At 37.9% G+C, this 72089-nt stretch overlaps 1 protein-coding gene across 1 annotated transcript; it reads right to left on the reverse strand.

The window, feature by feature from the left end:
• Positions 1-6404: 6404 nt before the first annotated feature.
• Positions 6405-28464, reverse strand: LOC121384490. Its single transcript, XM_041514898.1, has 3 exons — positions 28318-28464; positions 21498-21694; positions 6405-6752 (listed from the first exon to the last, which is right to left on the reverse strand). The coding sequence occupies exons 1-3, from the start codon at positions 28409-28411 to the stop codon at positions 6690-6692; spliced, it is 354 nt and encodes a 117-aa protein (XP_041370832.1). The 5' UTR covers positions 28412-28464; the 3' UTR covers positions 6405-6689.
• Positions 28465-72089: the final 43625 nt, after the last annotated feature.

Here is a 72089-nt window from a genome sequence, read left to right on the forward strand (position 1 = left end):
TACGGGGCAATTGCGTTATGCATGTGCAAACTATGGAATGTGTTTCGGTGTGTTTATAAACAGACCTGAACGTTCTTTACTAAGATGTTTGTGGTCAAAACGTATGTTTTAATATTTCAGGTTCTCCTACTTTTTTTGAAGAGTAATATTTTTAAATGAGTAGCTTTTGATTTTAGTGATAAGTACTGTTACCGATGTCTGATTATGGGCCCTCTGTCTCTGTCTCTGTCTCTGTCTCTCTCTCGCCCCCCATCTCTCTTTGCCTCTCTGTCTGTCTGTTTGTCTCTGTCTCTCGCTTTGTCTCTCTCTGTCTCTCGCTTTGTCTCTCTGTCTCTCTGTCTGTCTGTCTGCATGTCTGTCTGTCTGTCTGTCTCTGTCTCTCTCTCTCTCTCTCTCTCTCTCTCTCTCTCTCTCTCTCTCTCTCTCTCTCTCTCTCTCTCTCTCACACACACACACACAGTTCCCGAATACGAATATCTTCGTTTGGATTGCGTATTGTTAAAATAGCAACAGATTCAAAATTGCAAGTAAACATATTCGAGGATCACTGCATTTATTTCTGCCCTGTCCGGCGTCGCATTTTGTTTACTTATAATTTAGAATATGTTTCTATTTTGACCATATTAAATTTTGATCTATAGACCTACAATTTTCAATCAAGGTGTCAAATATCCATATATACTGACGAAAACAAAACCCGCAAGTTTTTTTTCGGAGGTAAACATTTCATATGTTTTATTGATTAATGTTTGGATTTTTAGGTTATGTCTTCATTACTGAATAATACTTGACAAGTTTTGTTGTTTTATCACAGACAGCGTTTGTATGGATAACGTTAAAATGTGGGTACCCTACGTCATTTCCTAATCCATATGAATAGCGTGTTTGCCCACCCCGGCTGCAGTCGGTGCATTTGCCATTGACCCATTCCATTCCAATATTTATTTACATGCTCCTATACCACTAGAGTTTTCAGCATGTCTGTCCCCGGTCCGATCTCTGGATAGCTAGTGGTCTGACCCGGGACAGAAAACCATTGACCCAATCATTTCATTTCACGCTGTCCCGGGAACACACCTCAGCTATCAGGGCTGTCTCTCCAGGACAATGGGTTAGTTGTTTAGTGGTTAATGAGAAAAGGAAAAAAAGGAAGGACATGTTTTATTTAACGACGCACTGAACACATTTTATTTACGGTTATATGGCGTCAGATATATAGTTAAGGGCCACACCTATATTGAGAGGACACCCGCTGTCGCTACTTCATCGGCTACTCTTTTCGATTAGCAGCAAAGGATCTTTTATATGCACCATCCCACAGACAGGGTAGTACATACCACGACCTTTGATTTACCAGTCGCGGTGCACTGGCTGGGACGAGAAATAGTCCAATGGGCCCATCGACGGGGATCGATCCCAGACTACGTCCCGCTCGCCCCTCTGTTGAAGAAGGGCCTGCGTGAGCTGAGCGATGTTGTTTAGGACGTTGGCGCGCTTCCTGACCCTCCTGTCCAGCTCGTCCCACAAACATTCAATCGGGTTCAAATCTGGACAATAGGGGTAGCCAGTCAGCTTGCTCTGAATGTGCACGTAAAGCCCTTTGACCTGACCTGTGGCCAGTCGAGCACTGGGGCATTGTTTTGGTTGAGGAAGTCAAGACAAATCCTTGCAACGTGCAGCCTCGCATTATCCTGCTGCAACGTAAGGTTACGAGCATGGGTAAGCCGAGGGACATGAGACCTAATGACCTGATCCCGATATCTTACGGCTGTGAGATTGCCCTGGATGACCACGAGAGGTGTTTTCACGCCATGAGAAATCCCCTCCCCCCGATAAAAAGAAGAAAAAAAGAAAGGAAAAAAGAAAAGAAAATAGAAACAAAGCCCATAACAGACTCTCCCCAAATCTGTTGTTTTCCTTAAGCACGCGTCTGAATATCGCCCATCTCGACGTCGATAGGCACGTTGTTGTCCATCTGACCTATAAAAGGAGAACCGATTCTCGTCAGTGAATAGCACACGTATCCAGTGGGCCAAATGAAACCGATTTGGTACATGTGCACGCAGCCATTACAATTGACGTCGCCTGGGTGTAAGTTGCGGACCAACGTAGGGACGTCGTGGCCTTAAGTTGAACTCTCGCAACCGATTCCTAACTGTTCGTGGACACACTGGGCGACCACGAGTGCCTACAACCTGACTGGTCGTCTCCGTAGCCGTCTGAAATCAATTACGGAGATATGTGAGACGTATGCCTCTATCGTAGTAACGTAACGCGCGGACGTCCGCTCCTGGGACGGTCAGCTAATCTTCCTGTGGCTCAACTTAACGAGCTACCGTTGACTCGTGTACCAAAAATTGCTGGGCGACGCGACGTTGCGATTGCCCGTGCATAATTAGAGCAGTATCCCAACCGCTATCAACTTGTAATATTCGCGCCATTTTGCTTTTTAATCGTGTTGTGCACTCGATGCGTACTGTTAAAAACTTCGATTTGGCATGTTGTTCCAGTCCATAGCACGTGGCAGTGGCCCATTTGCACGCTTTCTTAACAAATCGGTAAAAAGCATGCAGCTTCGCACGTGTTCATGGTTGACCCAATTTTAACAAAATATTCTTTAGACAGTACAATGAAGTAGCTATGTGTCAAATATTATTACATTTGGTATACGGATAAAAAAGTTATATTACCAAAACTGAACTTATGTTTGTGTTTTTCTGTAAGTATAGTAATGGCTGTGAAATAAAAAGAAGTTAGTCCCCATACGTTTTAAAAAAAATCCACATTCAGCAGGGGTATTGTTCTTTTTCAGGCCTCCCGATATATAAAAATTAAATCTAATTAATTTACAATACTGTTTACTGGCAAGAGTCATTTGTGATTCAATGGTGATACGCGTGTGGCTCGACAATAGATACTTGCTGGGTATCTGACATCTGTATCTATGGTGGTATTTAACTGACACTGGGCTTACTGACCCAGCATCTAGCCGACATCAGACTGCCATAACTTCATAAAGGTTATTATGAAGCAGCATCTATGGTGATATTGGACTCACTTTGGGCGAACTGTGATTTGATGTCTAGCCAATATTGGGCCAATATGAGACTGCCATAACTTCATAAATGTAACATTTGTGGCTCAGTCTATTCCACTAACATCCAATTTCACTTTTATTGGTGTTGGACCATCCTAATATATATACATTTATGTGTGTGTATGTATGTATGTATGTATGTATGTATGCATGTGTGTGTCTCTGTGTGTTTCTCTGTCTGTCTGTCTGTTTCTCCGTGTGTGTGTTTGTATATTAATTAATTAATTAATATGCTTTAATGATGTCATCGTGACACAATAAATATTTATCTCTTTAACAAACTACTAACAACTAACCATAAATACCTGTCCTGGACAAATATATCATGTAGTCAAGGATTGTGCTTAGGACAGCGTTCTTGAAACGCAGGTGGATTTAAGTACGCAGCACTATTTTTCATTAGCAAATGATGATAAATCATTAAATGGTAGCATCATCACTTTAATAATCATACAAAAGAAAACTGGTCAACAGAAAATATTGTATCTTAGCAATCCAATGCTGCACTTCATGTGCACATTGGCGCAAACATACTTATACTAGTAACAAGAAGTTATGGGCCACATGGACACTGCATAGGGAGCGGGGTAGCTCATTCGCTCTGCTGGTGGTAAAGAACCGCCCTTGATGTCGTTGAATGGCGGAATGGCTCACTTGCAAATGTGTCGCTACTTATCTCATGGATACGCCATCAGTGAGTCTTTCCAGGGCTTCGTTACATACAGTCCAGAATAATCAGTTAAGTCTTGGTAGCATGGCTATCCAAAACCAGATTTCATATACATATATATATATATATATATATATATATATATATATATATATATACTACTCAAAAGAATTTAAGGGTCAGACGATATTTTCGACATTATTTTCTGAATGTCAATTATATTAGCTAGACCATAATGTCACGCATGGTATTGCTCCATTTTGACGAAAGTGGGTCTAAGCAACCCATAAATGAATTAAAATCCACTGTCATTGACACTGTCGACTAGTTCTAATGGCGAAAACATGCTTACATTTGCACGTAAATTAGGGCGAAAGCGAAAGGTCTGCTAAGTGCCCATAACTTGCTTTTTCACAAAGCGCTTCATTTGCACGCTTTGCACGTGTATTCCATGTTCCCAATGCTGAATTTCCGTATAATTGGAGCTTGCGTTCGTGTATGGTGCACACTCCAAATTCGACAATGGTACGACTTCAACTGACTATCGAAGATCGAGGAAGGGCTATTGCTTGGCTTCAGGATGGCAATACACAAAGAAATGTTGCTCTGAGACTTGGTGTCAGTCAGAGTGTCGTTGGCCGACTGTGGCAACGGTACCAAGCAACGAATTCTGTTCGAAATCGTCCACGTTCGGGAAGACCCCGAAGCACTACAAATAGAGAGGACCGCTACATCACCAATATGGCTCTATGTCAACGCACAACCACTGCACGCCGATTACGTGACAATCTGCGGACTGCGACTGGAACTCGAGTGTCTGATCAAACCATACGCAATCGTCTCAGAGCCAATAATCTACGCTGCCGTCGCCAGGCTGTTCGACCATCACTCCTACCACGTCACAGAACGGCCAGACGTCACTGGTGCACGCTTCATCTGCGGTGGCAACGTGTTCAGTGGGGTCGAGTGATGTTCACTGATGAGTCCAGGTTTAGTCTCCAGTTCAACGACGGTCGGGTTCGTGTCTACAGACGTCTTGGGGAGCGCTTCGCTGACGTTAACGTTAGACAACGTCACCGGTTCGGTGGTGGCAGCGTCATGGTGTGGGGCGGCATCTCTATCCACCACAGGACCCCCCTCTATGTGGTGGATGGCAATCTGAATGGAATCCGCTATCTGAATGAGATTATCCGGCCGTTGGTTCTCCCAGGCCTTCAGCAGATTGGCGGCGGGGCAGTTCTGCAGGATGACAATGCCAGACCCCACCGCGCCAGGGTGGTAACGGACTTTCTCAGACAACAAGGTATCGCCAGGATGGATTGGCCAGCATATTCGCCTGACTGGGACGAATTAGGCAGGAGAGTTCGGGATAACCATGCCCCTCCGACCAACCTTCATGATCTGGGTCAACTTCTTATGGCAGAGTGGCAGGCCATTCCCCAAGAGTTCTTCAGACGTCTGATCAACAGCATGAGGCAACGATGTGTCGAGTGTATTCGCGCCAGGGGTGGATTCACACACTATTAAACGAATGTTCTAATGTGTAAAATCCATGTTTGACAACCTTCAACTTTGACAGCATGTCATGTGACTTTCTTGTATACAGTGACGTTTATTTGTGGGTTTTTTTGTAAATATGGAACAATAAATAAAAAAATTTGTGTAGTTTACATCATCAATCTAATACACTCTGAAACTTATTTGGTTATACATTTTTGACCCTTAAATTCTTTTGAGTAGTATATATACACACACACACACACACACACACACACATGTACATGCATACCCTCTCAACCCAAATCAGATCTGAAACGTGTAAACATATAAAAGAAGTTTTTGTGTGGGGTTTTTTCAGGTAGGTGCCCTGCTTGAGAAAAAGAAAAAGAAATTAAAAAGCCAAACGATTTTTGATTTTTTAATACATTTGCCACACTCTTTCTACCGGCAACGAAACAAGCTGTGCGTAGAATGCAATCTGCAATGCTTTTACCTACCACATCTGTAAACTTCTTTTTATTACCAAACACCACCCCTGAATTTGTGTTTAATGTTTGTAAAATGTAAGATGAAATTTGATATTGGCCCTTAACTTTTTGTGACTAGTATATTATGTTCTTTGTAATGACACTGTGACACCACTTGTCACAATAATTAGTATAGTTATCATTCGACGAAAGAGAAAAGGAACGTGAATAACCCCACAGACTATTACGTATATGCAAGATTTAAATGTATTTTATACTACACCAAATTACAGCACAAATATAAGTTGTTATAATAACACGTTGTCCCTCACACGCCAACGTTCCCTATACTGTCACATGCTAGGTAACAGAACAAGAGACGGCATGCAGTGTTTGCTTATCAAAGAAGCAAGCTACAGGCTTGACGAATGCAGTGCTGTTTGCATCTAACGAAATGGCGCCAATTCAAGGCACTGTTATATGAAATAGAAACTTTGTTTTGCGAATATATAGACACATTCTGGTGCTTCATGATTAATTCCTAGTCGTTAATCAGTTACATAATATAAATAAGTCCATTAATAAACAAAATGTCAAAACAAAGTACACAATAATGTAAAACAAAACCCAGTTTTTAATTAATTCCCACCAAAATATTACACAAAAAATGTTTTAAAATATCATAATTAGATTTTATTGAAGGATATTATTAAATATTTTAAAACTTAAATTGACCACCAAGTGTCTTTTTTATATACGATTTTCACAGAAAATGGCCCCGAAAAACTCTTTCTACGGGACTTCATAGCATTGACTAATCAGAATGGACGTTTCTTGGTGCGAGGTGGAGATCGGTTCACTGTCAGTTGTGTCCCTTAGGCCGCTGTGTTTCCCTGGAGGCCCCCCAGTCCTGGTTGTCTCTGCCAAGTCTGCGGCGACTCCACGAATCCCTTTGTCACCTGATCCTGTACTTGTTCAAGATATCCATCTCGCACAGGCGCACCCTCTGAGTTTCGAGCTGAAAAACAAACAAGAACATGCTTTAAACTGGTCATGGAGTATAGGCGTCAAATACAGTAGTAGGCTACTCGATGTCAGACATGATTCTAGTTTCTAGAGAACACCGGCTACAGTTTCCCATCAGGTCAGGTCATAGGTTTTAACGTGCAAATTCAGAACAAGCTGTTGTAGCACACGCCTGGCATTGGCGCAGGTGTCGACTTTCACCGACTCCTCCGTCTTGGACAGGATCAAAAACCATTATCAGCAAACTAGTTTTATATGTCTATGCACTTTCACACAGACAGAACATTATTACCCATAGGGTTAAAAATATCCTGGTACATATCAAGGTGATACGTCCCATTAGAATGCCAAGTGGGACGTTACACTTCGTGACGTCATCGATTGGCGTACTACAACCTTACAGGAACGTCAACCATAAGAGGCGACTGATATACATTAACATCGATTATGGGTAATAAATAGGATATTTAACTCGCTACCTTTTCGTTTCATGTTTATGTCCCTCGTGAAATAATTTTCATTCTCTTCACTCGGGACATATATATGATACGAAATGGAAGCTCGTAAACGACTTTACCATTTTTCTATCCAGAGGCGGATCGAGGTGGGGGGGGGGGGGGGGGGGGGGGCTACATTTTGCGAGTTATAATTTTATTATGTATTAATTTTCATATTTGTACGATCCCCCCTCCAAACTTCCCCAAAGTTTCCTTAGCATTCCACCTCATGTCACTGGGGCCCCTCTAAGTGGAATTTCTGGATCCGCCACTGCTCTCTCTCTCTGTCTGATTTTACCGTCCGCTGTATTAAATTAAATAAAAATTAAAATAAAAACGAAAATAATCTGCTTAGCGAAAATCATAAAGGACAATGACGTCGAAGTTGATGTAGACTTAGGCTACACCTTCACCCATAAGAAGATTACATTTCCCAAAAATGTCGCACTGATAAAATGTCTAGCATTCGCTAACACGATTAGTGTAATTAGACGAAGTTCATTGCGGCTCGTTTCAATTATTGATAGGTCCCTCAACAGCGGGCCGCGGCGCTTAACACTTTCAGATTTATATGCCTCCTACACGACAAGTGACTGGGTGTAGTGTCGGGTGTGATATGGTAAAACACGATCTGCTACTTTTCTCACACACGTTTTCACCAACACTAACAGTGTGAACAGTGTCTAAACGTAATATTTGGCATTGACGTAGGCAGTTGCCAGAACGTTGGGGGCGTGGGAGGTATATGTCCAGGCGGTCGGCCATGTGGTAACTGCGGATCGCGTGGGTGGATGCGCTTGGACCCTCCCTCGTACAGTTTTTAAAATTAGATCCCATAAAACGCCCTTAACTTGTCAGAATTAAAGCTAAATAATAAGATTTGAAAATGTGTGTGTGTGTGTGGGGGGGGGGGGGGGTTGGGTGTGTGTGGCAAACGTTTCTTGATTTTTGCCACATCTCTGACATGTTTGTGGAAATGACATCCGAACGCTCCCCTTCCCATATGGCTCGTAGGAACATCTGGAGTTGGGGTGGGGCACAATGTTTACTGAAGGGGTCATATCCTCTAGTTGGGGCACAAGCCATATGTTTACTTTTAGTTATATAGAATAGGACATTTGTTCCATAACAGCTACAGAACATTATATGGTAAATGAACTAAAGAAAATAAAACATGCACAAGCACAAATGATACCCCGAATATAATTTTTGAAAACAACATTCATTTCAACTTATTTTCGTGCTTTTATCCAATTAAAATCCAAGCACGCTGTCCTGGGTACCTCAACTATCTGGATGTCTGTCCAGGACAGTGGGTTAGTTGTTAGTTAGTTAGTGAGAGAGAAGAGGGTGTACACCTACCCATTGAGCCCTTTAGAACCCGCTCTGGGCTCGAGCCGGTACCTGGCTGCGAACCCTGTAGCTACCAGCATGTAGTCCGATGACTTAACCACTGCGCCACCGAGGCCGGTAACAACAAACAAACAAACAAACACACTCAACACATTTTATTTACGGTTATATGGCGTCGGACATATGGTTAAGGACCACACAGATATTGAGAGAGGAAACCCGCTGTCGCCACTTCATGGGCTACTCTTTTCGATTAACAGCAAGGGATTTTTATATGCATCATCCCACAGACAGGATAACACATACCACGGCATTTGATATACCAGTCGTGGTGCACTGGCTATAGCGAGAACTAGCCCATTGGGCCCACTGACGGGGATCGATCCCAGACCGACCGCGCATCAAGCGAACGCTTTACCACTGTGCTACGTCCCGCCCTCTCGTTGGTAAAGACAACACGGTTCAGCCAGTGCATGAATGACATGTAAATCAATTGGACTCTTCTGCTTCCCAGGACATTTATTATTCGGCTTACCGGTACTACCCAAAATAGGATTTTCTACTTCCCAGTCCGACATCCCCAGGGGGATGGGGTGTTTGGGGAACTGGCTGATATACTTAAACTGGACTTTGGCTTATATTACTAGACACGCAAATATTATATTATATATACTGACACACTTTGAAAACGCAATTTGGTTTTAATGTGACACTAACAAAACTATCTAATGCATATCTATAAATGTATTACTATAACATGCTAAGGTGTATTGTTGCACGTCAGCGTGAGTTTCTGACTTTACGACGAGGATCATTTCATGCAATTAACACAAAATATGAAAACTAAACATTTAGTGTAATACTTAAAATGTGTGCAGTATGTTCACAATACTTTGCACGTGCAAACCGCATATGTTGGACGCATAAAAGGCACAGATTGATTGCTGGATAAGTGAGTGTGAAACAATGCCACGACTCGGCAATGATCAGAGGGAGCGACCATTAGGAAAAGGAAAGGAAATGTTTTATTTAACGATGCACTCAACACATTTTATTTACGGTTATTTGGCGTCGGACATATGGTTAAGGACCACACAGATATTGAGGGAGGAAACCCGCTGTTGCCACTTCATGGGCTACTCTTTTCGAATAGCAGCAAGGCATCTTTTATATGCACCATCCCATAAACAGGATAGCACATACCACGGCCTTTGGTGTACCCGTCGTGGTGCACTGGCTGGAGCGAGAAATCGACCATTAGGAATGCTGATTGGTGGAATTTCGCAACACGGGTAGCTAGGAATTTTCAAGTGCTCCCTTCAACAATTTCAAGGTTGAATGAGCGATATAACCTGACACACACACACACACACACACACACACACACACACAGATACACACACACACGCACGCACACGCGCACACACACACACACACACACACACACACTCTTCTTTAAGGGGTAAAGACTGGTCAGTTACAACATATTGTAAAACTGATATCAGTGATGACGAGTGTGTTCTGTATTGTGATTGGTTAATTATTCTTTTTCCGGGATCAAAATAACACCCGGAAAGCTAACGACGTCATTGGAAAGTGATGTCATTAGCAATTAGAACAGACTTTGTTGACGGTCCAAGGGTCTACAGTTAGATTGTAGCCAGGTATTTGATTTCAAGAAATACCAAATATACAGATATATATATATATATATATATAGAGAGAGAGAGAGAGAGAGAGAGAGAGAGAGAGAGAGAGAGAGAGAGAGAGAGAGAGAGAGAGAGAGAGAGAGAGAGAGAGATATATTAATACATCTATCAGGCTATCCATGTGCCTCTATGTTACTGTAAGATTTTTGCTTATACATTCTTGCTCAAACAAAGCTAACTTTCCAAGAGGTAAACGTTTGCTAGAACACTATTCGCATATAGGTTACGCAAATTACGCAAATTTAAATTCACAGTCACCGAAAATTGCTTACGTGGTAAACTCACTTACCAAGTATCAAACTATTATTTAATGAAAGGCTATACAATAGTAAACTAATAGTATCAGCTGGAAATACTGTCATTAAAATGTAAGTTCAATGTAAATTTAATTTAAATGAATAGGTTCTGCTAATATAATCCGTGTCACGTAACCGAACAATCGGTTACCTAGGTAAAAGTCATGTGAATCGACTTTGTTTTCTAAGATTTTGTTTAGTATTAAAGGTGCCATATCAAAGTTGCAATAATTGAGGTTGACGCCAAAAACATTTATTAATTTTTGCTTTGAAACATAAAGTTTATACCTTCAGCTATATGCCTATAACAAAATTACAACCAAATCCGTTTACTAGTAGGGGGGAAATATTTTAGTGGGGAATCTGGAATCTGTCACACGCATTAACTAGTGACGTCACTGTTTTATGCGTAAATGTTTTCTATAATCTTTTGCAGGCAACTGACAAAGAAACAAAGATGGTGACCATGCTATATTTAGCTATACATTATTCGGGAGAACCCTCTTGTCGGCCAGTACAAGACTTTTTGTAAAAAATATTATTATTGAGTAAATTATGGAAAGATTATGCATGGGGTCGATTACCTTCTAGTTATTTATTACATATAAATGTGAAAATAACAAAATGTTTCAACTTTGACACAGGACCTTTAAGAATGAGTTTCGAGTTTCTTCTGTTTTCAAGACTTGACTTGTCTAATACTGATCAAGATTAGGGTCCACTACATTCCGTCAGTACTGGTAAAGATCTCGAACACTGGTGATGTTAGTTTATTAAAAGATGAAACTTAACACTTGTCTTATTACTTTTCCCACGAGTACTAAGACTCATATGTCTACAAATGTCACAAACGTCACGATGTGTCATCTACGTCACTGTGAGTCATCACCGTCACAACGGATATTTTTGCTTAATAAGTATAATTAAGTATCTTGATAGAGCGATTATCTACATAGACAGACCGTCACAGTTCGAGAGCTTGAACACTGTTCAGTTATGTCTAAGATGTCAAACACAATGTGGACATTAGTTGTACAAAGTAATGTAGATATACTGGAAATTTTAAGATTATTTATTAATGCATGTACATATGTATGTATTGATGTATGAATATCTATATATTGTATGTATGTCGAGATTGACTGTTACATACATAGATATTAACGCACTGGCGCAGGGGATAATTAAATCCTTTCTCGACCCACAAATTGTCCCATGCCGTTGCTGGGACACGAAACTATGGCATCGAATCGCCCGCGAATTGCTGACTAACCACGATGCGTTCTGAGCTATCCAGACATCCATAAAAAGGATGCTGTTTAACTTAACTACATGCATTGGGCTTACAATCCACGCGGTTGATCCCGCTTACGTCCATGACACAGTGGGCAGACCTGGCACTGGCTAGTATGTATTGATGTATGAATATCTATATATTGTATGTATGTCGAGGTTGACTGTTACATACATAGATATTAACGCACTGGCGCAGGGGATAATTAAATGCTTTCTGGCCTCACAAATTGTCCCATGCCGTTGCTGGGACTCGAACCCAGAGCCCTCAAAAGTACCCGGTCTCCGGCGGCAAATCGCCGCCTGAAACAGCTTTTGCCGCCGCCTACTTTTCGTTGATGGTAAAAAAAAAGTTCTTTCTCTTCTTTAATAAAGTCTCCTACAAAAGGGATCCAAACAAGGTGCCAAAATAGTTGTTTATTTGTCTTGAAACGCGATTAGAGGCCATGAGAATGCATCTCAGAGGTTCGATTTTGCAAATGTTTCTAGGGGAGGGCCCCAGACCCCCTGCTTTACCCCCTGCTATCATCACTGTTGTAGCCTGCTACTTCTTACTATTGAGGTATGTGTGTGTGTGTATGTATGTATGTATGTATGTATGTATGTATGTATGTATATATATATATATATATATATATATATATATATATATATATATATATTATATATATATGTATGTGTGTGTGTGTGTGTGTGTGTGTATGTATGTATGTATGTATGTATATATATATATATATATATATATATATATGTGTGTGTGTGTGTGTGTGTGTGTGTGTGTGTGTGTGTGTGTGTGTGTGTGTATATATATATATATATATATATATATATATATATATATATATATATATATATATATATATATACGATTAGCGTAATACGATCAACATGTTTTGAGCAGTGGTGCTAAACCTTTGTTACAGGAAGTGTCAAAGTCAAGGGTGTAGATCTCTCTAGTGGCCGAGGAACAGTCATTATAAACAATAAGCGACGTTCTTAATTCCTTCATACATGGGACATAATATAATACAATACTCTCGGGCTTAATTATCGCGCCTTTAAAACGGGAAACCATCGTAAGTGAAATAACCAAACCAAGGAGAATACACGTCAAATAATTTGTCCAAGTAAATCTACTTAAACACATTCACTACAAGTTGAGCTCTAAAATAAAGCATTAATGAAATTTAAATTGTCCCACGAGCAACACCCGAAGGAAATCAGCTTATATTGAATTTTCGGTAATTTGATTTGTGTTAAGCATACTTGCTAAAATCCACCCCCACAACACTGCTTAAACGTCGTTTGCAACGACAGCCTTCCAATTTATTTCACTAACTCTAAAATAATTTTACAAAAATAGATCTACTCATAGTACATTGCTGTGCAATATATATCCTGTTTACGATACATTATAGAAGCCAGGCACATAGCAGCCACACAACAAAAAACAGACACAAACGAAAACCACAAAACAAAACCCCCAGAAAAAGAAATAACATTGACAATAATTAAAAGTAAAATATTAGTAACAGAAACACAAACAATGCCCCCCTAAAAATAAACCCAAACAAACAAAAACAAAACTAAAAACCGTTAACAACACCAAAACAAACAACAAGCCCCACAACCAACAAAAAACCCAACCCCCCCCCCCCCCCCAACAACAACAAACCCCAAACAAACAAACAAATACAAATAAACCAAACCCAACCATTAACAAAAAAGAGAGGTCAGCAGGCAGCTTAACATAACAAAACAAACAAAAAAACGAAAAGAAACGAAACAACAAAAAAGAAAAGAAAAGGAAGACCACCCAAAACAACAATAACCCACAACACAAAAACAAGACCCACCATCCCCCTCAACCCCCCCCCCCAGAAGAAGAAGAAGTTCCAGATGATCATTTGACTGATTTAAACTTTAACTGAATCATAGACGATAATGCAGTTTTTAAAAAGTCGACGTAAATGTAATTTAGCGCCCCAGAGGAAAACCTAACTGTACCGAAGAGCATGACCATTTCAGTTGTTTTCAAATGCAAAGATAATATCCCAGACAAAATAAAACGTTTAAAGTCATGTTTAAGATTATTAACAGCAGAATAAACAAGTGATATTAACAACATATCACTACCGATGATCAACTAATTCATATCAAGCACGCAATAGGTACTTAATCGCCATTTCTGATCATGTACCAATACTTTAGAAATATACTTACGAATATACACGCAAGTACGATTAAAAGAAATACGTTTTCACTGAGAAAAATAAATACTATTTATTACTGTTACGATTTGTCTGTATCCTTCGTGGTCTAGCACAGTTGGTAGAGCGTTCGCCTGAAGTTCTCGAGTCTTAAGATCGAAACACCTCAGTTGGCTCATTGTGTTTTTTCCTCATCCCATCCAGTGCCCTGCAACTGACATATCACAAGACCGTGGTATGTGATGTTCTGTGTTTGGGAAAGTGCATATAAAAGATCCTTGTTTCTAATGGAACAATGTAGCAGGTTTCTTCTGGTAATGACCAAATGTTTGACATCCAATAGCCGATGAGTAATATATCTATATGCTCTAGTGGTGTGGGTAAAACAAAACAAAGGTCACGGTCAGTGGTGAGCACATATACGCCGAGTCTCAGTGCCAGCCAATTACAAATTTTAGGAATAATTGGCGAATTTTATTTTAATTTGACGAAAACATTTAAAGTAATAATTGATGTTTTGTTGGTAAATAACTGGGTTTTGCTTTTTTTTCCAGATAATTTGGCAAAATTTTGCTCACCCAGATGCATTTATCTATCAAACATATGGTCACAAGGTCACAAACATCCCCAATATACGAACACTGATATTCTAAACAAGAAACTATATTTGGTATGTAATTGTAATCGTTCATTGATTGTATTAGTCAAACACATCTTACAACGGCAGCGAACTCAGGACAGCGGGACTGTGGTAATGAAATCAGATATTACTTGGGCTTCCGTACATTGAAAGTTTTTCTCATCATCTTAGTGTTTTTAAGGGGCGGGGCATAGCCCAGTAGTAAAGCGCTCGCTTGATGCGCGGTCGGTGTGGGATCGATCCCTGTCTGTGGGCCCATTGGTCTATTTCTCGTTCCAGCCAGTGCACCAAGACTGATATGTGAAAGGTCGTGGTATGTGCTATCCTGTCTGTTGGATAATGCATATAAAAGATCCCTTGCTGCTAATCGAAAAGAGTAGCCCATGAAGTGGCGACAGCTGGTTTCCTTTCTCAATATCTGTGTGGTTCTTAACCATATGTCCGATGTACATAATATGTGTTGAATGCGTCGTTAATTTTCCTTCCTTAGCGTTTCTAATACATGTATTACGAAATGCAGTTTTCATAGTTTTAAAAACACACGTACCCCTGAAAAGTATATTTGCCCATTCCAATGCCACAAACTCTTGTTTCTTATTGAAACTGTATCCAAATGTGTTACAGGCTTGTAGATTAACCAAACCTGACGTCCATTTTTCACAGGCCGAAACTAGGGTTTGCGCCTTTGACAGTTACTGACAGCAAGCAATGAACGCGGCCCTGTCAAGTGGTCCCATACCTGAATGGGAATACTTCGGCTGCCCCATTTATCACTATTTACAATGTATTAACAGCTGTATAAAATGATGGGTTTTTATCTTATAACCGTTCTGTAATTACACAATTTAAAACAAGCTCACATAATTTAAAAATTGTCCAAACATAATTAAGACAGAAATACACTTTTTACTAAATTTCATGATTAAATATTTTATTGTCCCAGAAAAAATATACGTTGTGTTAAGATTGGGGTTCTAAATCACTACCATGCAAAGAAAGAAAGAAATGTTTTATTTAACGACGCACTCAGCACATTTTATTTACGGTTATATGGCGTCAGACATATGGTTAAGGACCACATAGATTTTGAGAGGAAACCCGCTGTCGCCACTACATGGGCTACTCTTCCGATTAGCAGCAAGGGATCTTTTATTTGCGCTTCCCACAGGCAAGATAGCACAAACCATGGCCTTTGTTGAACCAGTTATGGATCACTGGTCGGTGCAAGTGGTTTACACCTACCTATTGAGCCTTGCGGAGCACTCACTCAGGGTTTGGAGTCGGTATCTGGATTAAAAATCCCATGCCTCGACTGGGATCCGAACCCAGTACCTACCAGCCTGTAGACCGATGGCCTACCACGACGCCACCGAGGCCGGTAACTACCATATAAGGCATATAATATATATATATATATATATATATATATATATATATATATATATATATATATATATATATATATATATATATATACACACACACACACACACACACACACACACACACACCAGTAGCAACGTATACAGGTAATTACAGATATATGTCTAGTACGAAAGACTATTATTTCTAGGACATCGACTTAAATAAAATAAAGCTACAGTAAGAATATTTTATGAAAGAAAAGAAAACAATGAAAAGAATTTTAGGAAAATACTAGTGTTCACTTAACGGTAAATATAAAAGTGTATTTTATTTATGATAAAATGGTCAAATAAAAAGCTATTTTAGCCATGCTTGTGCGTGTAAAATATATTTATTCACCGAATGAATGAGAGAATGAGGGAGAAACAGAAGAAGAAGAAAAGAAAATCCACCATAAGCACTCGGTGGTGGACATTTCGACCCTGAGACTCGGCATGGCAAGCCTCGTCATTTATACCACCTTGCAGTTGGGTGCACGATTTATAGCCCAGCTGACCGCATATATGATGGATTCATATACTCTAAACCATGCCATAAATACTATGTTAAAGGTGCTACATCAAAGATGCAATAATGGCGGTACCCGCCAAAAATATTTATTAATGTTTGCTTTGAAATATAAAGTTTATACTTTCAGCTATATGCCTATAAAAATTACAACGAAATAATTCCATTTACTAGTAGAATTTGTTTTTATTTTAGGGGGACATCTTGAGTGTGACACACGCATTAGTGACATCACTAGTTTATGCGTACGCATTGTAAACACTAAATTTTCCCCCAAGAAACAAAGACAGTGACCATGCTATATTTGACCACAACTTATTCGGAAAACCCCTCTTGTCGTCATGTACCAGACTTAAACATTATTATCTTTGAGTTAATTATGGAAAGATTATGCGTCGGATCGATTAATTTATACTTATTTATAACAAATAAATGTGAAAATAACAAAATATTGTTGTTTCAACTTTGACATAGGACCTTTAACATTCAATAACATATGTTAGCGTTAGTGTGTATATGTGTGTGTATGTATATGTGTGTGTGTGTGTGTGTGTGTACCTGTGTGCATGCGCCTGTGTGTGCATGCGCCTGTGTGTGTGTGTGTGTGTGTGTGTGTGTGTTTGTTTGTGCGTGTGCATGTGTGTGTGTGTGTGTGTGGAATCTCGTATTTATAAGCCAACGCTGCATGCTAAATTTCATATTAATGTACTTCACTTGACCACTCCCGTAGATGTATGCTTTAAAATAAAAATCGCGAGGCGTTCAAGCAAATAGCACGCATTACACATTTTATGGACATCACGATTTCCCAAAATGCATTTTACTAGTTAAAACATAAAGTATCTATTCCCCAAATACCAGTATGAATGAAACGAACGCAGGTTTTTAAAAGGATATTGATTCTGTTACAAAACACCACTAAGTTTAAATGCACTGACGAGGTCTTTAGTACGATCGGCTTAATGTTACGTATGGGACAAATGCTCTTAGTTTAATCATTGCCACACAGACGCTTATCATCATAGCACAACTCAATTAAAATGAGGGGGCGGGACATTGCCCAGTGGTAAAACGCTCGCTTGATGCGCGGTCGGTTTAGGATCGATCCCTGTCAGTGACCCCATAGGGCCATTTATTGTTCCAGCCAGTGCTCCACAACTGGTGTAACAAAGGTCGTGGTTTGTACTATCCTGTCTGTGGGATGATGCATATAAAAGATCCCTTGCTGCAAATCGAAAAGAATAGCCCTTGAAGTGGGGACAACGGGTTTCCTCTCTATATCTGTGTGGTCCTTAGTCATGTGTCTGACGCCATATAACCGTAAATAAAATGTGTTCAGTGCGTCGTTAAATAAAACATTTCCGTTCTTCCAATTAATATGACAACTTCATTGGAACGGAGAGAAAATACTTTGTTCTTGTTTTTACACTACACCTCGACACATTTCAGTTACTATTAGCCTCGTAATGTCTCATAAAGTACAAAGATGTAATGTGAGGTTGAATGTCAGTAATGTGGGATTGAATGTCAGTAATGTGAGATTGAATGTCAGTGATGTGGGACTGAATGTCAGTAATGAGAAATTCAATGTCAATAATGTGGGACTGAAAGACAGTGATGTGGGATTGAATGTCAGTAATGAAAGATTGAATGTCAGTAATGTGGGACTAAATGTCAGTGATGTGGGATTGAATGTCAGTAATGATAGATTGAATGTCAGTAATGTTGGATTGAATGTCAGTGATATGGGACTGAATGTCAGTAATGTGGGATTGAATGTCAATGACGTGGGATTGAATGCCAGTAATGTGGGTTTGAATGTCAGTAATACGAGATTGAATGTCAGTAATGTGGAATTGAATGTCAGTAATGTGAGACTGAATGTCAGTAATGTGGGATTGAATGTCAGTAATGTGGGGTTGAATACCAGTAATGTGGGATTGAATGTCAGTAATGTGAGTGTGACGGTACATGCTCTTAATTTCTTTTCGCCTGTGGCGATATTAATTGTTTTAGAGGGCCGTGCGCAGTTCCAATATGCACTTAGCCCAGGTGGGCACCTTGTTACGTACTCCCTTCGCGCGACCGTGCATCCCAATATGCACTTAGTCCAGTTGTGGAGGCCATGTGGCCAGTAGTTACGTAATACCTCTGCGAGTGCGGTTTCGACGACCGTGATTTGGCGACTGGCGACAGAATGTCTGGTCATCTAAGAAAATATACCGACTCTGGGAGAGGTGGAAATATCAGATGATAGGTGAGGTACCGCGTTGTGCCCCCAGGCGATATTCGCTGTCTCTGACAGTTTTAATAATAGCTAGGGTTTTAGAGATATCGGGGAGAAACATATTGGAAGACGTCCAGGGAGAACGTTAGTCCGTCCGGACTGGTAATTATATATGTTCTGCTCTGTGTATAACCTTGATGTGATTGATGTGACTTTAAATATTTTAATACTGTATTATACCAATATTATTTAGACGGTGCTGACGGTCATCTGACGCAGTAATACTGTAGGCTCACTGTTCTATATATATAAAAAGCTTAACCAGTCATCCTAGAAGACCTAGGTAAACTGTAGGTTATTGTCTTTATTGTGATAGGTACCAGTATTAATTCTGTGTTACAAGGTTACTGAATGAGTAGTTAAGGGTTAATTAAAAATTAACCAGTTAGGAATAGAGTTGTAATTCCTTTATTTATTAAGTTCCCCTGGCAGCGTTTCTCAATTATCACACGTTAGTGAACGAGTAGTAAGGGTTAATTAAAAATTAACCAGTTAGGAATAGAGTTGTAATTCCTTTATTAATTAAGTTCTCCTGGCAGCGTTTCTCAATTATCACACGTGTGTGTGTTAGCGTTTCTCAATTATCACACGTGTGGGTGTTGTGTCACGGTGAAGTGATTAGCATATTGTGTAAACTAGACACCTAGAGATTAACTAATTAAGTGATCAGTTCTGGGTTGTTATTATTTGTTGTTGTTAATTAACTACTGCGGCAGTACATTTGTCAGCGTAGGTTAATACAGATTCCAAAGTGTATTGTGTTTTTGTTGTGTTTTCTAGTGAACTAAACGTGCTATAATAATATATACTTTATATAAGATCTTATCTCTGATCATACGTAGACGAGCCAGCGGGTATAACTGCCTGTTACAGAGAGATCTAATAGATATACAGTTAGGAGAGATATTTGGACAATCGTGTTTCATTCAGTTACGGGTATTATAGGATCCCCGTGACAGTGAGATTGAATGTCAGTAATGTGGGTCCGAATGTCAGTATTGTGGGACTGAATGTCAGTAATGTGGGATTGAATATCAGTAATAGGGCATTGCATGTCAATAGTGTGGGATTGAATGTCAGTAATGTGGGATTGGATGTCAGTAATGTGGGATTGGATGTTAGTAATGTGGGATTGAATGTCAGTAATGTCGGATTGGATGTCAGTAATGTCGGATTGAATGCCAGTAAAGTAAAACTGAATACCACTAAGCCGGTGAACGTCCTGACAGGCCAGATGAGGGTTTTATGTTGCAGCCACTCTTTCCTCCTGGTACTGGTGTGATTCCGTATTTGTTTCCATCAGTATATATGACATTGTGTTAAACGTATTTACTTCACCGTAGTAAGACACTTGGCTTAATAGTATGTGTGCGCATGTGTGTATGTGTTTGTGTGTGTGTGTGTGTGGTGTTTGTGTGTGTGTGTTTGTGTGTGTGTGTGTGTGGTGTGTGTGTGGTATATATATATATATATATATATATATATATATATATATTTGTGTGTGTGTGTGTGTGTGTGTGTGTGTATGTATGTATGTGTGTATATGTGTATGTGTGTGTACTGTCTGTCTGTCTCTCTCGCTCTCTCTCTGTGTGTATGTCTCTGTCTCTGTCTCTGTCTCTCTCTCTCCCTCTCTCTGTGTGTGTGTGTGTGTGTGTGTGTGTGTGTGTGTAATATATATGTGTTTGTGTGTGTGTACTATATATATATATGTGTGCGTGTGTGTGTGTGTAATATATATGTGTGTGTAATATGTGTGTGTGTGTGTGTGTGTGTGTGTGTGTAATATATGTGTTGTTGTGTGTGTGTGTGTGTGTGGTGTATGTGTGTGTGGTGCTTGTGTGTGTGTGTGTGGTGTTTGTGTGTGTGTGGTATATGTATATATATCTCTCTGTATGTCTCTGTCTCTCTGTCTGTCTCTCTCTCTCTCTCTCTCTCTGTCTGTGTGTGTAATATATATATATGTGTGTGTATGTGTTTGTGTGTGTGTGTGTGTAATATATGTGTGTGTGTGTGTAATATATATGTGTGTGTGTGTGTAATATGTGTCTGTGTGTGTGTGTGTGTATGTGTGTGAGTGTATGTGTGTGTGGGTGTGTAATATATGTGTGTGTGTCTGTGTGTATGTGTGCGTGCGTGTGCGTGTGTTTGCGTGTATGGGTGTGTGCGTGTGTATGTGTGCGTGTGTGTGCGTCTGTGTGTGTGTATGTGTGTGTGTGTTCATTTATTATGTATATATTCTAGTCATGCTCCCCTCACCAAATATCTAAATAAAAATAAGACTAGTTTTGACGTCCCCACCTCCTACCCCTCCACCCTCCACCCCGAATTCATCAACGATTCTTTTTCACCTTCCTGAAAATGTAAGCCTACCTAGCTAGATATTTAACTGGGTTTGCAAAACCATCATCAGTTTGGTGAATGCTTCTTCGTCTTTTACGAGCTCCATACAGATTGGATCAAATAAAACCGGCTATATTTGTGTGTTATTTATGTGAGTGGATCAAGCAATGAACAAACCTTCGATAGGAGAGAAATGAGCTGTATTACGCTGGGATTTGGCTTGCAGGTACTCATCTTAGCAAACGCCCGTTTGCCATGTCCCACACCTGCTCCTCCCCATCCATTAGTTTGTGCCCACTGCGCGTGACACACGCGGGGTCCCACCAGAGCACTCAGACATGCACATATGAGGATTGCACACCGCACCAACGTCACTGAAAGAAAGAGCAATGCTGGTTTAATGACGTCTCAACGCTCCCTTTAATCACAAACTATCGGCTGTAAAACATATGGGGACTGCTAATATTGGTCTACGGGACTAAGAAAGATAATCGCTGTCCTCTCCACACTTACATAAGCTACACTTTTGCACTGGTGTCAATCATGTGCCCATGGCAGGCGTGCGCTAAAACTGCTTGCTCTGAATGTGCACGTTAAACCAACTTCTTCTTTTTTTGAATGTCAAAATGCTAAAATCATTAATGGTTTCAAATGTTAGGGTTCATCAAAAGGTGTGGTCTTTATACAGAGACGTGTTAAGAGGGAAGAATCTAGTTGACAATTTGATTGGTACCACCGTGTTTTATCAAACCACATTAATTTACTATTAAGGGTAAACACCGGTCTAGCGACAAATTCAACATGTGTGCACATTACATTCGTACGATACTGTATACAGTCAGTAAAATCTGTATATAACTGCCTCCCCCAAAAGAAAAACAAAAAACAAAAAAACCCTACAAAATGTTACCTTTGTAACGTTGTGGTCTTTGTATATAGATTAAAATACATTGCTTTTTGAAATGCCCGTTATAGATGAGTGGATGTTTGATAAAGGTATCTTTTTAGAGGTTCCACAATACAAACCAGGTTTGTCCACACGTACATCGTACATGTGCTATTGGTACGCGAGTGAATTTATCCAACAATGCATTTTTACAGTATAATATCGATTTGTTACTGCAGATTCAGACCACCAATTTGGTGCTAATAATAAAACATTCTATAGGGGTTAACAATGAGGATTGACCCTGCGATCCGACTCAGCAAGGGACAGTATATCTGAGCTACGGGTATCGCTCCAGAATGACAACCCCACCCCCACCCAAAAAAAAAAGAAAAAAAGAAAAAAAGAAAAAGAAAAAAAAAAAAAGAAAGAAAGAAAAAAAAGAAGAAAAAAGGGAGAATAATCGTCAAAGTTAATTATGACATTTGTGGTTGCGACGTTAACTTTGTTGGTGTAATATTTGCGGCAATCAACGTTACGACATTTGTGGTTGAGACTTTTGTGACATTTGTCATCGGTTGATTAGCACAATTATTGTGGAAATGAAATTACGACATGTGTCGTTGAAAAGACATTTATCAATATTGCGACATTTGTTGGGACTACATGCGTGCATTCGTCCTGTGATGTCTGATTACATTTTATAAGGTGGTTGTTTTTGTTCGTCCCGAATTGATACTAAAGGTCAATTTGGCAAAGTTTTGGTCTTCAAAGGGTAAGTAAAGTAAGAATCAAAACACAGTAATATAGAATCGGCCTCGGTGGTGTCGTGGTTAAGCCATCGGACATAAGGCTGGTAGGAACTGGGTTCGCATCTCGGTACCGGCTCCCACCCATAGTATGTGTAACACCACTACACTGACTTCTCTCTCACTAACCACTGACAAACTAACCACTAATATTTAACCCACTGTTATGGACAGACAGGCCAGACAGATGAGTAGTGTGCGCAGGACAGGGCGCTTGAACCTTAAGTTGATATAAGCACGAAAACTAAGTATAAAGAAGAAATATAGAATAATATCCGGCTGGACAACGCAAAAGGATTAGGTACGGCCATACTACGATTTCTAAGCAATCAAGTGAAATAGAGTTTAGTATACTCGACACAATGCGCTATGGGCCAGTTGAGGTTTTAGCCAGTTTTTCCTAGTGTTATACAGCGCTAACAAGTTTTCATCACAAACGACTTCTAAACATTGCTTGTGTAAATTTGGGGCCAGTTAAAAACGCAGAAATATATTGTACCATATATAAAGATAAGGAAGGAAATGTTTTTATTTAACGACGCACTCAACACATTTTATTTTACAGTTATATAGTGTCAGTAGAGAGAGAGAGAGAGAGAGAGAGAGAGAGAGAGAGAGAGAGAGAGAGAGAGAGAGAGAGAGAGAGAGAGAGAGAGAGAGAGAGAGAGAGAGAGAGAGAGATATACAGAGATACAGAGAGAGACAGAGAGAGAGAGAGAGAGAGAGAGAGAGAGAGAGAGAGAGAGAGAGAGAGAGAGAGAGAGAGAGAGAGAGAGAGAGAGAGAGAGAGAGAGAGAGATGCCATAGGTCCTTAATGAATTTTGTTGGGTATATTTTAAACATTCTTTACATGACAATTCAACATAACGCAAACTAGGTTAACCATACTATGAATATTTATCAAGAACATCAGCCAGGTACTTAACAAAGGATAGAGGATGTTTATAAATACTAGATAACTAGATTTTACATTAAAAAGACCACACCAAACGATCAAATGAACGCTAAGCTAGACAGACGTCAACAGGATATATTTCATTTAAATATTATAAAGGAAAGTGAAGACATAGCTTAAAGCTGATTGGAAACAAAAATCTTCCTTATACCGAGGGGGCGAGACGTAGCCTAGCGGTAAAGCGTTCCCTTGATGCGCGGTCGGTCTGGGATCGACCCCCGTCGGTGGGCCCATCGGGCTATTTCTCGCTCCATCCAGTGCACCACGACTGGTATATCAACGGCCGTGGTATGTGTTATCCTGTCTGTGGGATGGTGCATATAAAATATCCCTTTCTGCTAATCGAAAAGAGTAGCCCATGAAGTGGCGACAGCGGGTTTCCTCTCTCAATATCTGTGTGGTCCTTAACCATATGTCCGACGCCATATAACCGTAAATAAAATGTGTCGAGTGCGTCGTTAGATAAAACATTTCCTTCCTTCCTTTTACCGATGTCGAAAAGACGAGTTTATTCATCTTTTTAGTAGTAAAAAAAAAAATTGCGAGGCGAGTTTGGGACTTAACTCTGTCTTCTCTAACATATTTCCACTTTGCGCAACCGTTTTATTATTTTGTATGCAAAAACCCCACTCTAACCAGATTCAAACTCGGCCAGTGACCTGACCTGGGACGAAATAACCAGACTAAATATAAATTTTTGCACACACACACACACACACACACATAAATGAAATTGTTCTCGATTAGATTGTGTATGATCATTGGAATGCTTACATGTGTTGAAATCATGGTTACTAATATTTATTGATTTATGACTGAATACTGTTCCTGCCGTTACAAACGTTCTCGCTTTAGCTTCTATATACCTGCATATTGATTATTATTACTAATGATCAGGTATGATTGACCACCTCGGTGATGTCCTCGTTAAGCCATCGGATATACAGGGTTTGCAGCCCGGTACCGGCTGCCACCCAGAGCGAGTTATAACGAATCAATGAGTAGGTGTAAGACCACTACACCATCTTCTCTCTCACTAACCACTGACAATAACAACTAACCTACTGTCCTGGACAGACAGCCCAGATAGCTGAGGTATGTGCCAGGACAGCGTGCTTGAACCTTAATTGGATATAAACACGAAAATAAGTTGAAATGAAATGAAAATGCGGGGGCGGGACGTAGCCCAATCGTAAAGCGCTCGGTGGGCCCATTGGGCTATATCTCGTTCCAGTCAGTGCACCACCACTGGTATATCAAAGGGCATGATATGTGCTATCATGTCTATGGGATGGTGCATATAAAATATCCCTTGCTACTAATGGGAAAATGTAGCGGGTTTTCTCTCTAAGACTATATGTCAGAATTACCACATGCTTGACATCCAATAGCCGATGATTAATAAATCAATGTGCTCTATTGGTGTCGTTAAACAAAACAAACAAAACCTAGGTTGCGCCAACAGTTGCCTACATGCCGGTATCTGGGCGAAATGGAGCTCAGTGGTAGACCTTTACGTCTGAGATGCGATGGGTCGCCGGATAGATTCCCATAGATGGACTCGGTTTTCTCCCAGTGCGCTACGACTGGTACATCAAAGTCCGTGGTATGTACCATCCTGCCTATGACACAGGGACTATCTAAGATTATTGCTGTTTTATCGGTATTTCAATAGTACCCTAAAACAGCGGAATAAGTAGCCAAATGTGACGGCAACGGTTTTCCTATTAGTATATTTCTCTCTTGTTAGATACCAAACACTAAGACAATTTTGTACTGTTAAAGCCGGTTTTGACAACTGAAATCGTATATTACGTAGATTTTATCGTTTAGATTATTCATTTCCGTACGTCCGAAGTGTTTCTGGTCATCCCCGTGTTTTTAATATCATAAAACTAATTTTTTCATATTTTAAAACTGCACGTGCGTCTGCGAAGTAGCGATTGTGGAGTCGAGTTTTAAGCTATCGTAAAACATATTTCCCTGGTTCAACGTCACAGACTCTTGTTTCAATCTGTTGTAACTTTATCCAAATATATAATTATAGATTTGTAGATTAACTAAACTTAGTGTCAGTTTTTATAAAGTGTGCGACTTTAAATCGTGCTAAGATGAGATGTCTTTAAACATATACGCGTTTCCTTTCATTCCTTTAATAAAAGAGGTTTACCCAATAATTTTGATAGTACATGTAATTTGTTCAGAAACTAATACTTAAAGGAACACACCCTAGTTTTTAAACACTAAGGCATATTGTTTTTACTATTAGAGCCGTTATTGATAAATGAAATCATACTTTACTTAGATTTTATTGTTTAGATTATCCATTCCGTACATTCGAAGTGTTTTTGGTGTTTTTAATATCACAAAATGCATTTCTCATATTTTAAAAATAAGTAACAGTTAAGGAGTCGAGTTTTAGTCTATTTTTAAACGATATTTCACCATTGCAAAGTCACAGACTCATGTTTCACTCGCTCCCAAGGACTCTTAAACAAACCGGAAGATTTAGAATTGTTTTATTTTAAAGAGACATTCCTGAGTTTGCTGCATTGTAAGATGTTTCCGACTAATAAAATATTTCTACGATTAAACTTACATATTAAATATATTTTGCTGTTTAGAATTTCAGTGTCTGTATATTCAATGTGTTTTTGGTCGTCTTAATATTTGTAAGAAGCCCAAACTGGATTTATCTTCAAATAATTTCGCACGTACGAAAAAATAATATTTTAGGAAATAAAATGAAATTTAACCTAGTACTAATATTAGAACGCTCAGAAACACGTTTAATATGCAGCCACTAATATTTTATGCAGAAAAATATATTTGATATGTAACTACAATCGTTAAAAATGTCTCTGTTAGTCGATACCATCTTAAATATTGCAGCAAACTCAGGAATGTCCCTTTAATAAGCAGTTTTTAATGAGTATACCAATAAACAAATAGTTGAGCACGTTCACGAATACATTAAACAGACACAACGCTTTGACTAAGAAAACGTTATCTCGTGATGCGGAGCCATTTATTTATGTGTTGTTACTTTTTACTGTTATATTGTTATTACTTACCAATTGTGCTCAGAGAAGATAAAATAGTCATAATGAATACTGTTAAACCATCGATTACTTCGATTTCTTATCGTTTCTTTTTTGTCCTTTCAGTATATTCAATCGTTTTTCACAAACGTTTCCTTTCCTTTATTTATTTATTGAAAATTGCAGACGCCATTATTGTACAATTTAACTGTAACATTTAATGTTTGTAATTAGGAGAGGTCTTCGTAAGTTGGATAACTTGTGCCCAATCCTTGTGTGTGTGTGTGTATGTGTTTTCTATCAAAGCAGTTTTTAGTTTTGTAATGATTATATGGTTAGTAGTAGTGGTAGTGGTATTATTAGTGGTAGTAGTGGTAGTGGTATTATTAGTGGTAGTAGTGGTAGTATTACTAGTGGTGGTAGTAATAGTAGTAGTAGTAGTAGTGGTGATGGTAGTAGTAGTGGTGGTAGTAGTATTAGTAGTAGTATCAGTATTAGTAGTAGTAGTAGTAGTAGTAGCAGTAGTAGTAGTAGCAGCAGCAGCAGCAGGAGTAGTAGTAGTAGTAGTAGTAGTAGTACCGTTAGTAGTAGTAGTAGTAGTAGTATCAGTATCAGTAGTAGTAGTAGCAGCAGCAGCAGCAGCAGCAGGAGTAGTAGTAGTAGTACCGTTAGTAGTAGTAGTAGTAATAGTAGTAGTATCAGTATCAGTAGTAGTAGTAGTAGTAGTAGTAGTAGTAGTAGTAGTAGTAGTAGCAGCAGCAGGAGTAGTAGTAGTAGTGGTAGTAGTACCGTTAGTAGTAGTAGTAGTAGTAGTAGTAGTAGTAGTAGTAGTAGTAGTAATAGTAGTTTAGTTTTCTACAAAGCATTACTCATATATTGTTTATATTGTTCGTGCTCTTTATTCCCAGGTCTAATGGTGCATACATAATCTTATCTCGCATTGGATTGGCCATACGTGGAGTATCTGGTTTCTTCTTTTAAATCCTTATTACCCCTGATATTTTATGTTTCTTATGTCACAGCTAGGAAACAAATGTATTAACAAAATATCATTATTAATAAAAGTGTCAGATATTAAATCAAGCTATAACAAAAGAAAGTAAAAAAGAAAAAAGAAAAAAAAAGCAAAGAAAAAAAAATCATTACAGAATAATGCAAACAAAACTTTGAAAGATCCAAACTTATGAAGTTCATAAATATTCCACTTGAGTTTATCAAGTTTCACGACACATGTTCATCTTTGCTACCTTCATTTAACATTCTGATGGAAGTTTTATCACTTTTAAAATCAACAATTAACACTTACCCATATCGCAGTTCTTTTTAAAATGCCAAGTGCTTTTCGGTGGAGATGCCGTGGCCCCCTTGGTATGGAACAGATTTATCGGATCAAAAGGCATTTTTATGGCCAAGAAGTCTATTTAAGTTGCCGTATCACAGCACAGTTTTAATAATTAATACATCTTTCTGTATGCCACGCGTCCGTACGCTAACGAACAAAGGCAGGCAACCCTCGACTGGTTAAAAATCAATAATAGACTGTTACGCCGAAAGACAAGACACCAAATGTGTAACGCCGTGACATTTGCAAGTAGTAGATAAATCATTTAGAATGAAAGCAAACTTCTCGCAATTACAGGAACCTTGTTACAGAATGATTTTGTCAGAAATGGCACTAGGTCTAGAAACCAAGCTTATTTTTTAAAAACATTTAATTGTTCTTTATGTCCTCATTCAAATATACTGATGTTTTTTGTTTTCTGATGACAAAGCAAAATACTTTCGCAAGAAGTAGAGTTTCGTTTTTTATTTTATTGTCAGAAGATCGGGGACACTCAAGGTGCACTATGACTCGGGTGGACGGTACGTACAAAACAATATATATTAAGAAATAAAATGAAGTACATACATGTATATCCTAGTACAAACATTAGGTCGATCACAAACACATTTCATATAGAGCCACTGATATATAATGGAAACAAATATATTTAACATGTAATTAAAGACGTTAAAGTGTACCGTACGAAATTATTGGGAGTCGAAATCCAGTTTGCGCTACTAAGAGTAGAACAACCAGAAACATATTGAATATACAGACATTGATATTCTAAACAACAATCTGTATTTAGTATGTAAGTTGTTGGGTTTTTTTTTTGTTTTGTTTATTTATTAGTCAGAAACATGTTAGTTCTTTTAACTGTACATTTTGCTTATTGGTTTCATCATCAAAATACACGTCGTTAATGTTATATTAATAATATTGCATTCAACATTAATACATCAAATGTTGTTGGTAGAGAGTTTGATGTTAAATAGTTATTGCATAGCCACACAATTCACAATTCTTTTGTATAAGTATCATTTGTTAGTGTTTTTTGAACAGTCGATGTAACCTTGTTGTCTTATTATGACAAAAAGTAACACAGAAACCATTAGATGAAAATCGAAAAAAGAGAGAGACCCCCCCCCCCGTCAGTAGTTTTACACTGTATGTCGACAAAACACCGTGTCCATACTATTATTATTCCATAGCATTTTTGAAGATTAGACGAGTTTGCAGGGTGGGGGAGGGCGTCGTGGGTCGAAACTCTCCCTCTTCCAAGCGAATTTTATTTAATTTTAAAAAAATATTTTTAAGGGGAGCTTGACTAAACCCCAAACTGTACTCGACACAGTCCACACACACACACACATACACACACACACACACACATGCGCGCACACACACACACACACACAAAACCACACACACACACAAACACACACACACACACACACACACACACACACACACTGCGCACCTGAAATACATTTCTGTCATAATTTTGATATGTTCTTTAACATTCAACATATACATTTGAATTTTATTATATATATATATATATATATATATATATATATATATATACACACACACACACACACACACACACACACACACACACACACACACACACACACACACACACATATATATATATATATATAACTAGGAATAAGCAAGAAACCTCATTTTAATAAATATATACCATCTTGTCAGTGGGACTGGTCGTAACCTAGTGATAAAGCGTTCGCTTGATTCGCAGTCGGTCTAGGATCGATCCACGTCCCATTGTACTAATTCACGTTCCAGCCAGTGCACCACGACTGGAATATCAAAATAACCTTTTCTCCTGTTAGTAGTCCTCAACACTAGATATCATTTTAAACTACTCTGTCTTCATTTTGAAGAGTATGAAATTTTGTTTTTCTTATATTTCTTTTGTATTAGAGGTTTTACCTCTGTTTTATCTTCTTTTGGACCCCGTGTGCAAATGTTTGCGTTACCACAGTTCGAACTCTGAATAAGAAAGTTTTCCCCCATGGGTTATTATTCCATGTTGTTCAGTTTACTTTAATGTTTCGGTAAGTCTGGCTCGTTGCAACCTTCAGACGAAGTCATTGTACGACTTCTATTATTTAATATGATTTTTTTTTTTTATGTTTTGATGCACATGATCTATCATAACTCTACAAAATGTAACGTGGATAATGTTTTATGATATATTAATTTAATTCTTATATTTGCCAGGTTTATAAACTAGAGGTGCAACGCAAATGTTTGGTAATAGTGCAATACTTTATATTAATTACAGAGGGCGGGATTTAGCTCAATCGGTTGAGTGCTCGCTTGAGGAGCTTGCGTCGCAGGATCGAACCACCTCGGTGGATCCATTCAGCTGATTGGGGGTTTTCTCGTTCTAACTAGTGTACCACTCTGGACAAAGGCCGTGGAATGTACTTTCCTGTCTGTGGAAAGTGCATATAAAAGATCCCTTGCTGCTAATGGAAAGATGTAGCGGGTTTCCTCAGATGACTACGTTTCAGAATTACAAAATGTTCGACATCTAATAGCCGATGATAAATGAATCAATGTGCTCCAGTGGTGTCGTTAAACAAATCAAAATAAACTTATGCTAATTATAATAACTATGATAATAAATGGAAGTAAGAAGCACATAGAACTAATAATAATAATAATAATAATAATACTACTACTACTACAAATTTTAACAACCACTCAATCACTCATAAACGTCACAACCCCAACCCACACCAAAACTGTTTGTAATTATGTTCAGCCTCAACCAAGTACTCGCATAGACATACAGGCTCCATTTATGTATTTGTGTATGTGTACATGTGTGTATATAATATATACGTGTGTGTGTGTGTTAGAGAGAGAGAGAGAGAGAGAGAGAGAGAGAGAGAGAGAGAGAGAGAGAGAGAGAGAGAGAGAGAGAGAGAGAGAGAGAGAGAGAGAGAGAGAGAGAGAGAGAGAGAGAGTGAGTGGTAGGGGAGTGGAGGGCAGGCTAATAGTTGTCCGAATTAAACTAAAATGCCTGAATCTGGATAACAACACTTATTTATATTTACATTACTACCAAACAGCTACAAACGAATCTACGCATGTTTACATGAATTACTAATATAGTGAGTAGAATGGTGGAATTACACTGTGAAAAGTTTTCAGGTCAACTAATTTTGACCGTCTGTCACTAATTCAAAGAGTTAAAGTTTATTTTGTTGAACGACATCACTAGAAAATATTAATTTATTAATCATCGGCTATTGGATGTCACATATTTGGTAATTTTGACATATATTCTTAGAGAGGAAACCCGCTACATGTTTCCATTAGTAGCAACATATATACTCTTCAAGAAAAGTAGGGGAACTCTAATAAGAATAATAAGGTATAATAGCTGTGGGGGATGGTTATATGATAATAGTGAATTAATTGGGCAAACATTACAACCGGTTGTTCAGTATTACAGTAGGTTTTATAACCACCAAAGATCTTGAAGGACGATTGGGGTCAGAAGTGAATTTTGAAAGTTGACTTTTTTAATCAGTAAATCGCAAATACAAAGAATAAAAATGATAAAAACAAAACAATAACAACTGTATGATCAACAGAATGAAGACGATTGACAGAAATAATGTTCCACAGTGATTAATGGACCTTCTTGGAAATTGTCAAACTCGAGAATGACACCACACGCACACGTACGGGGCAACTACGTGCTGCATGTGCAAACTATGGAATGTGTTTCGGTGTGTTGATAAACAGGCCTGAACGTTTTTTACTAGGAGGTATGTGGTCTAATAGTTGATATTAACATTAATATTTCAGGTTCCCCTAATTTTTTTGAAGAGTATATTTTATATACACCATCCCACAGACAGGACAGCAAACACCACGGTCTTTGAAATACATGTCGTGATGCACTGGCAGCAACGAGAAATAGCCATCGACCCATCGACGGGGATCGATCGTTGACCGACCGCGCATCAGACGAGCGCTTTGCTAGGCTGTGTCCCGCGCCTGTATCTCTATTAAGTTACAATAAAGCAACACCACAGCTCTCGTGAACAATTATTACCACGACAGTGATGATACAAGATTTATAATAATGCAAACGAAATAATAATAATAAAACGCTATTACATAGCCACCACAGAGTTCTACTTTTAACACATTTATCCATGTGGTATATTCCCAGTAAAGAGTCAAACACGTAGTATGGGCAGATCTATTTCGGTCCGAAGCAAGATGTTGCTCGGTAGTAAAGCGCTGGCCTGATGCGCGATCAATCTAGGATCTATCCCCGTCGACGTCCCCATTGCTAGGCAACATGACGTGGCGACAGCGGATTCATCTCTCATAAATATCTGGCGTGGGTCTTAACCATATGTCCGACGCCATATGATTGTAACTGCTTCCTTCTTTCTTCATCAATTTCAATAGTGAACATTAGTTAGGTTTGTCAGAGATACGTAGGTATGCTGATTGTGGGTAGCAGTACACCAAGCAGTATCTCAGTGGGTAAAAAAATCGAGGCGCATCCAACTTTTCATTCTACAGTTAACGCTGACAGTCCTGTCATTGATGATACATGTCACAGCGTTTCTTCTCATAAAATGTTGTTTATTCTCAACAGTTAATTTTTGTAATTTAATTCGAACTAGCTACTATTGTGCTTGTGGTTGTACTAAAATAAGATACCAATTATTTTGTTCTGCGTAACTAGGGAAATCAAGGTGGCCCAGTGGTAAAGCGTTCGATTGATGAGCGGTCGGTTTTGGGATCGATCCCCGTCGGTGGGCCCATTGGGGTATTTCTCACTCCAGCCAGTGCACCACGACTGGTACACCAAAGGCCGTGGTATATGCTATCCTGTCTATGGGATGGTGCATATAAAATATCCCTTGCTGGTAATCGAAAAGTGGCGACAGCGGTTTCCTCCCTCAATATGTGTGTGGTCCTTAACCATATGTCCGACGCCATATAACCGCAAATAAAATGTGTTGAGTACGTCGTTAAATAAACCATTTCCTTCCTTCTAGGGTAATCAAAGATGCTTCTAGTTACGACTCACTACACAGATGCCATCTGCCATTGAAATCCATGTTAAATAGCCCAACGTCAAATGAAGATTGCCAATAGAACGGGTTTTCGTTGGAAATAACAATATATAACATTGCGAACATACAACATATAAGCATTTAATTTCACTCCAAAATAGAGAGTATTTACGTCTAAGTTTTTTGTTTTTTGCTACATGGCCGCATCTGGCTGTAGTATCAGTCCGAACTAGCGGTGCAGGAACCAACTAACACCGACTACCTGTTTCATTATTACAAAATAACATGGACAAAATCCAGCCAGAGGGCTTACTACTGACAACTAGAAATCGTTTTAATTCTTCCCCAATATATTAGAATTGACTATGTGAACCACAAGATATGTCAGTATTTTAGTGAACTATATTGGATCATGGTAAATGAAAGTTTGTTTTGTTTAGCGACACATTGATTAATTCATCATCGGCTGTTGGATGTCAAACGTTTGGTAATTCTGAAACGCAACATTTTTCCTAATGCAGCAAGGGATCTTTTATATGCATTTTCCCACAAACAGGAAAGCACACACAGCGGCCTTTGTCCAATTGTGGTGCACTGGTTGGAACGAGAAAAACCCCAAATCAGCTGCATGGATCCATTTAGATGATTCGGTCCTGCGACGCAAGCACCTCAAGCCAGCAGTCAACCGACTGAGCTAAATCCCACCCCCTCATGGTGAATGAACTCTCAGCCAGAAGTAAACTGTGTAGTGAGACCTGTCTGATATGAGCAGCTTCAACCCCTATGAGTGGTAGAATTTATATCCATGGTGTATATGTCGATTGATACTCTGTGTGAGCAGTTTTAGCCACGTATGTAATATAACCCCTATACACTCTAGGTTAGGTCATAATAAAATAAATATAAAATTTGTATCACCACCCACCCGGATAATAAAGACTTCTTGTTATTTTTAAAATTTTGTTTTGTGTTTTTAAAGCCGCACACCCTAGTTCCATCCAGCGAAAATAAATTATAATTTAGTTAATCTACAAACCTGTAACACACTTAGATCACGTTTTTATCAAATGGAGTGAAAAAGCAGGTTTTATATTGATAAATACCATGGGAATCCCCATGTCCCAATTGCTTGAAATAATTTTGAAAGTTAGTATTCTGATGTCACCGGTAGAAGCACAACAATGTCTACGTCACGACAAATTTCACAGACTTGGGTGCATTCGTTTCACCTCTCCTGGATATGTTCCACCTGTTCTGTCCTGGTTGTATCCCCTCTCCAGATATCGTAAGACTTAGCAAAATTATTGGTTTTAAGGGTTTGTAACGTTTTGTATTGAGACACTTACTTGTCTGAACTTTATTGTTACTGAAAATGTTCACGAACTGTGAAGAAAAATCTCACAAATGAGCAACAACAAATCGGATGTTGATTGCGCGAACCGTGCACGAGAAAACAAACCGAACCAAAATGATAACGGTCACGTGATATACCAACGTCTGTGACATTAAAAATAGATTGGACCTCCTTGCTTAACGGTTTTTTCTCGACAACACGTTTTGTGAAAAAATGCAAAAAATGCATTTCGTGGTTTTACAAACATCAGGATTACCAAAAAGCACTTCAGGTGAATGGAAATGTGTAATCTAAATAATAAAATGTAAGTAAAGTGCAATTTTATTTGTGAAAAATGGGGTTTAATAGCGAAAAACAACGCCGTAATGGTTAACAAATAAACGTAACTAGGGTGTGTCCCTTTAATAATATGTTTGTCCTTTAAATACATATTATATTCGTTGATGCGGTATTTCCAAGGTCCTGAAAAATAAAAATAAATAAAAGGTCAAAATCCCCCCCACCCTCCCTTATTTTCAAAACGAAAACAGAAGAAAATCTAACATTTAGTTGATTTTGGCCTTAGGACCAAACGCCAACACCTATTACTATTACATGTAGTCCTATAACAGACAGTTCCGCCGCTGCAGTCAGTCTTCATACACAACACACTTAAAGACGCAGCTGTGTAATAATAATCGAGGCGTTTGTGATAGATTACCAAGAGAATTAAACGTTGACCTTATAATAACATTATCAGCTATGAGCTGCATGGTTTAAATCTATTTTAGCGTATCTTTTGTATTCCCAATATGGAGTAAAAGAGTTACCTTTTCTCTCACGTACGCGCTGCAAAGCGTCTCAGAAAATGCCTACGAAAAAAATTGAACGGTTCCAAACTTCATCCAAAAACAAGGATAACTTATACGCGCTCCTATTTTTGTAGTGGGGGAGGAGGGGCGGGGGTGGGGGGGGGGGGAGGCTGATTTTTGCCTGATTTTAACGAAAGTGCCCGAATCTGGATAACAACGTTCATTCATATTAGTACTACTGCCACGCACGCACGCACACACACACACACACATACACGCACGCACGCATACATGCACATACACACACGCATAGACACACACACACGCACGCACGCACGCACGCACACAGGCACATACACACACGCATAGACACACAAACACGCACGCACGCACGCACGCACGCACACACATACACACACACACACACACATACTTATTACCCATGAGGTCTACAATAAACAGATACATAAATGTCATATTTCCCCACGTAATCTTTATTGCCTGGGTCATAACAATACCTTAAACGTCACGAGTCGCTATAGCAGCTTCAAGCTTGCGACAGTCTAGGTTTCGGATATTGACATCAATCCACGTCACTGTATCTGACATCGCTGGATGTTATTAAGGTCGATTGTGAAGCGATTACAATCATATTTAACGTTTCTCCAAATCATAGTTTGTGGATAATAAATAAATTATAACATTCGCAGGAGTGCCATTCGAAATTTTTGAAACTCGTTTGGGAATTGTTTTATACCTCTGGCTCTCACTCGGAGAAGTTTCATAATTTTTGTATACCATTGTTGTTCATTCAATAATAATAATAATAATAATAATAATAATAATAATAATAATAATAATAATATATGCTTCATGTGACCCGATAACCCGTATCGGATAATTCGAAGTGTTATCAGGTCATTAGGAAATGAGCTGTGCGCAAGACGGATGTTTGCTCAATTTTGAATTGTCGTTTTCTTAATTTTTCGAACATCCATTTACAGCAATAATTGTTGTATGCATAAATAAATATAACATTTACATTTTCCGTAACGTCAAATTACGTCTTATTTTTCATTTCTCGATTATTCGCTCCCATTCGGAACTAGCCAGCGTTTTGAATTAAACATTTTGAAACAAAGAAGCAAGTAGCTTCCTCAAAGCATGTTTACAATGGACCAGTGTCTGACGTCACAGTCACTAACAGCCAGTGATGTAGATCTTCTTCAGGTCACACATAAACGTGAGTTTAATTTCACATAAACAGTTCAAAAATTGTAATGCTGTAACACAACACACTTTGAAATATAATCAAATTATTTTATATAAAATTTGGAAACACATAACATTTTGGCTGGCTATGCCATTCCCAAGATGCTTTCGAGCACCTGGTATTGTCTTATTTCCGGTAGTTGTTTCTAAACGATAAAACTAATAGTTTATATATCGCTTTTGACTGAAACATATTACCAAAATATAACTTGAAAAGGGTTGCATGAAAAAAAAAAAGGATCAGGTTACTACGATTTGATTAGATTTGTTTACAGTTATCTAAACCTCGCCAAATAACCACGATATCAAAATGTAGTAACCTGATATTCTATGTGTATATTTGCATACAAATCATGCCGCATTTTTACATGGAGTACAACTAATATTGTGAGTAGAATGGTTATGGTGATTTTGTGTCAGGAGAGCTGATTGTGTGTGGCGTAGCGTGGATTGCCAGCGCCAGGGGCAAGGCAAGTATTGCTCCCCCTAATCGGTGGACCGTTAGCACTCCCCGAGTGCCGCCCCGGTGGCTCCGCTCACGCTACGCCAATACAGTGTGTCCGACTGTCATTGTTTTGTGCCCGAATTCGAGGATTTCCTGCATATCTCGTCTCGTACTGTTATGATTCTAATGCTCCGTCCCACTTACGAGGCTCGTGTTGCAGGCCTGTGAACTAAAACTGTAAATTTCTTCTGAGCACAGTAATAGGAGAACGTGTATGTATGTATGTGTGTGTGTGTGTGTGTGTGTCTGTGTGTGTGTATGTGTGTGTGTCTGTGTGTGTATGTGTGTGTGTGTGTCTGTATGTGTGTATACGTATGTGTGTGTGTATCTGTGTATGTGTGTGTGTGTGTGTGTGTGTCTATGTGTGTGTGCGTGTGTGTATGTGTGTGTGTGTGCGTGTGAGTGTGTGTATGTATGTATGTATGTATGTGTATGTATGTGTATATGTGTGTGTGCGTGTGTGTGTGTGTGCGTGTGAGTTAGTGTGTGAGTATGTGTGTGTGTATGCATGTGTGTATGTGTGTCTATGTGTGTGTGCGTGTGTGTATGTGTGTATATGTGTGTGCGCGTGTGAGTGTGTGTGTATGTGTGTGTATGTGTGTGTATGCATGCATGTGTGTGCGTGTGTAAGTGTGCTTGTGAGTTAGTGTGAGTATGTGTGTGTATGCATGTGTGTATGTGTATGTGTGTGCGCGTGTGTGTTTGTTTGTGTGAGAGAGGGGGTGGGGATAAGCATGGCCCTCCCCCCTCCCCCCGCTCAGCGGCATCCACTGGCCTGTCAACCACTCGTGAGGTCTTCTGTCCGTTTTAAGAAACAAGAAACAATAAACGGTTCACCATTCGTCAACTGACATTTTGTTCCATACGTGGTAAGCGTTTATCTATTGGTTGTTTTCTTTCATTCAGCCTTCGAGCTTGGGGGTTAATAACAGGTGAATCACCCACTCCAGAATACCAGCAACTGGGATATGAAAATTCAATTATGTTACATTAAAAAAATGTTTTATGCCAAGAAACCATCCCCCTGCTGGTTATAAGAGACAAAGAAAAACGCCTACGCAATGGTACATGCCAAAACAACAGGTCCATTTTCAAAGTATACCTGTAACAAATTCCAGAATGTCCCACTAGAATTAATCTGAACAAATCAATAAGTTCACCGGAGGGTAAAAAAAACTATATGAGGCGATCGGTCATTCGTATCAATTCGATCTCCAGGCTGTAGTGACCACCCAGACCACTGACAGTGGTTCAGCAAGCAATTAATTCTAATGGATTTAATTTAAATAATAAAACATACAAAATTGCCGTGTGTTGCTTTGCAGGAAAGCTCCCATAATTAGCTATCAATATTTAAAACCTGTGTTCTCGAAATGCTTTCATTATTAAACTTCCCATGTATTAATTCCATTCCTGTACGTGATCCTCGCTTGTATCTCAATAAAAAGGAAAGATATTTTGTAAAACAATATGCTTAACATTCCTGAGTTTGCTGCATTGTAAGATGTTTCCGACTAATAAAATATTTTTACGATTAAACTTACATATTAAATACAGTTTCTTGTTTAGAATATCAGTGGCTGTATATTCAATGTGTTTCTGGTCGTCTTAATATTTGTAAGAAGCCCAGAAATGGATTTTGTCTTCAAATAATTTTAGGAAATAAAAATGAAATTTAACCTAGTACATATATAAGAACGATTAGAAACACGTTTAATATACAGCCAATAATATTTTATGTAGAAAATTATATTTGATATGTAAATACAATCGTTAAACAGTCTTAAAAACTGCAGCAAATTCAGGAATGTCCCTTTATGAAAAAATAGGCGCAAATAATGTACTGTGTTAATCTGAACACAAAACAGCAATATGGAGGAAATGGCTCACCTACTGGTGGCCAAGAATATTTATTCAAATTAGGAAATGGTTCATCTACAGGTGACCGTGAATATTTCTTAGAATTAGATATCATTGTCAATACATCTTAATAACATTTGTTTTTCTGAATGTAATAACACCTAAACAAAATTCACAAGAGTCATTGTATGTTTAGTTTAATGCATGTGTGTTAAATGTTTCTTCTGTCGTAGGAGAAGGACGTAGCCCTGCGGTAAAGCGCTCGCCTGATGCGCGGTCGGTATAGGATCTATCCCCGCCGGTGAGCCCATTGGGCTATTTCTCGTTTCAGCCAGTGCACCACGACTGGTATATCAAAGACAGTGGTATGTGCTATTCTGTCTGTGGGATCGTGATGGTTGCTGATGGTCAGGTGTCACTATTGTTTTAAAATTGCTGACCATATAAACACCAGCCTTTGTAGCAATTAAACCATAGTCCCGTTCCACGAAGCGATCTTAGAGCTAAGATCAGCTTATGGCTCCCATAAAACAGTGTTTACCTTTGTATCGTAGAAGAAGACAGTAGCACCTGTGACGTCATTCTAAAAAAAAAAAAAAAAAAAAAAATCCGCCATCTTTTTTTTTGGACAACGATTCAAGTGAGACCGCTCTCAATGTCCTTGTTTAGATAAATATTCACTGGACTCTGCATGTTTTACAAACAAATACTATTGATGTTGTTGTTTTTTCAGTTGGATGCAAGCCTTTCATTTCCGATTGCTTTCTTTACATGGAAATGCCATTACCTTTTAAAATTGTATATCCGGAACATATTTTTGTTTATATTTTCGTTCGCACAGGGCATCAATAAATAAAATGCAAATTACATACATAGTGATACAAATCAATAAAACAAAAGATGGAATACTATGTGAAATAATGATATACCAGGTTGATTGCTTACATTTGTGTGTACGCACATGTAGGTAGTACTAAACAAAATAACTTCCGACTGGGTCAAAGTTCGAGGTGATAGAGAAGTTAACACCACAAGTCCTGTGATTGGTGATAAATGTGAGTGTGTTGGTTGTTAAAACAATTAATTTTATGTGGGCAAACAATTTATACAATTTTATTTCACCTAGTACCACTGTTTCAAGTAGCCTTGTGGTTAAAACATGTATGGGGTACCTGTATAAAAAAGTACTTAAATTTTATGCGGAGCTAGGGTAGTCATAGACACTACCCGTTATCTCTGAAATGAGCAGCTTGACCCCATTGTTTTCTGATTCACTTTAAGGGTAAGGGGTGGTAGTATTTATATCCGTGGCGTTTATGTCGATTGATACGCTGTAGGTAGGAGGTTTAGCCAAATATGTTACTATTGTCGTCTATGGTATTTAATTTGGTTGTATGTGCGCATGCGTGTTCTTGCGTGCTGTATGTCTGTTTATACACGAAACATTATTCTAATTGTATCTATAAAATAAATACGAAGGTAAAATGAAGTATTCATTCTGATGCATGTTTATCAAAATGTTTTGTCCTTTTTTTATTTTACCAAAAAACTAAACAAAATAATAAACAAGACGTATTACCCCCCCCCCCCCCACCCAACCTCCCCTCCCACAAACCACGCAAAAGAAAAAGAAGAAGAACAACAACAACAACAAGAACAAGAAAAACAACAACAACAACAACAACAACTACAACAGAAAGCTACAAACACATTCGAAACTATTTGGTGGATGCTAAAATTCCATTTTACGGACTGGCTCTTCGTTCGGACTCTGTCGTGTACATAAGGTACGATTTAACATAATACTATATGATGACGTTTCCAGTTCAGTTTATTTAGTTGAACATTAGTTGTACAGTCCATCAATGAAAGAACGCATTGAATATTGTGAATTATTAACATTGTCAACCCGAAACACGACACAGTCATATGATTTTGCGAGATAACTGTCATTCATTTTTTTTGTTTATCTTAGGCAGACATCCACTGCAGGTATTTTTGTTAGATTAATATAAATACTTAATGTCACATGTTAACGGTGACGTAGTGACTAAACTATTGGCCTTAATTGTCCAGGGGTCGAAATATTGCCGTCCGGACCGATTTTTACCGGTCAACATCGCCACAGCCCGAGATATTTGTTTTACCTGGCTCCTTCGGATCGGTAATTGTATTACGTTTATATTCACAGATTAGGTTGAGTCAATCAGGTTTAGTCCGGTAGATTTCAATTCGGGCCGGCCAAAGTTATAGTTTGACGGACCTAATGTTCGGCTGGAATTTCAGCCAATTTCAACTACTGTAGTGTGTTCTCATCCCAGTACTGGGTATCACATGTACTGTCTCTGTCTCTGTCTCTCTCTCTGTGTATCTCTGTCTCTGTCTGTCTCTTTCGGTCTCTGTCCGTCCGTCCGTCCGTCCGTCCGTCCGTGTCTCTCTCTCTCTCTCTCTCTCTCTCTCTCTCTCTCTCTCTCTCTCTCTCTCTCTCTCTCTGTTCAGCCAGTGTACCACGACTGGTACATCAAAGGCCGTGGTATGTGCTATCCTGTCTATGGGATGGTGCATATAAAAGATCCCTTGCAGCTAATCGGAAAGAGTAGCCCAATATCTGTGTGGTCCTTAACCATATAACCGTAAATAAAATGTGTTGAGTGTGTCGTTAAATAAAACATTTCCTCTCTCTCTCTCTCTCTCTCTCTCTCTCTCTCTCTCTCTCTCTCTCTCTCTCTCTCTCTCTCTCTCTCTCTCTCACCCTCACTTAAAGTTTAGCAGAGTATGATTCGGTTTAATAATTTAAAAAGAAGTAAATTAATTACATTTTTCTTTATTGTCGTTTTGTAACCTTTCTGCGCTACATGGCAGTATAGTTGCTCACTTTCTTTGACAATAATATGTTTGGAATAATGTACGTTATTTCAATAATGGATTGTAAGTACGATGAATGAAGTGTGCGTATCTGCAATTCTGTCATGTTTATTCGTTCAGGTTTGGGGGTGGGGTGGAGGTGCGGACGTAGCTAAGTGGTAATGCGCTCGCCTGATGCGCTGTAGGTTTGGGATCGATTCCCGTCGGTGGACTTATTGGGTTATTTCTGGATCCAGGACCTGCAGCACGACTGGTATATCAAAGGTCATTGTATGCACTATCCTGTCTGTGGGATGGTGCTTATAAAAAAATTCCGCTAATAATGTAAAAATGTAGTTTCCACTCTAAGACTATATGTCAAAATTCCCAAAATGTTTGACATCCAGTAGCCGATGATTAATATATCAATGTGCTCTAGTGGTGACGTTAAACAAAACAAACTTTAAACAAACAAACTGTACATCCATATTTATTTAACTGCTTTATATTATGCGATGCATTATAAGCAGATAATTTTAAGTAGGCCTAAATTGTAAATCAGGAAATGTTAGCGAGCATAAAATATTAGCGAATTTAGTGGAAATGTTTTATTTAATGACGCATTCAACACAGTTTATTTACGGTTATATGGCGCCGGACATTATGGTTAAGGACCGCACAGATATTGAGGGAGGAAATCCGCTGTCGCCACTTCATGGGCTACTCTTTTCGAGCATCAGCAAGGGAGCTTTTATACGCTCCATTCCATAGACATGATAGCACATACCACGGCCTTTAATGTATCAGTCGTGGTGCACTGGCTGGAGTGAGAAATAACCAAATTCAGAGAGGCTACACACGACGCTAATATTTCATGACGCTAAATTTAAAGAGACGTACAGCAGTCTGTTGTAAAAAAACAAGACCCCCCCCCCCCCCCCCCCCCCCCCCCCCCCCCAAACCCCACTAACAACGTATTTGCGATTGTTTTGTCGACGATTACACTAAACATACAACACTGGTTACATGCTAGTGATTAAACGAAAGAGATACCACTCAATTTAAGGTGTCTGTATCCTGCATAACGTTAACATTCGTCAAACATAGTTTTCAAATGATCGTACAACTTAAGATTATTCTTTTTTTTATTAAACCTTTTTAAAACATTTCCTATTGTGACAAGCTCGCTAAAGTTTTATGTTAATAATTTGCTTTTTGCCACATTTTAAGATCGCTAGTATGTTATGATGTTGCAGAATTTATATACATATTTTTATAACCTGACTCTGCAAGAAAGTGAACTATAAGGTCATCATTACCATACTGCATGAGATACACAATTAACGAGAGCTGTACGCTAGGTCTGGGGACCCCGTCTTAATTGGCCTTAACCAGGTGCCGCCGCAATACACTGATCAGTTCGCAAACATTGACACCATCTGGAGAACCGACTTCTCGTTTTAATAGCGTGAACACAAAATCACTACTAAATAACGATGTGCGGTACGACTGCGTTTCTTCAAAAGGAATCGTGTTCCCGTGACAGCAGAAAATGCAGATTTGCAGAGGCAGAAAAAGAAGAGGTTCGTGACCTAACCCTTTTGGTCATTTTGAAATGTAATAAATTACCCAAGACTGTTCCTGTTGGGGTGGGGGTGGGGGTGGGGTTGGGGGGGGGGGGGGGAGGTAACGATAACAAGGAAAAGTACCCATTTTCTTCAAATATATCATGTTTGTCTAACTAAAAATGATTCTATATTACTGTGGCGTGGTTTCTTTTATTTAACTGATCCTTAGATGTGTGTTCAAACTAAGATCGGCCTTGGAACCCCTTACAGTGCAAAATAACACAGAACCCTTTCTTCGGACCAGAGAACAAACATCTGATCCTAGTTGAGAACAAACACCTGATAATAGTTGTAGTCGCTGATATTTGTATCCATAATATAATACGCAAGGTCGTTTTAACATTTTCGCTTGCCCAATATGACACTTAGCAAGAATCCTTTTTGCATCCAGGTTCAATCAAGTACCATACAAAAATAGAGCCAAATATTGCTGTGTAATTTCACATTTTAGAACCCTATTACGTAATGCAATTTTTACCATTTCACATCAATAATTTTACTTGAAGTTTAGTTTGACACTCTCAAATGTCCTGTTTTAGGGATTTTATTGAAGACAAATCTACATTAGGCTGCTAAACACTACTTTGGTCCTAAATTTAAAATGAATTTGACGTTATATACTGGTATGATGTCATTAAAATGAACTCTCATTAGACTAAAACTTAGACTATGTTATTCATGTAAAACCCAAATTGATCATATATTTATTGTTACCTTTTAATATAACCATGACTACAAAGGTATTATTGCATCTTTGTACAAAGAGTCCATGGAAGATACTAACAAATCATAACATAACTACACCGAAATAGGCATACTGTTGACTCCATAATTTAAAAGATCAAAAACAACATATATATATATATATATATATATATATATATATATATATATCTATATATATATATATATATATATATATGTATGTATGTTAAATGTATGTATGTAATGTATGTAGTAGTATGTAATGTATGTATGTATGTAAGTATGTATTTACATATTAAAAAAAGTAGAGGAACTGTAATAAGAATTTACAATTGCCAAAATTGTAAGGTATATTAGCTGTGGGGAATAGTTATATGATAATAGTGAATTAATTGGGCAAACAGTACAACCGGTAGTTCAGTATTACAATAGGTTTTATGATCACCGAAGATCTTGAAGGACGATTGGGGTCAAAAGTGAAATTTGAAAGTTGTCGTTTTTTTTATCAGTAAATCACAAATTCAAACAATAAAAATGACTAAAAACTAAATAATAACAACTGTATGATCAACAGAATGAGAAAGTTTGACAGAAATAATGTTCCACAGTGATTAATCGACCTTCCTGGAAATGGTCAAAATCGAGAATGACACCCCACGCACGTGTACGGGGAACCTGCGGAATGAAAGTGCAAACTACAGAATGTGTTTCGGTGTGTTGATATACAGACCTGAACGTTCTTTACTAGGGTTGTCTGTGGTCAAAACGTATATTTGGTCTAATAGTTGATATTAACATTAATATTTCAGGTTACCCAACTTTTTTTCGAAGAGTATATATATATATATATGTGTGTGTGTGTGTGTGTGTGTGTGTGTGTGTGTGTGTGTGTGTGTGTGTGTGTGTGTTCAAGTTTACCTGTTTACAGTTTATGAATTGCAATAATACACTGGCAAGTGATTCAGCTGTATACGTTTCCTAAAATTATTAATGTATTAATGCACACTACATTCATAATTATGTTGAATTAATCAGGGCATTGAAACGAACACGACAGGGTGTGTCATACTCCCTGCTGAAGACAATAATAGATCTTGTGTCTCTTGAAACTAGAGGCTACCACGAGTTAGAATTTTAATATTTCCAGCCACCATTTAGTCTAACACAGACGAATCTAGCTTGGGACAACACTAATAGATTGCAGGTGGCTCTCATTGGCGGAGCATCTGGTTGATTGAAGTTTAATGATTCTGGTGTAAGTGTTGGACCACAGCCACTGGTAATAATACTAATAATACTAATTATTATTATTTAAAGGGACTGTCCTAAGTCTGCAGCTATTGTAGTTTGCGACTAATTGAGTCTTTTAGACAACTAAAAGTACGTAGTAAATACATGTTTTTGTTTAGAATATAATGTTTGCATAGCCAATGTACTTCTAGTCATCTGCTAACATATATGTTTTCGAACGTACAAAATTATTGGGCGGTAAAATCCGGTTTGGGCCACGACAAACATTAGGACAATAAACATCTTGTTATACAGACATTGATGTTCTACACAAAAGGAAGAAAATGTTTTATATAACGACGCGCTCATCACATTGTATTTACGGTAATATGGCGTCAGACATATGATTAAGGACCACACAGATATTGAGCGAGGAAACCCGCTATCTCCACTTCTTGGGCTACTCTTTTCGATTAGCAGCAAGGGATGTTTTATATGCACCATCTCACAGACAGGATAGTATATACCACGGGCTTTGTTACACCAGTTGTGGAGCACTGGCTGTAACGAGAAATAGCCCAATGGGTCCATCGACAGGGATCGATCCCAGAACGACCACGCATCAAGCGAACGCTTTACGACAGGGCTACGCCCCGGCCCTTGTTCTGCACAAGAACATTACTTTAATGTGTAAGGTTAGTCATCAAAATGGCTCTGTTAGTTTTCGTTGAGCTGATTTTCTAGAAAGAATTTACAGCTGAGGAAGATGATGTGAAATCAATTATGACAATATTACATTAAAGGGGCATTCCTGAGTTTGCTGCAGTTTTTAAGATGTTATCCACTAATAGAGACTTTTTAACGATTGTAATTACATATCAAACATATTTTTTCCGCATAAAATATTAGTGGCTGTATATTAAACGTGTTTCTGATCCTTTTAATATTTGTACTAGGTTAAATTTCATTTTATTTCCTAAAACATGTTTTTTCCTACGTACGAAATTATTTGAAGACAAAATCCAGTTTGGGCTTTTTACAAATATTAAGACGACCAGAAACATTTTGAATATACAGACACTGATTTTGTAAACAAGAAAATATATTTAATATGTAAGTTTAATCGTAGAAGTATTTTATTAGTCGGAAACATCGTACAATGCTGCAAACATAGCAATTCATGAAAAACTATGGGATTTGTCAACATAGCCACTTGACATCTTTTTGCTCAATATTAAAGCCACACGCCCTAGTTCCATCCAGCGAAAATAAATTATAATTTGGTTAATCTACAAACCTGTAACATACTTAGATCACGTTTTTATCAAATGGAGTGAAAAAGCAGGTTTTATATCGATAAATACCATGGGAATCCCCATGTCCCAATTGCTTGAAACAATTTTGAAAGTTAGTATTCTGATGTCACCGGTAGATGTCGCTCGAAGCACAACAATGCCTACGTCACGGCAAATTTCACAGAGTGCGCACAGACTTGGGGTGCGTTCCTTTCACCTCTCCTGGACATGTTCCAACTGTTCTGTCCTGGTTGTATCCCCTCTCCAGATATCGTAAGACTTAGCAAAATTATTGGTTTTAAGGGTTTGTAATGTTTTGTATTGAGACACTTACTTGTCTGAACTTTATTGTTACTGAAAATGTTCACGAACTGTGAAGAAAAATCTCACAAATGAACAACAAGCAAACGACAACAAATCGGATGTTGATTGCGCGAACCGTGCACGAGAAAACAAACCGAACCAAAATGATAACGGCCACGTGGTATACCAACGTCTGTGACGTTTGCACAGGAAGACTCCCTCTAAAAATAGATTGGACCTCGCTTGCTTAACGGTTTTTTCTCGAGTGCACGCGGCTTTTTAAGAAATACAAAAAATGCATTTCGTGGTTTTACAAACATCAGGATTACCAGGATTACCAAAAAGCACTTCAGGTGAATGAAAATGTGTATTCTAAATAATAAAATGTAAGTAAAGTGCAATTTTATTTGTGAAAAAAATGGGTTTAATAGCGAAAAACAACGCCGTAATGGTTAACAACTAGCCGTAACTAGGGCGTGTCCCTTTAATTTTAATTGTAAATATTCCGGTTATGCGCCTTTCTACGATCCTCAACTAAAATGAATGAAAACCACTCATAAATGCTGCATCATCGTGGTCGTAACCAGAAGAGGGTAGCTGAACGTTACACCCCGAACATTGTCCCTCGTTTATTTAACGGCGACGCTACACAATACGAGTGTCTCGTACGAGGATAGCCGACTGAATAGCGACCGATGACATCGTAATGTTTGTCTTGTCACAATGGGCTATAATACTTCTCATACACAAAGACTATGTACAGTTTGTAATTCCAATGACATCGAAGATGAATTCCATTTTTATACTGCATTGTCACCAATATAATGATCCGAGACAAAACATTATTAAAGCGTATTATAACAGACGACCTAGTTATTTAAAGCTAATTCAACTACTAGCTACTGAAAACATTAAAGAGGTCAATAAACTTGGGAAATATTTATTTCAGGAAAATAATTTAAGAAATAATTCAATTTAATCTAATTTTATATTGTATAGATATATAAAGTTTGTCATATTATGTAAAAATCACTCCGCACCATTATACTGTACTATACTGTAGTCCAGAGGTGGCAGTCTTCTTATAGGCGCGGTAAGGCTGTATATCTGGGGTGGCAGTCTTCCTGTAGACGCGCTAAGACTAGTCCTGGGGTGGCAGTCTTCTTGTAGACGCGCTAAGACTAGTCCTAGGGTGGCATTCTTCTTGTAGACGCGGTAAGACTAGTCCTGGGGTGGCAGTCTTCTTGTAGACGCGGTAAGACTAGTCCTGGGGTGGCAGTCTTCCTATAAACGCGCTAAGACTAGTCCTGGGGTGGCAGTCTTCTTGTAGACGCGGTAAGACTAGTCCTGGGGTGGCAGTCTTCCTATAAACGCGGTAATACTAGTCCTGGGGTGGCAGTCTTCTTGTAGGCGCGGTAGGACTAGTCCTGGGGTGGCAGTCTTCCTATAAACGCGCTAAGACTAGTCCTGGGGTGGCAGTCTTCCTATAAACGCGGTGAGGCTGTAGAGTCCCGAGGAGGGGCGGTTCTCCTGTAGACGATCGAAGCACTTGACAGCGATTCGGGAATACAATCATAATCTTGCCATTCATTCATTATACTTATGTTCGTGCTTCTATCCAATTAAGGTTCAGGCATGCTGTCCTGGGCACACACCTCAGCTATCTGGGCTGTCTGTCCAGGACAGAGAGTTAATTATTAGTTGCTAGTGGTTAGTCACAGAAAAAAAGGATGTAGTGGTCTTACACCTACCCATTAAATCGTTAAAACTCGCTCTGGGTGGGAGCCGGTACCGGGCTGCGAACCCAATACTCACCAGACGTATGCCCGATGGCTTAACCACGACACCACCGAGGCCGGTATAATCTTGCCAATACCCTTTCAAATTTGCTTTGTGCGGAGATACGATTTTGATCAAAATACCATCAGCCAATTTTAAACTGACAATCTTAGATATATGCTATTGTACGGTGGAAATCTGTAACAAGCAAGAATGTCAACTATACTGACGACCAAAAGAAACTTTACAAGGCTTGAAATTGTATTATTAAAAACCAACAAATGGCATGGTGTGATATCAAAGTTCAACGTCACAATGCATGTCGAAATACATGGCACGTTTTTGAAAGATGTTTGTAAGATGATTGTTTCGATTAGCAACACTATTTATCAGAGTATTCAAATGTTATGTATGTAAAGTTTCCGTTGGACGTCAGTATATATTACCACGGTTTAAATTACAGTGAATCAAACCAATCTTTTGAAATGTTTTTTTTAAATAATTATTGTTGTAATGGTCTGGTTTTGTTGAATGATCTGAGATAATTTAGCTGTTATGTTTGCTAGAATGGTTTAATTAGCTGTTTTGATTTTGTTTAATAAAGTGATATCTAACACGTTACACTTCTTCCATGTAGCAGTCAAGACCTTGTGAAAACGTCACTTGGACTCTGTTGTATGCAGAGATATAGGTTTTAACCAAGGTAACGGTTTTGTCGTTCAGATTATAGTTAATTTCACACTGACTGATTCAAGGGTAAAGGTGGGGGTCACTGTTAACCCACCTTTGCCAGTTTGAAATGCCCTTTTTTAAGGGACATTCCCGAGTTTGCTGCATTGTACAATGTTTCCGACTAATAAAATATTTCTACGATTAAACTTACATATTAAATATATTTTCTTGTTTAGAATATTAGTGTCTGTATATTCAATGTGTTTCTGGTCGTCTTAAAGCCGCACACCCTAGTTCCATCCAGCGAAAATAAATTATAATTTAGTTAATCTACAAACCTGTAACACACTTAGATCACGTTTTTATCAAATGGAGTGAAAAAGCAGGTTTTATATCGATAAATACCATGGGAATCCCCATGTCCCAATTGCTTGAAATAATTTTGAAAGTTAGTATTCTGATGTCACCGGTAGAAGCACAACAATGTCTACGTCACGACAAATTTCACAGACTTGGGGTGCGTTCGTTTCACCTCTCCTGGACATGTTCCAACTGTTCTGTCCTGGTTGTATCCCCTCTCCAGATATCGTAAGACTTAGCAAAATTATTGGTTTTAAGGGTTTGTAACGTTTTGTATTGAGACACTTACTTGTCTGAACTTTATTGTTACTGAAAATGTTCACGAACTGTGAAGAAAAATCTCACAAATGAACAACAACAAATCGGATGTTTATTGCGCGAACCGTGCACGAGAAAACAAACCGAACCAAAATGATAACGGTCACGTGATATACCAACGTCTGTGACATTAAAAATAGATTGGACCTCGCTTGCTCAACGGTTTTTTCTCGACAACACGTTTTGTTAAAAAATGCAAAAAATGCATTTCATGGTTTTACAAACATCAGGATTACCAAAAAGCACTTCAGGTGAATGGAAATGTGTATTCTAAATAATAAAATGTAAGTAAAGTGCAATTTTATTTGTGAAAAATGGGGTTTAATAGCGAAAAACAACGCCGTAATGGTTAACAAATAAACGTAACTAGGGTGTGTCCCTTTAATATTTGTAAGAAGCCCAAACTGGAATTTGTTTCAGTACGTACGAAAAAATATTTTTTAGGAAATATAATGAAAATTAACCTAGTACAAACATTAGAACGATCAGAAACACGTTTAATATACAGCCACTAATATTCTAAACAAGAAAACATATTTAATATGTAAGATTAATTGTAGAAATATTTCATTAGTCGATAACATATTAAAAAATTGCAGCAAACTCAGGAATGTCCCTTTAAGGACTGTGATTCGTTTTTTAATTTATCATCCACAATATACAGCATTAAAAATATTCGAGGCGCATGCCCCTACCTACAGATATCGCTCCCCTTTGGAAGCTGGGCTCATATGCCTTCGACAAACTCAAATTGTCCTTTTTAGAATGTTTTGACCCCTTACACAATCCTGGCTTATTATACGTGTTGTAATTATAAAACCCAAGTTGTGCAGTAGAACATATATTATTTTATGACTTCGTTTCTTTTTGATGTTTATCCAAATTATTCTACTTCATGTACAATAGTATTTTCAAAAATACAATTAGTCCACAATTACAAATCTGAATGACAAAACTGTATTCCCTGATCAAAATCGTATCTCTACACAAGGTAGAGTCGAAAGAACATTAAGCAAAGTCTTGATTGCTTTCGTGATCCACTATCAGGTGCTATTCAATAAGTGGACTTCCACTCCCCTGGGAGATCTGTAACTGAATGCTTCATCCTGCCCGCACCGCCTGTTGGAGGACTGCCACTACCACGACTAGCTTAGAAGGAAGGAAATGTTTTATTTTACGAAGCACTCAACACATTTATTTACGGTTATATGGCGTCGAACATATGGTTAAGGACCACACATATATAGAGAGAGGAAACCCGCTGTCGTCACTTCATAGGCTACTCTTTTCGATTTCTTTTATATGCACCCTCCCACAGACAGGATAGTACTTAATACGGCCTTTGATATACCAGTCGTGGTGCACTGGCTGGAGCGAGAAATAGCCCAGTTGGCCCACCGATGGGGATCGATCCCAGACCAACCGCGCTTCAAGCGAACGCTTTACCACTGGGTTAGGTCCCGCCCCTCAACTAGCTTAGAAAACCCAAACTCGCACAGGATAGAGCTCAAGACAATTCCTATTTTATGCCGCAATATTTTAATTGTCCATTTCATTATGTTAAACAAAAACAGAAGATGAAAGATAGCAGCTAGTATCCAGCTCTATTGATCTCACCAATGCACTAAACCAATCGATCGTTATCCTATAGCGTCATGGTAATGCTATTGTGAATTTTGTCATGAAGCTCTCTACTATTTATGGGTATTGCCAAAATTTTCGTATTGCAATATATTGCGAATCAGAAACATGAATTGCGATACGTACTACGATATATTGCGAAGATCAATTCTTAATTACTAGAATTTATAAATTTCATGTACATTTTGTATAATTTAACAAAATGATAAACCAGTCTGTCAAGATTCGTTCCGAACAAGTGAAGCGATTGTTTCTTTTCTTAAACTGGTAGTTTTTGTTTGAAAATATGATACGTGTGGCACTAACACACGTACAAAATATAGGCCTATACACTAAAACAGGGCCGTCGTTACGATCTGTTTTTTTTTTTTTTTTTTTTTTTTTTTTTTTTTTTTTTTTGGGGGGGGGGGTTGACAACTGATTAATTAATAGTCTAAAACTTCTTAAACGGTTAAGAAGAATATTTTCTTTAAGTTTCTATAATGTTTTCCGGATCCCCCCACCCCTCGCTAGCTACGGCCCTGTAGGAAAATATCGCGATACGTATTGTCCAACATTCATAGCGCATATCTACTATAGACCGTTTGCGTGAAAAGAGAACCGATGAATTGGCATATAACTCTATAATGAATAATGTTAAATATTATAATAAAACATATTACTGAGTTTTAAACCCATACCAACTCAAAAAACGTTTCTTGACAAATTGCCATAAAATTCTATAGATTAATATCCTATTTAATACAGGGGTGAAGACAAAATACTAGAACAGCCTTAGCTGCATTGCTATTAAAGAAGTGTCGTGGTTAAGCCATCGTGACTACGAACTCAGCCATCGGACATAAGGCTGGTAGGGTACAAGGTTCGCAGCCCGATACCATCTCCCAACCAAAGTGAGTTTTAACGACTCAATGGGTAGGTGTAAGACCACTACACCCTCTTCTCTCTCACTAACGACTAACAACTAATCCACTGTCCTGGACAGACAGCCCAGATAGCTGAGGTGTCTGCCCAATACAGCGTGCTTGAACCTTAATTGGATATAAGTACAATAATAAGTTAAAATGAAATAACATGATAAAACAGTACACTGAGACTAAAGGTACAACCGTATATTCTTTACGTTGGCTGTTCCATCAGTTGTCTTCATACCTGCATTGTAAAATAAGATTTAGTATATGCACGTTGATGATAATTTGTAAACAAACTTTTTATTTACACTTAAGTTGTTGTTTTTTTTCAAAAAAATATATTTGAGTTGGTATGGTTTTAAAACTTAATAATATATTTTTATATGAATTTTAACCTTATTCATCAATGCACCGGTTCCCTTTTCACGTAAACGGACTACACATGTATATTTCTCAGAGATCGTAGACAGACATTTCATTACAGATGTACGTGATAAAACAGACATCAGGGCCCAATTTTATAAACTATTGTAAGCCTAGTTTTGCACGTAGACGTAAATCCACGACTAAACCACAATTCCTATTACTATTAAAGGGACATGCCTGAGTTTGCTGCATTGTAAGATGTTTCCGACTAATAAAATAATTCTACGATTAAACTTACATATTAAATATATTTTGTTGTTTAGAATATCAGTGTCACTATATTCAATGTATTTCTGGTCGTCTTAATATTTTGTAAGAAGCCCAAACTGGATTTTGTCTTCAAATAATTTCGTACGTACGAAACAAGAAGAAGAAAGAATTAGGAAATGAAATGAAATTTAACCTAGTACAAATATTAGAACGATGCGAAACACATTTAATGTACAGCCACTAATATTTTATGCAGAAAAATATATTTGATATGTAATTACAATCGTTAAAAAGTCTCTGTTAATCGATAACATCTTAAAAATTGCAGCAAACAGAGGAATGTCCCTTTAAATGTTCAGTCTTCGTACTGATGTAATTATCTGTGTAAAATCGATGCCAGCCAAATGTAAACGTATGGCAAGTATAACTGCTAGTCGCAGATGTAAAGTTACGATGTTTTGTGAGATGAATCCCAGTACCGTATGCTGTAATATCTGAAAGTATCCGGTATTGGCTAAACCCGTTCCTCTATTCATTAATTAAATTTTCGATATATTCTTAGCATAGCCACACAATGGCAGTAACTGTATGGTCTTCCAAAATGATGATTTGTTGGTCGCGATATTTGGAATAAGTCCAAAGATTAGGATGATCCATATCGCTAGTCTGGCAGATACATAATTAAATACGTCGACTACTCAGGAAATACAGTACAGTTGTCTTTGTTCTCATTTTAACTGTATTCAAAGCAATTTATTAGATTTTATTTTATTAAGAAGAACCTATTGTAAACACCATCAACTGAGGTGACACCACTAAAAACACACAGTGTTCATATAAATTATAAAACATCCTGGCTTTTTCGTTTAATTCGAGCAAAAACCAGCCTGCCCACCTACAAAAATGGGAGCTCGTACGCCTATGGGTAAGTCGGGAGTGTGACTGGCGTAGACATACACATGCGTCTCCATAAAACTGCTAGGTCGACTATTGTCAGGGCTTCTAGATTATGGTAGCCCCACTCCCATGGCTAATGATATTCTGTGTTGGGCTAGCAAATAAGTTCTATCTCCCTCTTTAGGTAGCATATCTGGGGCCTAATTCACTAAACTCTCGCAACTTTGCGATCTCGCAGTGCAATGCTAAAAGACTTGCAAAGAAGATGCTTTGTTATTTAGCAGAGCCTAAGAGACCTTTGTGAATTAGGTCCCTGATTATTACTATTATTTAGCAAAATTGTATTAATAAAGTAAAGCTAGTGAATTGTTGATCGTGGCTAGTAAATTTTTAAAATCACTGATCCCATGGCTAGTGGATTTTTATAAAAAATTCTAGAAACCCTGCTATTTGGAAATATTTAATTTACTGCGTGCGGACCCAAATGTCACAGAATAGTGATATTGAAAATTAAAGCTAAACCAATTTTTGACTAACATGCCTGTTGCAAAATACTTCATGCCTTCGAGCCACGCTCATAACGTTGTGTATACGTGTCTAATAGAAGAGAAACGCCAATTACAATTGTTGTAATGGATATATGACAAAACTTGCTAATAAGCGGTACTATTCCAGATCGATGCTTAACATAAAATAATTAGGGACAAAAGGGACATTTTAAATTAAAAGGTCGGCTTTATTAGTTAGATAAGGCTGTGTTGCTGAATGTGTCATGACAGGAATAATGACACTGTGACCTATGCAGCGTAATGGTAATTGCACCTGCCTAAGGTACACTATGTCATGTGGATGAGCCTTAGACGAACAACAGAATGAAAATACGTTATATCGTCATCATAATCATCATCATAATACTCATCATTATTGATATCATTATCATTAGCCTTGTGGTCGTCATTATTATCAAACAATATAATGAACACTTTTTTTCTAATGTTTATTAAACCGACATTTGCAACTGCACACAAAATGACCCGAATAAAACTGTATGCAACCTTATTCAACAGTTAAAATCTAAATGTTATGTCCGTATTGTAGTTTCATAAATTATAAAGATATATATATATATATATATATATATATATATATATATATATATTTTTTTTTTTTTTTTTTTTAAATTTTTTTTGAGGTGAATTATTCATATTCATTTACTTTTTTCTTCTTATTAGGATGTAGTGAATGCCGCTTTACAGTAATAAAGTATATTACTGATGTCTCAAATTGTCTTTGCACATTATCTCAATAAAACAACCATGGTATTCTTGAATTCGGTTCGGGAATTTCCGGAGTTTCCCATAGTCCCTTTGTTCATATTGTTGCACCTAAAACACTTTTACGTTCAACAGCTTAGCAAAGCCTGAAAATAAAACAAACATATTAAATTGTATACCCGCCAAAAGTCAGAAGAAGTTTGCTTTAGTTAACGACAACACTAGAACACATAAATTCATTAATCATCGGCTATTGGATGTCAAACATTTGATAATTTTGACATAGTCTTAGAGAGGAAACCCGCTACATTTTTTTCCATTAGTAGCAAGGAATCTTTTATATGCATCATCCCACAAACAGGACAGCACATACCACTGTATTTGATATACCAGTCGTGGTGCACTGACTGGAACGAGAAATAGTCCAATGAGCCCACCGACGGGGATTGATCCCAAACCGACCGCGCATCAATCGAGCGCTTTACCACTGGGCCACGTCCCGCCCCCTAAAAGTCAGATAAGATATCTTATTAAATATCAACAGAGGAATACTAGGTTTATTTCGTAAACAAAAACAGAATCTGATAAAATGGCAGAAGAAGCGTTATATCACTTGATATTCCATTTTCATTTCAACTTATTGTCGTGCTTATATCCAATTAAGGTTTAAGCACGCTGTCCAGGGCACACAACTAAGCTATCTGGACAATCTGTCCAGGACAGTGGTTAGTTGCTAGTGGTTAGTCAGAGAAGTCAGTGTAGTGATACCTACCGTTACCGGGTTGCGAACTCAGTACCTACCAGCCAGTTGTCCTGTTGCTTTACCACGACACCATCGAGGCCGGTGTGACTTGTTAAATATTAATTCTTAAATCAATAGCTATTTCAATTCAAAGAAATGGTTGACATATTCTCGGTCACTGGTTCCTTATGGAGGTCTGTACTAATTTGCAATATTTTTTAATTATAGTGAAATAAATGACAATGCTGAGCAACAAATTGTAATCGCAGTGAAAGAATAGTGTACCTGTATATCATCTAAGCAATAAAATACCCTTTAATGGTCAGAAACTTTCACGTGCATATTCAAAACAAGCTTTTGTAGCGTCCACGAGAGGAAAGGGGTTGGGGTGAGTAGGAGAGGGGGCAATTTTGATGCTATTGAATTTTGACTATCCCGTAGGATTTCAGTCGAAAAGGAAACATCGCGCAGTTTTTATGAAGGAAATTTGGCGCAGTTTTGAACGGTGCCCTTTAGAAACTTCATTGAAATTATTCACCTACATGATGAGACAGTTTGTTTTATTGAAATGCATGCACATAGAGCAGCATATGTGTGCCACTGACACTAAGACAAAACCAGACACAGACAGAAACATGTAGTAATAATACTTGTATACATAAAACCTCCAGCCATGCCTCTTTATAAACATCTAACAATTCTCATAGTATCTGTTTAAAATATGAAGTTTCTTATTCATCAGGAGGATGTTAGTATCCATAATTAATTTTGAAGTAGAAAATAAACACAATTCACGAGTTTGAGAAAGTAATAATGAATACATTGGGACATAGCCCAGTGGTAAGTGTTCGCCTGATAAGTGGTCGGTCTAGGATCGATCTCCATTGAGCTGTTTTTCGTTCTAGCCAGTGCACCGTGAGTGGTATATCAAAGGCCGTGGTATGTGCTATCCTGGCTATGTGATGGTGCATATAAAAGATCATTTGCTACTAATTTAAAAATGTAGCGGGTTTGCTCTCTAAGAATATATGTAAAAAATTACCAAATGTTTGACTTCCAATAGCCGTTGATTAATAAATCAATATGCTCCAGTGGTGTCGTTAAACAAAGCAAACTTCTTCCATCAAGTGGGTTACTGATGAGTAGTTAATATATTAAAATAACATTTTATTACAAATCTTGTTTAACCTTCGAACTTTGTAACTTGTCATGGCCAATTAGTTTTATTAGTCAACCTTGAAAACTTATTAATCATCTCGAATTTTATTTTCATCCAATACAGAAAATCCATTTATGCCCTTCACTAACAAATAGACAAACAGAATGTCAGTTGAACAAAGTTTGCTGAGAAAAACATTCCAAAATTGCAAGAGTCTACGAGATGCTAGACGAGTCTTAACGACGTGGTTTACCTAACAAAACAAGCCATGTTAAAACAACTATACGAAGAAAATTATTTACTATTGTTTGCTTTGAAAATTAATGTAAACATTATACTCTGAACACTATATATAAATACTAGTGTTACATATTGTAACTTATGCTACGTTTAAACTATCAACTGTCACGACGGAGTTGGCTAAACCGACAGAAGCGTTGTAATCCCCCCCCCCCCACACACACACTTCCAGCTTACTGCGGGTGCGCTCAGATTAATACCTAGTCCATCGTAGTTGTATACAATGCGAATTGAGTTGTAAGAGTGCCCAGACTAGCAAATGGACAGTCGCAGAAGTTTCTTTTGTTTAACGACACCACTAGAACACATTGATTTATTAATCATCGGCTATTGGATGTGAAACATATGATTATTTTGACACAGTCATAGAGAGGAAACCCACTACATTTTTCCATTAGTAGCAAGGGATCTTCTATATGCACCATCCCACAGACATGATAACACATACCACAGCCTTTGATATGGCAGTCGTGGTGCACTGGCTGGAACGAGAAATAGCTCAATTGGCCCACCGACGGGGATCGATCCTAGACCGACCGTGGGCTGGACAGTCGTAGAAGTCGAGATATCAGCGAATTGACCAACGTCGTCGTGACAGTTGGTAATTTGAACCTAGCATTAGTCAACTAATTTAATTTACTAGGAGATGTTTTAAACTGGGAGATCGAGATGTTTAGACTGGCTAACAGCTTAAGCTAGTGACGTCATACATGCTCTCCGTCCGTAATCCTTTGATGTCTAAAAGCTAGCTGTCATTTTAATACATACCGGTATGCGATGCAAATTGTTTTCTACATACATGTATTTAAACCTTTTTTGAGGAAACCACTGTTTACTTACGCCCAGTAACAGCATATTATACTTATCATGTTAATTATGCAAACAGTAAGTAGTTATTTATCATACAATACGTATTTGTGTTTAGTTTGTATGAGATCACATCTATTCGACTGTGTAGATGCAACGAGCCATATTGTAATCAGATGCTGATCTATATATATATTAATTAAAATTATTTTTACAATCCCCTCCAAACCTCCCCAAAGTTCCATTGGCATTCCGCCTCATGCCATTTTCTGGATCCGCCACTGGTAATTCAGTTTGTGCTGGTGTTGAGAACCCAGAAGCAAAACTATAAACATACCTGAACGTACAGCTATCACCGCTGTTTCAGCACCTCTTCTTCTTCTCCATGTATACAGGAAGCGATCAGTTCAGATTCTCTCTAATAAAACAAGATATAATAATACAATCATATTTTTATAACTGCATAGATAGGACCACACTCGGTATTCCAGAACATCTTATAGACAACAAGGCCAGCGATTAGAGCTATTTCAGCTTTCCATTTCAACAGTCCCTAATCTTGAATTGAAAAAGTTGGAGAAGTGACTTCTCCTTTCCCAGAAGAAAGGGAAGAAGTTTAATAAAAATAGGCGAAGTGAACATTTACCGGTACATTTCGTAACGTTTCGCCAGTTTCCGCGTTTAATCGAAAAAATTGCGAATAATTTGGCTGACCGGATATATATATATATATATATATATATATCTTCTCAAGTAGTCTACTGTTTATCTAACATGTGACTATTTTATGACAGACTGCTTTGTTGTGGCAATTATTAAACTAATGTTGATGGAGAGAGCAGGAAGTTTGCAAACGTGTCACTTGTTAACTTTGAAGACGTCTTTGTGGTAATTCCAGGATCTACTTTTTGTGTAAAATGGGTGTACACTGGCTAGATCTAGGTATATTTCTTTACACGAGTACCCTGGAAGAAATAGCTGGACAACAGATGTTTTTCTTTTCAGGTTAAGTTTACCCCAGGTAGGCAACGGTAAAACAAATTCGCGGGCCCACTGATATTAATAAAAGTGATATATATATATAGTCTATAATCATAAAACAGTACATATGTTATGAAACATCCCTCATGTTTTCCCGTGTTTCTGGATATATTGCTAGCCGCAGAGCGCAACAAATATGAACTTACAAGTTTCATAAATATGCCATCAATCAAAATGTATCATTTCTAAGAAAATTTAATGATTTGCAAATGGTTCATAAACAATCACAAATAATTGCCGTCGGGTGAGCTCACGACAAAATAATTACTACTGCACACTACTTTTCAAAACACAAGTTTCTTTCCTATTTCTAATATAGTGAACAACAAAAGAAAGGCAAACATTCATTTATTTTTATTTAATTTATTTAAAATTATTCAGTTTGAATCACACTTTGTTTTGTCTGTATTAAAAATTATTAATGTCGTGTGCACATTTGAGGCCTATTTTGAAAGTCTATTTACCGAATTAATCATGGAAATTAAAACAAAGAAGATTCGCGCTTCTTTAGTTGTTCAGTATGTACTTTTATCCAGCAGGGAGCGAGACGTAGCTCAGTGGCTCGTCTGAAGCGCGATCGATCTAGGATCGATCCACGTCGGTGGTTCCATTGGGCTATTTCCCGATCCAACCAGTGCTCTACAACTGGTGTAACAAAGGCCGTGGTATATACTATCCTGTCTGTGGGATGGTGCATATAAAAGATCCCGTGCTGCTAATCGAAAAGAGTAGCCCATGAAGTGGCGACAGCAGGTTTCCTCTCTCAATATTTGTGTGGTCCTTAGCCACATGTTCGACGACATATAACCGAAAATAAAAACAAAATGTGCTGAATGCGTCATTAAATAAAATATTTCATTCCTTTTATCCTGCACTGACTACAAATAGAAAGAAAGAAAGAAAGAAATGTTTTATTTAACGACGCACTCAACACATTGTATTTACGGTTATATGGCGTCGGAAGATATTATGATGACTACGGTACATAAAGTTCTATATTTTCGATAACTAGTGATTAGTTACAATCAGCAAAGGAATGTCATATTGTTCAACATTACTTGTTCTTTTATTTGCAGTTGATTGTTTTGATTTTTAAAAACCATTTTAAACATGAGATAAGTTGTTGTTATTTAAGAACTATTTTGTTTTGGTGTATAATTTTGTAGGCGATTAGGCATTAAACACGTGTCGATTTTCTACTCCGGAAAACGGCAAAAGATATCTTCTTTATCCTTTTCAGGTTGAATGGCGAATGCCGCTCGGCAGAGTCTCCTGGCATTCGCCATTCTAACTTAGTTTGACACTCAATAGCCGATGTATTTTTTTCATGCTGGGGTGTCGTTAAACATCCATTCATTTGGGCATTCTAATCTTCGCAGCTTGCAAGCTGACTAAACTTGATATAAGATACCAGGATATCATGTTATTCAAAGCAGGTTTCATCGTACATACATGTAGGTATTCCATTGATAACACTAGTGTTATAGGACCGGCCTCGGTGGCGTCGTGGTTAAGCCATCGGACTACAGACTGGTAGGTACAGGGTTCGCAGCCCTGTACCGGCTCCCACCCAGAGCGAGTTCTTAAGGGCTCAATGGTTAGGTGTAAGGCCACTACACCCTCTTCTCTCTCACTAGCCACTAACCACTAACCACTAACCCACTGTCCTGGACAAACAGCTCAGATAGCTGAGGTGTGTGCCGAGGACAGCGTGCTTGAACCGTAATTGGATATAAGCACGAAAATAAGTTGAAATGAAAGTATTATAGGGCCTATCCCGAGTTTGCTGCCATTCTAACATTAACATCTTAAATATATTTTCATGTTTAGAATATCAGTTTGTATAATTAAAGTGTTTTTTTGTCGTTCTAATATTTGTTCCAGCTAGTGCACCACGACTGGTATACCAAAGGCCGTGGTATGTACTACCCTGTCTGTGGGATGGTGCATATAAAAGATCCCTTGCTGCTAATCGAAAAGAGTAGCCCGTGAAGTGGCGATAGCGGGTTTCCTCTCTCAATATCTGTGTGGTCCTTAACCATATGTCTGACGCCATATAACCGTAAATAAAATGTGTTGAGTGCGTCGTTAAATAAAACATTTCTTTCTTTCAAATATTTGTATTGGCCCACAGGAATTTACCTCCCAATGTACGAACAAATATATAATACGAAGTAAAAAAACTGCTTCAAACATTAAAACACGAACACAAACACATTGAATTAACAAACACTGGTGTTCTACACAAGTAAAATAATTTATTTTCTAATTTTACTCACCACCCCCCCACCCCCCCACCCCCCCAAAAAAAAAGTATTTTTTTTTTTAAAAATGACTCTGTTAGTCAGAAACGTCTTACAATGGCTGCGAACTCAGGATAGTCCCTATAAAAAGTTACTTGTATTGACAGTCTACTACCGGCCTCGGTGGTGTCGTGGTTAAGGCTGGTAGGTACAGGGTTCGTAACCCGGTACCGGCTCCATCCCTGAGCGAGTTTTAACGACTCAATGGGTAGTTGTAAGACCACTACACCCTCTTCTTTCTCATTAACCACTGACAGACAGCCAACATAACTGAGGTGTGTGCCCAGGATAGCGTGCTTGAACCTTAATTGGATATAAGCACTAAAATAAGTATAAAAGAAAGAAAAGAAAAGACGTTCTACTTAATGCAGGTTCGGTCGTATTTGGATTATATTCCTCTGCCACTTGCCTGTATGATCTTAATGAGGTTGAATAGAACCCTCATATCGGATCGCCCCATGCACGACCGTGGCGGGAACACTGGGAACGATGGCGACCTCTTGCCAGTCCCCCACGTGGGAGAGAAGTTGATTTGGCACTGACCCTGGCAGACGAGGCACGCCAGTATTACGACAACCAGAAGCAGTTTAGCGAAGGCCATTTTCTGAAATGAGTTAATTCAGTGTTAGTCATACAATGATAAAATTAATGCTAATTAAAAAACACAACACAACCCCCTTCAAAAAAAAGAAGAAAATGACCCCCCCCCACCAAAAAAAAAAAGAAGAGAAAACAATCCTCCCAAAAAGAAAAAAGAAAACATAAAAGAAACCGAAACAAAAACCTCCTTTTGACTCATATAAATATGAATTGATTATGACACTAAAACATATTCGTTTTCCATGTATATTTGAGAATGTATTGCTTAACACACGTCGCGACGAAGGTGTATTAACTCATATGAAAAATAATTTTATTATTAAGTTTTAAACCCATTTTAACTCGTATAACCGTTTATTTTCTAGCCTGTGCGCGTCTGAAATTATTCTGTGCGTTTATTGATTTCCAAAAGGCATTTGATATGATATCTAGAAGCTTCCTTTGGCAAAAATTATTAAATTATAATATAAATGGCAAATTCCTTAGAATTGTCAAGAAATGTATCAAGGCATAAAATCCTGTATCAGTGTAAATAAGGAATGCTCACAATTATTCTCCTGCAATACCGGAGTCCGCCAAAGTGAAAATATGTCACCTGTCCTATTTTCACTTTATTTACATGACCTAGAAAACCACCTACCAGGTGGATGTTTTGTGGTTTAAACATGCAGTTAAACGAATACTATGTGACCTCCACTTACAAAAATGGAATAGTGATAAATTTGCCTCATCAAAAGGTATTAACTACAGAATGTTCAATCATGAATTTAAATTAGAAAATTATTTGTTGAAACTCTCAACAAAAAATGCTAGAATTCTTTGTAAATTTAGAACTGGTAATGTTAGACTTCCTATTGAAATCAGTAGATGGTTTAATATTGAGAGAGAAAACAGAATATGTCACTTGTGCAACACTGATGTTGGTGATGAGTTTCACTATATTTTTAAATGTACGTCTTTATCTACTGAGCGAAATGTGTATATACCTAGTTACTATACCAACAGAGCAAGTGCAATTACCTTTTACCAGCTATTTTCTACAACTAAAAAATCACTTTTGTGCAAACTATGTAAATATATGCAAATTGTCATTGAGAGGGTCAGTCTTCCGGGTTAATATTACTTAAATATTATGTCCATTACCACTACAGAAAACACTTTGTAACTTATTTTGTTTATATTTTCTCCATACTGCACTCGGTGCAGTTTATGAGAATAAAATGCTTGTCTTGTCTTGTACTAAATTCTAATTGCTTAGGGGTAGCCACCGCTATAGATGAACACGATTGCTTCATAGACACCGGTATCCACTTACTTTGTCTTCTATATGCCGTTGATACTGCACTATTAGCAACAAATGCTCACGATTTGCATAAAAATCTAAATGCCTTTTTTTGAATATTGCAAAAAAAGAAGAGGAAATTGTGAAACAAATTTAAAAAATAATAATATTTATGGAAACGCAAATGACTATAAGAAAAATGTTTACACTTGGAGATAAGTCTCTTGAAAATGTTAAAGAATACAAATATTTAGGTTTAACATTAACTAAGCAAAACAAATTTAAAATAGCAAAACAATGTTTAACTTAGCGTGCAACTAAATCAATCTATTTTGTTTTATCGAAAGCCAAGGATAACATTCTAGCAATTAATTGCAAGCTTAAACTATTTGACTCATTGGTCCTCCCAATACTTTTGTTAGGCTGTGAAATCTGGGGATACGAAAATGTGGACATAATAGAAAATATTCAGATAAAACTTTTTGACATTTATTGCCGGTAAAAATGGGTACGTCTATTTGTATGTCATATGGTAGAATGCCACTAAAACTAATTATAGATAAAAAAATATTAGGATTCTGGGCACGTATAGTTAAAGGTAAATCTACAAAAATGTCTCATTTACTTCTTAATTATATGATAAAAAACTCTACTGAAAGCGGGCACAGCTATAACTGGCTAGAAAACGTAATACGCCTATTAAACGACATAGGCATGTCCGATATTTATATGTCGAAAAATTTCCCATCCATAAAAATACAAACTGGGGGTGATAAACGAAGGCAATTAAACCAGTATCTACAAACATGGCATAACAACATCGAGTCTACATCCAAAGGCAAAACATATTTTATTTTTAAACAAACTTTAAATTTGGAAAAATACTTTATTAAATTACCCGAAAAATTGTGGACCATCCTTCTGAAATTCACAACATGTAATCATTATCTACCCATAGAAATAGGACGATGGAATAGTATCTAAATCCAAAACAGATTATGTACATTGTGCGAAGAAAATGATATTGGAGATGAGTATCACTACTTATTTAAATGTAATTATTTTATGAATACTCGAATGCTTATAAAACCGTGTTATTATAAACCCCTAGCACACTTAAATTCAAAGAGCTGTTTGATTGTAATAGCATAAGCAACCCCCGCAGAATGTTAAAATTCATTTACGAAATTACAAGTAAATCCAGTAAACTATACATAGACATCTTCAATATGATTTGATACTTTTAAAAGTACTGACTTGTAAACCATTATGCTTGTATATATTTTACGACGAACTCCTGTTGTCATATTGTCACTCTAAATAACTATTGTACAATAATTCCTCGTATGCTGTCGTTTGACGGCCTGGGTGTACCGAAATAAAGTTTCAAAGTTTGAAAGTCAAAAGCGAACCGATGAATTGGCATGTAAATCTTTCTGTCCTACACTCAGTCACTGGTCCTGAACATAGTTTGGATATAGGTACGTTTATAAAATTACTCGCACTCGGCATATAAATCAATAATGAATAATGTTAAAACTTAAATAAAATACGTATTATTAAGTTTTAAACCCATACCAACTTTCTTAGTGGTTTTGTTTTCAAAACATTTGTGTGCAAATAAAAACGTTTCTTTACAAATTACTATCAAATTGTAAAACTAAATGTAACTTGTCAATACAGGGGTGAAGATAAAATACTAGGTAGGCAATTTCATCTAAATTGTTACTATCAGCTGATAATGTAGTATACAGCGACTAAATGCTTTACCTTGGCTGTTTGACCTGCACCACAACAGGATATTTAACCAATACAATTTTGATTAATTACACTGAAACCTTTTTTGCCAAAAATGTTGTAGGAGTTGGAATGGGTTTAAAACATAATAATATTTTTAATATGACTTTTCACGTTATTCATTATAGAGTTACCTACCAATTCTTCGGTACCCTTATGTCGCAAGCGGAAAATAAGTGTTAATTTAAATCAAATGTTTCTTAACTGTATTAATAAAGGTATGTATACTTTGTGTACCGAATATCGACTACTCATAACAATGCAGGTGCAGTTAATTATATTTGCATGCAGTTCCAGTATTGGCTTTCATCCTTATATCAAAAAGAGATTTAGTCTATAGAAATGTGATGAAAATTTGTCAAGAAACGTTAACATTTTCGTTAGAATTTAAATTTAAAATGTGCGTGTTGGTGTTGGTTTAACATTTAATGCTTCAAGTTCTTATATGAGTTTGGCATTATTCATTGTTGTGTTTCATTCCAATTCTCCAGTCCCTTTTTTCAAGAACACGGACTGTTGTTGCAGTCTAATACAAAACGTTTTCGGTGGCGTTTTCTTTTCGTTTTTAATTTTGTTTTTGTTTTGTGGTTTTTGTGTTATAAGAACAAGAATATCCATCACGGAGGACCTATGAGGCTATTTGCCGTTGCAGCGTGCGTCACGCGACGTAATGGTATATCATAATCCGCGATATGCGCTTTCCTACATTTAAATAAGACGTTGCTGGAATCGCATGAAATAACCAACATGGCTGTATCATGTTTCCTGTCAGACACGATCATGTGTTACAGTTACCATGTGTTGAAACCTTATTTGTATATAGAGATATTTGAGGTGCTATCTCGTTTTTGCTAACTATCCATAGTCTGTGTACACTATTTAACACATTAGTACAGAGAACTCTTTCATAAGCCCTAGGAAGCTTTTAAAGGCTTAAAACGTCAAATTATTATAATAATGTACAAGTTTACAACCACGACAGCAAAATTATAGATTTTAGATAATAAAAAGAAGACAATAATTTAAGTCTAAAGATAAAAACAAATTGTGAATTATAAGTTTATAAAACATTACATTTTAAATAGAGAGAGAGAGAGAGAGAGAGAGAGAGAGAGAGAGAGAGAGAGAGAGAGAGAGAGAGAGAGAGAGAGAGAGAGAGAGAGGGAGGAAGAATACAACAAACGAAAAAGCTTAACGCTTAATGCGGATCCTTGCTAAACACTATTTTCTTACCTGTGAATCGTTTTACGATCTTTTTCCCACAAACATCTGAGTCAGACTACCGCTGACAAATTCTTAAGTGGTATATTTAACAAACAAATAAATGAATTTATTAATAATGCAGACAGGGCCAGCCTATGCCGGAAAGAGAAATTGGAGACATTTGCGTGAAAGAAGCCAGCTAGCGTACATGAATACTGAATTAGACGTTGATTTGAAATGATAAATGTCTTCCTAACAAAATACGCCAATCACGCACACAAATCTGACGATCTAACGTCGCTGCAAACATTTTTCACATTAGTTCTGAGTTCTCAAATCGGGTTTAAACTGTTGTCGCTTAATTTATGTTTTCCATATTGGCAAATTATGTCGTGATAATTTAAAATTATGGCGACTATTAACCGCAATAGTTAATCCAGATTTTCGTTTTTAAAAGTTGTAAGATGGCAAAATGTCGCTCTCATCGAAATACTTAGTTGTGTGTCTGTGTGGCTTGCATTTTCCAAAATGTCGATTGAATGCAATCTCATGCAGATTGGTTTTCTTAGGTTATTGTTCAATGTTTAATAATAATAATAATAAAAATAAACATTCAGGATTTATTTCATTTATTATTATTATTATTTTATGTCACATTTTAAAAATATATTAATTTGCTCTTTTTATTAGTTTCTTCTATATTTGGTTAAATTACTGAACTAATATTATAGTAACAAATAGTGTTAAATAACGCATTCCAACGAATCTTACACACAACAACAAGCTAGAAAAAAAGAAAGATAGTTAGGTTGTACGTATACAATTTTACAGTATTTCATTGCGTTCAGAAAACTAAAGGATATGAATCGCCTAGCATTAAGATGTTTGAAATTTTATCACCTGATTTGTTAATTTTTATCTCTAAAATAAATAACTGGTGACTGTTGTTACACAGTTTAGGTTTTGTAAAGCCAAGGAGACTGAAAATAACACACTCACAAAAAGACATTTTTTTTGGCCCCAATAATTCATCATCCTTTCGTTTTACATGTAAATGTGAATGAATTCACAATTTATACAAATCCTAATTTTATATCTATAACTAGATATGTAAATTAGCTTTATTCGGATTGGCTGTTTGGGCCTAGTCTTTTAATACCAGGCCATTTCAAATGCGAGAATTCTAGGCAACAGCTACACGAAATTTATAAACGCATTATTCACGCATTTTATTTATTCAATTTTAACACTATTACAATTTTATGTATTCAAAATTTTTGGATCCGATCCTTTAGCTGCAGATTCTTTGGATCGATTTAATTGCGGTAAGTCAAAGGCCAAAAGTCATTTGAATTAATTTTCTTGTTTTGCTTGATCATTCAATGGCCGACGGTAATGTGTGTTACGCAACGCGTCGAGTTGGGATTATAAAAAAAAGTAAAGTTTGTTTTATTTAACGACGCCACTAGAGCACATTAATTTTTGTATCTTATCATCGGCTATTGGACGTCAAACATATGGTTATTCTGACACTGTTTTTAGAGGAAACCCGCTGTCGCCACATAGGCTACTCTTTTTACGACAGGCAGCAAGGGATCTTTTATTTGCACTTCCCACAGGCAGGATAGCACAAACCATGGCCTTTGTTGAACCAGTTATGGATCACTGGTCGGTGCAAGTGGTTTACACCTACCCATTGAGCCATGCGGAGCACTCACTCAGGGTTTGGAGTCGGTATCTGGATTAAAAATCCCATGCCTCGACTGGGATCCGAACCCAGTACCTACCAGCCTGTAGACCGATGGCCTGCCACGACGCCACCGAGGCCGGTAGTTGGGATTATAGGTCACAGCTTAATTTCTAGGCTATCGCTGTATGCGGAAGCGTCACAGGATCGACAAGGTTTAGGTTTGTTAAGAGATCAAGTAACTTTCTTGGGTATTCCTGGAGCCAAGGTTAATAACATTTTCTCACAAGTTTCTGCTAAATTGACACGGTTGTACCCGGATGTTGTTTGTTGTCAAATTGGGGGGAATGACCTCAGTGCTCCTTCTACTGAAGTGGATGAAGTTGTAGCTGAAATAGTGTCCCTTGTCAACGATTTATTACGAATGAATGTAAAACATGTTAGTGTGTGTGAACTGTTTTTTTCGGGGGGAAAACTAGGCTACATAAAGGTGATGTATCTGTGGAACTGTACAACGAACGGGTTGCTAAAGCTAATTTGCTCTTGTCGGATGCTCTCTCATTTGACGGAGTTTCGTTTTGGTCTCACTCGAGAGAAATCTGGGACGTGCTACAACTGTATGGTGAGGATGGCGTTCACTTTAACAAACAAAACACATTTTTTCGCTCAGTAAAGGCTTGTGTTATTCAAGCATTAAAACGAGTGTGAGCAGATAAAGGGAAGATCCATGTTAAAAGTAAAATTCCAACAATAATTTCAGCAGAAGCTTGGCTTTCAAGATCTTGATATCAATTGGTTTGCTAAAATAAGGACTTTTGTGTAAGTTGATATATTATTTATAACACCCAAAAAACTCTGTAACAGCTGGCTTTGCCTCGTGCATATACGCCATACTCTGGTAATCTGTTGGATTACAATTTTTATTTTGTACCTGCTTTGTGTTATACATGGGATAAAAACAAAAAAAAAAATAAAAAAAAAAATAATAAACAATTGACAACCCCCCCCCAAACCCCCCCCCCATGGTACAAAATGACAAAAAACCCCCCAAACATATATGGTAATCAGTTGGATTACAATTTTTACTATGGTACTTGTTTTGTGTTTGCAGGGTACAGATATGACAAGTGACATAATTTATGATTTTGCTTGGTATCAAGATCTTGTTAGACCATTACATTGTTCAGTTTAAGACAAGTTATTAAGTTAAATTATATATACATGTATAAAAATCTGTTTGACTTCCATCACTTTGGCAGATTGCCAATATTCCTACAGGAGCATCCAGTTATATTTCAAACTTGGAACAAAAAAGGCTGCTGTTTTACCATTGTTTAGTTTTTTTAGAGCATGCCCCCAAAGAGGAAAGTGGCGTTGAACAACAGGAGCATATACACAAAGCGTCACAAGACAGCAAAAGAGCCAGCAAACGATACTGCGTGTAATGAAGAGGCAGCTCCTCCTTCAATTCCAGTTTCTGCCTCAGAACTCGAGACAACAGAGGCACCAGAGGCAGATATCCTGCATATCACATCAGGAGATATGAAAAGCCTGATAAAACAAGCCTTCGATGCTGGCATCAAAGAAGCAAAGAACAATCTGATGCCTTCAGCCAGGCATAGCGTAAGCCGGTGACACAGGTTTCAGCGACACAGGTTTCAATGATTTTGGAGTCCGTTATTTCAGCTGAACAGCTAGCTCAGTCAACCTCAGAACGGCAGAATGTTATAGATGACTCTTTTCAATCAGTCTCCATTGTATGTTAGCGATAAAATTAAAGAAAAAATTTGGAACCATCAGTTTGTTCGCATGGACACACTGACAGAAAAACAGCAAGTCTCATATGAGATGATCTTGCAGAATAACGATGGAAAATACCCCTGCCTTCAATGCGTGCCCAAGTCCATCAGTACTACAGGGCCCATCTCGTTGGAGACTTGGTCGGGCAATTTTAACTTTTTTATGTCTGTATATGCTAAACAATATCCAGAAGCCTTCTCACAACTCATGAAGCATGCGAGCCTCGTGAAACAACTGGCAGATAGAAGAGCAGATTGGCAATTTTACGACCGGTCGTTTCGCGAGCTTCGTGCTACTCAACCGAGCATGCCATGGGACATAGTAAATTCAGAGCTCTGGGAAGAAGCCTCGTCCAGACGTACCCCTGCTGTTGGTTTAGCCACTAAAGGTGTGTGTGTGTGTGGGGGGGGGGGGGGGGGGGGGGGGGTTGTTTCAGATTTGCAAAAGGACTTTCTTGTTCAGAATGCAAATATACACGTAAATGTGGGATATGCAATGCAAAGCACCCAGCAGTAGACTGCCCCATGTTAAATAAACCAGTTCCAACCAGAGGGGGTTTCATGCCACAGTTTCCGTTTTCCTTTCGAGGTCCACGATTTAACTCACCGTTCTCTATTCCATCATCCCGATACCACTTTGCAAGGGGGCAGAACGCCACATATTTCCCCAGATATCGTTTCCCCCGTTAATGCACATGCTTTGGCTCAAGTACTTCAGGGTTATGATTTGGAGAAGGCTTCTTATCTTGTTAATGGTTTTACTCTAGGCTTTCCCCTTCGTATTTCTAACACTTCTCCAGGAATATCTTGCAATAATTTGAAATCTGGTTTTGATTTGCCCAACGTCGTAGACACTAATTTGGAAAAAGAGATAGATGCTGGCAGGGTAGCTGGCCCTTTCCCCAAATCCCCACTTAACAATTTACACGTAAGCCCATTGGGTGTGGTTGCGAAAAAGAAGGCAGGGTCATTTAGGCCTATTCATCACCTCAGCTACCCTGAAGGGTTTTCAGTTAACGATGACATTTCGGAACTACATTCTTTAGTCACTTATGCGACCATACAAGATGCAATTAATTGTTTAAAATCTACTAGCACAGCTTATATTGCAAAAACTGACATTAAGTCAGCTTTTCGAATGATACCCGTTCATCCGGATTATCACCATCTTTTGGGTTTTAAATGGAAAAATCAGTATTATTATGATAAATGTCTCCCAATGGGCTGAGCAGAAAGTTGCAGGATCTTCGAAGAGTTCAGTACGGCACTGGAGTGAACCCACTATCACAAATTAGGAGCAAGTCATGTGGTTCACGTCTTGGATGATTTTCTCTTTATTGACAAATCAGTTGAAAGTTATAAGGAAATACTAACCCGTTTTCAAAATATGTGCTCAAGCATAGGGGTGCCGTTGGCAGCAGATAAAACATTTGGCCCAGACCAAGTTATGATATTCTTGGGTATAACTCTAGACGCTCAACATTCCGAATCTAGATCGCCAGTTGACAAATTAATGACATGTTTAGATATGTGTAAAAACTTTAAGTGCCGCAAAAAGATTACCCTTAAGAAGCTTCAGTCACTTATCGGTACTTTACAATTTGCAACGTAGGTGGTTTTACCGGGTAAAGCATTTTTACGGCGTCTTATTGATCTAACAATCGGCATAAAA

This window comes from Gigantopelta aegis, chromosome 10 (assembly GCF_016097555.1).
Source record: "Gigantopelta aegis isolate Gae_Host chromosome 10, Gae_host_genome, whole genome shotgun sequence".
Lineage (NCBI taxonomy): Eukaryota > Metazoa > Mollusca > Gastropoda > Neomphalida > Peltospiridae > Gigantopelta > Gigantopelta aegis.

Excerpts from the sequence above, each read along its gene's own strand:
- LOC121384490 (XM_041514898.1), bottom strand. The coding sequence starts at position 28,411 with ATGCCTTTTGATCCGATAAATCTGTTCCATACCAAGGGGGCCACGGCA. Across the intron at positions 21,695-28,317 it reads TAAAAAGAACTGCGATATGG|TGACGTTGGTGCGGTGTGCA; the intron begins GTAAGTGTTAAT and ends TCTTTCTTTCAG. Across the intron at positions 6,753-21,497 it reads TCATTTCTCTCCTATCGAAG|CTCGAAACTCAGAGGGTGCG; the intron begins GTTTGTTCATTG and ends TTTGTTTTTCAG.